Source organism: Caenorhabditis briggsae (assembly GCF_000004555.2).
Source record: "Caenorhabditis briggsae complete genome, chrX, whole genome shotgun sequence".
Taxonomy (NCBI): Eukaryota; Metazoa; Nematoda; class Chromadorea; order Rhabditida; family Rhabditidae; genus Caenorhabditis; species Caenorhabditis briggsae.
In genome coordinates, this window is record NC_013491.2 from 1,139,816 (window position 1) to 1,210,497 (window position 70,682).

General features: G+C 37.2%; 12 protein-coding genes across 12 annotated transcripts in view; 4 read left to right on the top strand and 8 right to left on the bottom strand.

Moving 5' to 3' along the window:
- Window positions 1–294, bottom strand: part of CBG16342 — a gene marked incomplete at both ends in the record, with an annotated part of 3,845 nt that extends 3,551 nt beyond the window's left edge. The window contains one exon of the mRNA XM_002643562.1: window positions 91–294. Coding sequence (XP_002643608.1) covers window positions 91–294 — 204 coding nt within the window. The remainder of the gene's footprint in view (window positions 1–90) is intronic.
- Window positions 295–4,698: 4,404 nt separating this feature from the next.
- CBG16341 lies at window positions 4,699–8,845 on the bottom strand (the record flags this gene model as incomplete). Its single annotated transcript, XM_045238777.1, has 2 exons — window positions 4,699–4,710; window positions 6,494–8,845. 2 exons carry the CDS (start codon window positions 8,843–8,845, stop codon window positions 4,699–4,701), a joined length of 2,364 nt encoding a protein of 787 aa, XP_045095869.1.
- A 1,908-nt stretch (window positions 8,846–10,753) lies between these two features.
- Window positions 10,754–13,678, bottom strand: CBG16340 (the record flags this gene model as incomplete). The annotated part of the gene is made up of 6 exons (XM_002643560.2): window positions 10,754–10,759; window positions 12,450–12,570; window positions 12,865–12,925; window positions 13,005–13,185; window positions 13,351–13,425; window positions 13,646–13,678. 6 exons carry the CDS (start codon window positions 13,676–13,678, stop codon window positions 10,754–10,756), a joined length of 477 nt encoding a protein of 158 aa, XP_002643606.2.
- A 1,586-nt stretch (window positions 13,679–15,264) lies between these two features.
- Cbr-tag-343 lies at window positions 15,265–22,700 on the bottom strand (the record flags this gene model as incomplete). Its single annotated transcript, XM_045238778.1, has 20 exons — window positions 15,265–15,424; window positions 15,618–15,927; window positions 16,070–16,298; window positions 16,402–16,505; window positions 16,554–16,752; window positions 16,826–17,108; window positions 17,153–17,341; window positions 17,389–17,508; window positions 17,559–17,789; window positions 17,835–17,898; window positions 19,219–19,343; window positions 19,918–20,334; window positions 20,397–20,506; window positions 20,762–20,844; window positions 21,141–21,300; window positions 21,344–21,476; window positions 21,525–21,634; window positions 21,955–22,094; window positions 22,148–22,260; window positions 22,693–22,700. The coding sequence occupies 20 exons, from the start codon at window positions 22,698–22,700 to the stop codon at window positions 15,265–15,267; spliced, it is 3,288 nt and encodes a 1,095-aa protein (XP_045095870.1).
- A 1,266-nt stretch (window positions 22,701–23,966) lies between these two features.
- CBG16338 lies at window positions 23,967–24,209 on the bottom strand (the record flags this gene model as incomplete). Its single annotated transcript, XM_002643558.1, has 1 exon — window positions 23,967–24,209. One exon carries the CDS (start codon window positions 24,207–24,209, stop codon window positions 23,967–23,969), a length of 243 nt encoding a protein of 80 aa, XP_002643604.1.
- A 1,243-nt stretch (window positions 24,210–25,452) lies between these two features.
- Window positions 25,453–25,716, top strand: CBG16337 (the record flags this gene model as incomplete). The annotated part of the gene is made up of 1 exon (XM_002643557.1): window positions 25,453–25,716. One exon carries the CDS (start codon window positions 25,453–25,455, stop codon window positions 25,714–25,716), a length of 264 nt encoding a protein of 87 aa, XP_002643603.1.
- Window positions 25,717–26,171: 455 nt separating this feature from the next.
- CBG27402 lies at window positions 26,172–30,590 on the top strand (the record flags this gene model as incomplete). Its single annotated transcript, XM_045238779.1, has 5 exons — window positions 26,172–26,207; window positions 26,370–26,552; window positions 26,601–26,689; window positions 26,740–26,808; window positions 30,482–30,590. 5 exons carry the CDS (start codon window positions 26,172–26,174, stop codon window positions 30,588–30,590), a joined length of 486 nt encoding a protein of 161 aa, XP_045099769.1.
- Window positions 30,591–32,180: 1,590 nt separating this feature from the next.
- Window positions 32,181–33,089, bottom strand: CBG16333 (the record flags this gene model as incomplete). The annotated part of the gene is made up of 4 exons (XM_002643556.1): window positions 32,181–32,369; window positions 32,585–32,668; window positions 32,715–32,867; window positions 32,916–33,089. The coding sequence occupies 4 exons, from the start codon at window positions 33,087–33,089 to the stop codon at window positions 32,181–32,183; spliced, it is 600 nt and encodes a 199-aa protein (XP_002643602.1).
- Window positions 33,090–39,551: 6,462 nt separating this feature from the next.
- On the bottom strand, window positions 39,552–40,048 carry CBG27403 (the record flags this gene model as incomplete). Its single annotated transcript, XM_045238780.1, has 3 exons — window positions 39,552–39,719; window positions 39,886–39,939; window positions 39,986–40,048. 3 exons carry the CDS (start codon window positions 40,046–40,048, stop codon window positions 39,552–39,554), a joined length of 285 nt encoding a protein of 94 aa, XP_045099770.1.
- A 1,083-nt stretch (window positions 40,049–41,131) lies between these two features.
- Window positions 41,132–45,279, bottom strand: CBG16007 (the record flags this gene model as incomplete). The annotated part of the gene is made up of 4 exons (XM_045238781.1): window positions 41,132–41,532; window positions 41,581–42,354; window positions 42,400–42,577; window positions 45,259–45,279. 4 exons carry the CDS (start codon window positions 45,277–45,279, stop codon window positions 41,132–41,134), a joined length of 1,374 nt encoding a protein of 457 aa, XP_045095871.1.
- A 4,825-nt stretch (window positions 45,280–50,104) lies between these two features.
- On the top strand, window positions 50,105–55,840 carry Cbr-lgc-53 (the record flags this gene model as incomplete). The annotated part of the gene is made up of 13 exons (XM_045238782.1): window positions 50,105–50,197; window positions 50,247–50,432; window positions 53,132–53,188; window positions 53,630–53,836; window positions 54,121–54,309; window positions 54,416–54,528; window positions 54,573–54,669; window positions 54,978–55,040; window positions 55,088–55,246; window positions 55,317–55,372; window positions 55,423–55,517; window positions 55,565–55,695; window positions 55,751–55,840. 13 exons carry the CDS (start codon window positions 50,105–50,107, stop codon window positions 55,838–55,840), a joined length of 1,536 nt encoding a protein of 511 aa, XP_045095872.1.
- Window positions 55,841–60,270: 4,430 nt separating this feature from the next.
- The window catches only part of Cbr-hda-4, a gene marked incomplete at both ends in the record, with an annotated part of 14,432 nt that continues 4,020 nt past the window's right edge, over window positions 60,271–70,682 (top strand). Inside the window, 2 exons of the mRNA XM_002643553.1 lie at window positions 60,271–60,317; window positions 62,213–62,357. Of these exons, the coding sequence (XP_002643599.1) occupies window positions 60,271–60,317; window positions 62,213–62,357 (192 nt within the window). The remainder of the gene's footprint in view (window positions 60,318–62,212; window positions 62,358–70,682) is intronic.

Genomic DNA, 70,682 nt, shown 5'->3' on the forward strand with positions numbered 1-70,682 from the left:
TTTGCGGTATGAGGGGTGAAAAAGTGGGATTGAATATTTATTCAACCCCTATGACGATAGTAGCAGTAGAAGAAGAAAAAACAAACTTACATCCCGCGGAGATTTCCGTTGGTTATCAAACACTTTTCGGACAATGCTCTCGATAAATCGTCGGAATCGTCGCTGTGACGAAGTTCGCGGGTTCACCACGATCGCTTTAGTCCGAGACCTGGCGGTGGTCCTTCGGGCGGCCAGAACACTGCATTCGCAGAGCACAGCGTCGCTAGGCCGACGTCTGGAGCCCTCTTCCTCCATTACTAGGCTCAGAGGACGTATTGACTCCAGATGACTAGGCCCCTCCAGTGTGCTACCTGGATGTAATTCTAGATTCGGAAGTTGTATAACAAGAAGAGGGTACGAAGAGAAAAGAAGCCAGTCAAAATTGAGAAAAAGTAGGAGAAAAGTATTCGTTACGAAATTGTCAGGTAGAAACTCAAATGTAGGAAACTAAATTTCATTTACTATGAAAGCTTGGAGAAAATTGTTTTTTACAAGTTAAATGAATATTGTTATAAGTATGAAATAGAGATTTTCATTGAGATAAATGTTGAAAATATCATTTTCAGAAGGAGAATACACAAAGGTTCAAAATTTTAACATGGCTTTGTCGTTTTTAATCCTACGAGTTCTTATCAAATTTTAATTATTTCTTCAAGTTGCGAAACTTCAAATTTCTTTCCGAAAAAAGAGCATAATCACGCTTTCTACACAAAAAAAAACCAAAATAAAAAATGAAAGTGAACCTTCCTGTCAATCCCTCAGAAAGAAAAACCGGAAGTCAATTCGTATACTTATACGAATATCGTTTGATTTTTATGGGATGTTCTTTTTTTTTGTTTTCAGTAAAAAATAATAATAAGATTCAATTTTTGTGGACTACAATTGCAACGAGGAAATGTGACGTGGAATTCATCACTTCCTGAATGTTTCTTTGCTTATTGGGAAGACTAGATAAGAGGGTTTCAAAAATTTCCCCCCACTTTTAAATTGGAAAAAAAGAGCAAAAAAACATTTTGGTCACAAAATGTTTACAAATTTAGCCATTGTTTTGTTTTCCCCCTCACACGATAGATACCCACACAAACTTTCTAATTCTACCATTTTATTTGACTAACGTATTATGCCGACCCTTGAGAAGTATATTCACCTCATATATGTACACACATATAGAGGAAGAAATAGATAAATAGAGAAAATAAAAATGCCAAAAATTTTAGGTGGATCCAGGAAGAAGGGTCGCACCATACGTACGCTACAGGACAAATGTTTGTGTTGATGTCTAATTTGTAGATAATTGATAATACATCATTATCATCTCACTAATCTCTCCGAAACTTCGTAGACAACTCTGCTCGTTATCATGACAAAACTTTCAAAAATTTTCCTTGATTTTTGTGACGTACGATGAACACAATCTTTTCATGTGCACCGTTTTTATGATGACCATTAATTACACTACCGGAACACACACACATACAATTTGTGCTATGTAATCTTATTATCAGTATTAAAAATTCGGTGAAGATGAGCTGCAATAAACACAATTACAGTGTGGTGAATGTACATTGTAGTCTATCTTTAAAATATCATAAACCACTTGAGCACTAGTGAGTGTTCAGAAATGTATGCAGATAGGAAACGAGGTGGACGAGACTATTTGACCATAACAATAGGCGGGAGGATTATATTATAACAATCAGCTCGGTTATTATCAATATATGAATGCCACATAATAATTTCAAAGATGAAAAGTTCTGGTTCAACTTGACAGATCTGTCAGGTTTGATGATAAACCCTAAACAAGATGAAGAGGAAAAAAGGGAAGAAGAAAAGTGGGAGGAGCCTTGGTGCTCGGCGACAAAAGCTTTTTGGAAAATTCGAATTTCTTTGAAAGCATAATTAGGAGAAAAGCTAACACAGCAGGATTTTATGGATTCTGAGAAAATGTGAATGTTCAATTTTGCAAAAGGCAAAAGAAAAGTTTTGATAGCGACTGACTTTCGATTAAGAAGATGAAATCTTTGTAAAGTTCAATTTTCTTGAAAGCAAGAAAATCGGGTACTGGGTAATTTTTTGGCTCTGATCTTTTTAGGTGGATCACACGATCTCCTAATTATTTTATGAGCAAACTTTGCTAAATTCTGAAATTTTTCCATGATTTGAAGTCTAATGGTGAAAACATTATGGAAAAATGGAAAAATGCTCTGAAAACAAAATCGTTGTTCAACACTGTGAAAAATAAGAAACTATTTATTCTGTCGGTTTCATATTCAACACGCTCCAAAAAGATTGCTCATACTGTGAACATCAGATTTTCAAAAAATCCAACTGGTATTTGGAGATTAAAGCATCTAGCTGAGATTCGAGGATTAGCTCTTGTTTTCTCATTTTTATTTCTTGATCCTACCACTTCCGCATGAAATAGACAAAGAGGTGGATCGGAATATCGAGAGAAAAAACAACTATACAAAAATCTGACTCGTCGCCAAAAAATAAAAATTCAAGATGGAGACCAAAGCGATCCCTCTCGTCCTCACTTTAGAAAATTTCTATTCTTACACTTGTTCTCCTTCCTACACGTATGCATAGTATACAACTTTGTGACTCACAAACAGACACACAGATAAAATACTATTCAAAACATTAGTTTGTATTCGGGAAAAAAGATATAAAGCAAAGTGTTGGAGCATACACATGTCGGGACTTGATCCGAAGCATTCGGTCAGTTTGCGCACTGATAAGAAACAACAACTTCCGGTGGCAAGGCGATAGAGCATACAAAAGACAATATGAATTGAAACCCTAAGCGTAAATAGACAAAAAAAATGAGTTGCGCACTCACTCACACACACACACATTCAGCGCACAAACAGTATTTTCTTTCCGCAACAGAAGGCTGGCACAAATTTTCATGAGAGGGGCCTACCGGTCTCGGTCTTTCTCGCTCTGACTCTCTGTATGCTCAATTTCTAATCACTCTTCGAGCAGCTCTCTATGCAAATTTTTGAGTGGTTGTGCTGGTCAAGCAAAGGAGGGTAAGTTACAAAATGAGAAAAATGAAGAGGAAATGTTTGTGAGACTGATTGATTGGTGGGTGGTAAGTAGATCAATTAAATTAGGTGGAAAGGGCAGAAACAATCAAGATGGTAGACACTATTTGGAAAAATTAACGTGAAGATTCCAAATTTTCAGAGTTTTCAAAATTTTAAAAACGTCTTCAATTCAAAACATACTTATTTTTTGATTCTTAACCCTTTTTTTGAGCAGAAAAATTGTCTATACTTGAATTGAAATAATATCCTGAGTAATGGCAATAGTAAATGTTTCGGAAACTCGGGTTTCACATCACCAGGATTTGATTCATGCTTTATAGCCATAATGCTACTGCCCTGATTATATTAACATTAAATACTCGACTTAGTCGTTTCTGAATTTCTGTACGTCCCGCAAGAAAAAAGCGAAATTCCTCGCGTTACACATTGAAACAGTTTTTGAGGGTCAAAACTGTGAGAAAGATGTGATAAATAGCTGGCGAGGGCCCATATGGTATGATGTCGTTAGTGATAAAAGTAGAAGATTGAGAGGAAAAAGAAGGAAATCACAGAAAGTGTTTGGCACGCACTACCAACCGTCTTCGCTTTTGATGTCGTGTCAACCACCGCGCTTCTCTCTCTCTTTTTGTATTCTTTGTTTCTAATGTGTTTTGGCTTATAAGGAAGGGTCATTGGTAGGAATAAGAAAAAAGAACTGAAACTTAAGAAAACCTATTGCCATATTTTAATGTTCAGAAATTCCTGGAAGAGAAATGAAAAGAAATATGGTTTTGCAACTGGTCTATGCCAATTTCAAAGGAGATTTCTAAAACTGGCAAGAACGTTTGACAACGGAAAAGCCGATTTGGATTTACATATGAAAAAGATGAATATGATTTTCCATTTCAACAACAGCTAAACAGAAAAGGAAAAGAAAAGAAAACAGAACATTTCTACTTTTCATGTCTTTCTGTCTAGAGAAAAATCTTTAAAAAATAGAAAAAAAGAATATAACAACAAAAAATAGAGAAGTAAATAAAAAAGAAGATAAGATCTAGGATCAGAAGTATATCACTTTAGTGAGTGGGTAGGAGTAGTGAAAGTAATGATAACTCAGTTTTTTCGTTCCTATCATTTTTTTTTTCGATATTTGTCTCATCGCAGAGGTTTCAAGAAAATAAAAGTGAAATGGGGACCCAGAAGACATATGTAATAAGACATTGAATTCTAAAAGTTTATGCAAGAGGTCAGCTGTAGTACACACATTTTGCAAAGAGAGAGGAAGGAAGCAGAAATGAGTTTTGGTTTTTTTCACTGTGAAAAGCCGAAACACTCTTTATTCCTTTACACAACCACATCGTGAGGAAGGGATGTGTTGCAATCATATTATCTATGCATATAATGGGATTGTTGGCGTCTTGCATATTCGATATCTGCTTCATCACAAAGAAGCAGCGAAATGGGGTTATGTGGGGTCTCAAAGCTCGGATCAACTCGTTAGACTGACTAGAATTTAAGAATGCATGATTGTCTGTTTTCGAAGCTTTGATAGTATTGCAATGGTTCTACAAATTTTTAGAAGCGTGCATGTGAGTTGAGAGACATAAAAAACAATTTCAGACAGAAATTACAAAGAATTCTGAAAATTGGCCAATAACAAAACTGAAAAGCTAGAAACTGTTCAAAAATTTCTTCAATAGAGAAATAATGACTAATAATTTTTTTTGTTCCAGAAATTCACGAAATTCAGTGTTTCAAAATGTTTGGAATTTGAAAGATTAATGATATTTTTCAGAAAAAATATGGAAAATGAGGCTCAAGAAATTTCAAAGGTACTAACAGAACGAAAATTATGACCTATCGATTTAGATAGTTAGAACAAACACATTTTTCCTGCCACGTACCAAAAAGTTTTCTAATTACAATATTCCACGTTCGTCAGCATAATCTTCAAAAGAATTGAGGGAGAAAAAGCGTGAGAAAAAGAGCGCCGGATGAAAGGGATTGAGAGGGCAGAAAATAAGAAAAGAGTTCTTCAAAACGTGAAAACTTAATCGTGCGAAAAAGTGGGGCCTGCCCAAAATCTTGAAAAGTGGAATCAAAAGCTTCTATTCTCAAAATTCAGAGCAAAGTTCAGTGAGCCAACCAAACGTTTCGAGAAAGAGAGATGTGTCGACTTTACGAGCTTGAACATTTGCCTAGAGCGCGCACTGGCGAGCTTCGATAAAAGATCAATGAAGAGAAAGAGCTTTGCGAGAAATGAACAACGACTAACGGTAGTTGATCGTAATGTACATGATAACAAGAAAAGCGGGGAGTACTAGGAGAAGGAGGTAAGGACAGAGGCAAAAAGTGAGAGAAGGATAGAGAATCTTTTGCCTCCAAAAATAAATAAAAAGGCTCGAGTCGGAAACGAATCGTTCGCGGAGACTTAGTATGAGGCCCGTCCCGCTCTTGTCCTGCCTCCTAAAACCATCATCTGGCTGGCTATTCCATCAGAAAAACTCCCGCATGCGTTAAATTTAGTATCACTTTTTGCTCGGAGAACAATTTTATAGTTTTAAATTCAATTTTTTGTTCAACTTCAACCTAACGAAAAAACAGAACCACTTAGTGGAGATGCTCAGTTCAGAGCCGTTCTAAAAAACATGAGAAAATTAGTTGGAGGGAAGCCTTTCTTTCTTTGACGCCCACAAATGGTTACCATTTATTCTCAGTGAACTTTTGATTTAATATAGCTGGATTACGTAGGATTAGAAAATTATCAGAATAAAGATGTTTTTAATGATCTCATGGCAAATATGTTCAGAGTACACTTAAAATCGGCGAAGGAATACGGAATGCTTCGGAAAGGAAGTGGTTGAAAAAAATAGCATTTTTTTGTTTGCAAAAAGTTCTAGACGAAATTACTAGTTTCGCATAGAAGAAAATTGACGTTTTGGAAAACCTAGAAATTTCTAAAAAAAATTCAATGCACTTTCTAGAAAATGAACCTATTAAGGTGAAAAAGTCAAAATTGAATTTTGTAGAAAATTTTTCAAAAAAAATATATATAAGAAAAATTATCTTGAAATATAAATCTGTTATCTTAATGTGAGGAATTTTAAATTAACAGAATATTGTGAAGTTTTCAGAAACGGGGAAGCAATTCTGGTGGCATCAATATAAGCGACCAACTTGAAATTGAAATCATAACAAAATTTCCGATGAACAGTTTTGAAGAGTTTTGTTGACAATAGTCTATCACAAGTTCAAGAGTACATAATACAGAGAAAGGCGCTATTAATACAGTAGTCCAGGGAAATCTACAAATTTCAATCATAAAAAGTGCCAAGTGAGATTTTTTGGCTTACACAACCCCACTTTCTTGATTTTTTCCCCAGTTTTTCAATCATATAGATTCCAAAATAATAAAAACTTACGTTCGACTTGAAATCAAAAATTGAATGAGTTGCCGTGTCATGTTGCTTAATCGGAAGCTGTTGATGCTGGCGATAGTTGTTTGGTTGCTGTTGTTGAAAATTTTGATGATGGTTTTGGTAGATTGGATGGCTTCCGCTACTTTGATGGTTCTGCGGCTGCTGACCCTGACTCTGTACCGTATGCACTTGAATCTGGCGGATCGGTGCTGCTGATGGCGTCTGCTGATGGTAAGTGCTGCCCATGTCCACGTGAATAACCGGCTTGGCACGAAACACTGCACTCCGTGGACTCATGTTGCCATTGGTTTGCTGTGCGGATTTGGGCGACATTGCAACTGGTACATTTTCGTTGTATTTGACTGTGGTGGTAGAGAGTTGGACAATCGGAGTGCCTGGTCGTTTTTCGAACTCCGTGATTCGCGAAGCCACACTTCCAGTTGATGGGACCGGAAAATTGGGGCCGTTTCGATACATTGTCCTCGAAATTTGATAGCCAGGAGTGGTTTGAATTCCAGCCAGATAAAGTTGCTCCTTGACATTATGCTTCGGTTTAGGGTGAGGAAGTCCGGTGGGAATTTGATACACTGACGAGCTCTCACTGACCTCATCTGTTGGAGATGGAGAATGAAGTTTCCGGTTAAGAGAAGAAGTTGGAGATTTCGAAGTTTCCAATGGTGGTGGGCTAAACGCATGCTCGCCAGTAGGGAATCTACCACAACCACCGAGTCTTCGACTCATTGTATTATTTGGAGTAGACATACCAGATCCGTATGGTCCAAAACTGGCTCCACGAACTGTTCTTGATAATTCGTTGACGGCGTTATCAAGCTCATTAAAGCTAGGCACTAAGAATGAGTTAGAAGGAAAAGCTGGATTCAGTGGAGCTCTTGGTTTTTCGTTATACTCATGTGAAGGTTCTCTCATCAGCTCTGCTTTCCTCGCTGCGACTCCTTGACCACTACCCACTCTCTGTGGATATCTCTTCTCCGTATCAATCGGTTCTTGTAGCATTTGAAGACGTTCTGCAGCTGTCAAACTTGTGGGTATTCTTTGAATGGTTGGTGATGATGGTCTTGAGCTGATAGTCTGACTCCAGAAATTATCCAATGCTCCAGATTTCCTCGGTTCTGGAGCCTCAGCTGCTCGTCGCTCAACGGCTCTTCCCAGAAGTGAGCTATTCATTTCATAGTTACTCGATGACTTTGAAATCGGCAGCTGTGTTCCCCGAAGTGGTAACGTCATAGACCCGCTCGTAGAAAATGCCGACGGAGTCATCAAGTCGTCATTTTCCAAATTCTGGAATCGATTCTGTAACTGTTCGAACGATTTGCTCCATTCCGATGTACTCCGACTCATGTTGTCATCAAGGAGACGTTGTGCAAGAATGTCCAACTGGTCCGTGTCGTGAAACACGGGTTGACGAAAACCTCCTCCTCCGGACGACGCACTTGAGGCGGGTGCGGGTACTCCGTTGTTGTAAAATTGATGTGTTGAAGAAGAAGCGGCGGCGGGGGGTTGTTGTGGATGACGATACTGCTGCTCAGATCGGTTTTCGAACGTGTGCGCCTGTTGCTGCTGTTGCAATGACGATTCGCGTGGAAGTGGCGGAGGTGGACCACCACTCTGATATTGTTGTGGAGTCGAGTTGTGGTACTCACGATGGACAGCGGAAGTCACTGGTCCGTTTGAGGTGAAGGTCGTTTGCACTCGTTGATGTGTTGGATATCCTTTTCCGTTCGGAACAATGTTCTGGTAGACTGATGTAGTTGTTCTGACTCCGTTTGGAACTTCCTGGCTGACCGAATACTCGATGAGCGGGAAATTGGATTCAGCTGACTGATAAGTATACGTTCGAGTCGGTAACGGCCGATCCGAATGTATTCTGTCGATGTAGGCTTGCACGGCTGGAGAGTTTTGCACAGAATTCTGTGCCGACGGGTAGCGAGAGAGTAAGTCGAGAAGTGCAGAGCCACTGGCTGGCGATCTCTCACGAAGGTGTTCCGTGAAGGAAGAAGGTACTGACAGGTTATGAGCCGAGTGATACTCTGATTGAGACGACCAGGGTGTGGTGGAGGCTGGTCGCCGCTGCTGAGACGGGAAACTGACTTCGGAGGCACGAAGTGGTCCTTGATTCCAAGGATCGTGATCCTCGGAGATGGTTCTTGGCTGCGATTGAAATGCAGATCTTCGAGTGTCGGCGGATTGCGATCGGAAACGTGTAGTTTGGGGGTCGGTATCAGCACCGAAGGTAGTGGTGGTACCTCCGTACCTTAATGATTCCGACGGAAATTGCACTGAGGACGACGACGGTTGATTGAGTCTTGCAAAATAATCGTCGTCAAGATGGTACATTTACCCCGGCTCTCGCAAGTACTGTAAATTACTAAATTGGCGGAGAAAGACAAAAAGATAAAAAAGAAACGACATGAGAGAGTAAAGATTCGAATAAAAAGTTATATTCATTTTGCAAGCTAACTATCAGTGAGTATGTGGTAGGTCGCATTCTTTTCTCTAAAGAGAAAAGAATGCAGAAAAACATGGAAAAAACGCAACAAATCAAACAAAAAGTTTTTGAGAGGAGAGGAGAGAGGAGAAACTTAGGATCAAAAGATAACAATAAATGATAAGGCTGGGAAATTTTCATAGAGCCTACAAATCGATATCAGGAGATTCGGGACGTATCTCGTCTGTAAATCTTGACTTCAAAGAGCGATAATCTGAGGGAACATAAGCTGTTGCCACTAAATCATGGTGCAATTAACGTTAAATAAATCATGGTGCACTTAACACACACTTACGCCACTAGTCATTAAATTTAAGAATTCAAAAATAGAATATCATATACTTACGGCTGTAAAAGAAAATCTGGATACAAGTGAACTTGAGAATGGAATAACATGAGAAATTAGGAGTGGCATCTAGATCGAAATGATTAGTAATAGTATAACAACTTTCTCTCTCATTCTGGAAGGGAGTGACATCAATTTTTTCTTTTGAAGTAAAAAGATTTCGAAAAAGATGTGACGCAACGGAAGAACATACCGACAAAGACAGAACCAACTGAAAAGAAGGTGTTCCTAGCGATGAGGAAGTCTCATTTCCGATTGAAAAAAAGCAAAACAAGGTGTGGTTACTGGTTAAGCGAATGGACATTGTTCAATAGAATTTCTAGAAAAAATAATTGGAGAGAAATGAAAAGGGCTAAAAGAGATCCAATCATTATCGACAAAGACGTGAGTGCAACGAGAACGTCCGAGAGATGAAAAAGAGATAAAGAAGAAACAGAGAAGAAGCAGAAAGAAAGTTGGGCGATGGATGGATGGTCTTGAAGAGCGCAGCCAATAAATTGAGCCCCGAGACTTCTTCTCCTTCTTCTCGACGTTTCGGAAAACGAAACAGAGTCCGATAGAACACTGGTATTGTTACAGCGGCCCCATCGTCGGTGGCGGCGGCGACGGGAAGAGAGGGGGCTCCCGGCGGGTGAGGGGAATGAAGAAGAGCATATCTCGACAGAGAAAAGGGACACAAGGAATACGTTTTCCTTTCATTTCAGGGGTCCTTTCCTACCCTCGACAGCTGTCAAATAGATCGCCTGCTCTCTTCTACTACCTATCCTTTTCACATCTCTATCATCATCGTCGACTCGTCGAAGTGCAATGCGTGGTCACCTAATCATCATCACTCGTACTTTTACGATTTTCGAAATATACATTCACTGAAGACACGTGGCGATTGATTGTTGCAAAATTGGAAATATAAATCCGACAAGCTCCAAGTCTACTGACAAAAAAAAAAGAAATTGAAAGAAACCTGCTGATTTAGCCATATATGGGAAAATAATGAGCACGAGAAGTGATAGTCAACCAAAGATATAATTAAACTTGCTCTCAGTCTCATGAGATATCACAATTAATAAATCAAAAACTCTGAAAGTTTGGGCTAGAGAAAAACTTTTCAAAACAAAAATTAGCTTTCTGTTTTAAACAGAATCTATTTCATTCAAAATGAAAAAGTAATTTTAAGAATAGTCACTCGAAGAGATGAAAACTGAGAATGAATTGGTTCAGAATGAAAAAGACAACTGTGGATTACTTGACTGCATCAATCACGATAACATGATGGGTTTGCACTTTCAGATTTTTGGCTCACAAATTGGATCAGAAACTGAGATTCATGAAGCACAGAATTGTGCACTTTGTGGGGTAATAAAACAGAAATTTTTCATGAGGAATATATTGTGTTGTACAACAGGATTGCTGATTAAGTCTGAATTTCGAAAACATCATCAGTTAACGCACCTAATTGAAGAAAAGAGTGATCGGGTGCGATAACTAGTGTAAAACAAGATTTGTTTCCTTCCACTCTTCATTCCCGGGTACGAGAGTAGCCAACTGACAAAACAGAATTAGCACACGAGATTGAGTGGAGTAGTCAGTCAGGTCAAGGTTGATAATGGAAAAAAATGGTAAAACTTATCAACAACTAATCATCAGGAAAGAAAAATTGCTACTTTTACTGTAACTGTATGTGTCTTCTTCAAATTTGTTTCTTCTTTTTCAATATAAAGCAGGAATTCTTTGTCATCAGACATATGTTTTGTGGTTTTTTTTTGAGAAGTAAAAAAAGACAAGAGTTGGGAAACAGAAACATGATGATGCACTATATTCCCGTTTACAGGAAAACCACTCCGAAAAAAAAAGAATATGGAAAAACTGGAAGAATTAGAGAGAGGGACGGTGTGAGAAGAAGTAGAAGTTGTGGAAGAAGAATAGGAGGAGAACAGAGATAGACGGTGTACACGCGTATAATCTGTGTTTTTTTCTTGTCTTCCTTCCTTTTCGTGTCCTCTCTTGATTTGCAACCAAACCCAAAACTGGCAGGAAAATGGATAGGGGGTAGGAGGGCGAGACGAAAAAATGTTTCCCGAATGTGAGTAACACTTGTCGTCGGCTGGTTTTGAAGAAGTGACAGATCGTCGAGTAAATGTCTCCATTTGACCTCCTCTGCGTCTTCCGGTTTTTAGTGATAACGCAATTTTTGTCATTTTGTGGAAACTCGATCTCGCCGACGGGACAATTTTTACGGATATTGAGAAGATGATCAGTTTTTGAAAAGTTCCTTTGAACATTTTAAAATTTCCAAGAACGAGCAGCCGGGGAAAAAAAGCCTCAGCTTTCTTCTCAAAACCAAGAGGAAAAAAACAACTTGAAAATATTTTTCAAAATAGGGATTTTCTTAGCTTCGAAAATTCTTGAAATTGAGATTTTCAGCAGCTCATCTCCATGCAACGTCAGTCCGCAATAAAGTTGTCATCCTAGAACTATTTTAAACTGCTGGCTGCTGTATAAATTGAAACAAAATGCTCGGAAGAAAAAAAGGAAGAAAAAAAGGAGCAACTTGAAAACATATTTCTCTAATATCATAAGAAAAAAAGAAGTGAAAAGTTCTCACCGGCTGGAGAAAGCAACATGTAATCATGATTCGAGTAACGTGATTATTCTCAGAGTTTGAGAAAATCATAAACTTTTAGGCAGAATATAGAGTTTGGACCGTGAAGTGCAAGGTTTAGAAATCCATATGGAAGCTACAGTACCCCTGGAAACCATTAAAACACAAAACAAAACAGAGCTTAAACAGAATTCAAGAATCATTTTCTGTCTCGTTCCCAATTTTTGTACGGAATACAAATTCAACGAATGAATTCAGTGAAAACAACACAAAAAATACAAAAATCCAGATACTACATTTATATATCCAACTACGCAGAAAAAATTCAAATTCGAATGGTAATTGAATAAACGTCCCTCCCCCCCCACTTGAAAAAAACGACTACATTATGTTGCTATCCAATTCATCACACACCCCTTCACATTTTTCCGATTTCTCTTACATATTGACTCATCCTAATGGTCATCATCATTTTCCCAACAACTTAATCCTACAGAACCCAACTAACCAGAAGAACTTGCGACGTGTCTACATTGTTGTCCTTTTTTGCGATCACTGCCGGAAGTGAGTCAATGCCAGCGAGACCGTTTAGAAACGTGCGCGGAGATTCGATGGATTTTCGTCGGAGCCTGTGCACGGAAAATGAAATCTGATACAGAACTTTTGGAACACTTTTCACAAGCACCTAGTTTTTTTAGTGCAGACACATAAGTAATTTATGATCTATTGGAGAAAAATAAAAGTTGAAGAAATATTTTAAAAAGCACCTTTCTTCTACTTTCACGTGTAACTTGAGAAAATATTCACTCAAAACCTAAAAAAGAGAAGCTGCTGAAGTACTATTCTAGTATATTTTTAGAAAAAAAGAAATGCATAAAACTGCCAAGAATAAAAAATGGGTTGCGTCACCCTGGCACTCTCACCTTCTAAGTTCCACGTTCCGGTCAGCGGATGTCGTCTCAATACGCGGCGACCTCGGCAAATCTGCAAAAAAGGGTAAATATTGAGTGGTGGTAGAGGGTTTTTTCTTGCCAGAAAAGTGTTTGATAAAACAGTGACTCACCGAAATTCAAGAGTTTCCGAGGTGTGGTGATAACTGGTTGTGATCCATTCTCGTCTTTAAGAATATCAGATGGACCCACTTGAGTCAAATCGAGACGTTCCATGTAGGGTCGCGGCATGAAGCATGGTGCTTTTTCCTCATCTTCTTCGCTAATTAAAGAAACTGTATCGGCTGAGGAGCCCTGAAAATTGTGAGTTGATATTTTTTCTTTTCACTTTCTTGACATTTTTATTTTTTTCTTTTTTTTTTCATATAAAATTCGTAAACGTCTGAACAGTTTGATGTGTTGAAAACTATTTCAGCGAGATTTCTTTGATTCCTAACACCATAACAAAAATAAACTCACAGGTCTATCTGGACTGCTCAACATTTTTACAATTTTCAAGTCATGACAAAAGCGCTCAATTGATTCCCTTGTTATCTGAAAACACAGGTTTGGTTGTATGAAAAAAGGTTTTCTTTTGCATCAATCAAAAACTTTGAGAAAATATGTAATAGAATTTTCTCACGTTAATATTCCTAATTTCGCACACTTCTAAGAGTCAGGTGTTCAAAACAATCAAAAGAAAGATTTTCCCACAATACTTTGAAAATTATTGTGGTATTTAGACCTGAAATCAAATATCAATTTTGAAACTCACTTTCAACCGCTGCTTGAATCCTCTGCGAGCCATTTTCATTTGAGGTTTTGTTTCTGAAACATGAACTTTTACAACTTCCGTGAAAAAAAGGGAAGAAGCAGTCAAGCAGAGAGACAGCTAAAATTACGAAATAACCAAAAAGCATTTTAGAAGAGCGTTCGTAGGCGGGGCAGAGGAGACCACAACGATTACACATTCACAGTGGCCAAATAAGAGGCTCATCAAGAGCCGGAAAACAGAAATAAATATGATGAGCTCCCCTCTCTCTCTCTCTCTCAATCGAGAGACGAAGAGCAAGCCCTCTCTCTCTGATCTCAAAGAAAAATATTATAGAACCGGGCCCATGTCTAACGGGGAGAAAAGAATTGCCATGGCTACGAAATGACTAGAAGAAAAAAAATACACATGCGAAATGTATGGAAGAGCAGTATGTGCAAAATCTCAGGAGGACGAACCGGATGGAACGGGGGGTGAACGAAAGGGGAAGGCGTTGGTTGAATAGAACCTTTCTCTCCGGTTTCCCTCCCTAGTAATTATAAGGAAGCCGTCCGTTAGCTTACTCTTTTTCTCTTCACCTTCGTTGCCTTCCTATGCACTATTTTCAAGGTGTGTGCACTGAGAGACCCTAGTGGTCCTCAACGTCAATTATGCAAATGGCTAGTTTCTCCAGCATCTGCTCTTCTGTCTCTTTTTGAGACATCCGCATCCATTTTCATTCTCTACTTTTTTTTCACCTGAGTCTTCTATTTCTTTTGGGAAAAAAGTTTTGCAGTAGAGTGGGAGCATTCAGTTTCTAATGTCCTTTTTTCTTCGCGTGCTAAAAGGACATTTTCTAGGAAACAGAAGACTAAAGTTTGGTGTCAGTTTCTTTTTTTTTCAGAAAAAAGAGACACGCCAAAAAGTATATGACTACACAGCTAATAGATGGAAAATATATTAGCCTAAATTCTATAGACAAATCCCTGATTAAAGAGGAGAAAATAGGAATTGAGTGGTGGAATAGCTGACGTCAAATAGCAGTTTTTTTTGGAGTTTTACGTTTTACATTGTTGAAACAGGTGAAATGTGAAAGTAACTTTTTGCAAGATATCAGAATTATATCCTTCGGTATGACTCTTTGAAACTTGACTGAAAAGTTTATCACGATAATTTGGGCTTTGTAGATAAAAAAAGAAAATTTAACGAACCGAAAAATTCGCTTTTGATTGTAAATTAAACATTCCAACAAAAAATTACATTTTGTACAACTTCTAACTATTTTTTAATTCCTGTAGCTGGGCACTCATCTGAACAAAACAATAGCACGTTAATCAAAATTGAGGAAAAAATCGAGAAAAATATTTTTCGGCTAGATACATTTTATTTGAAAAAATATAAATTCATGAATGAATAATGAATGTGGGAACAAAGAAATCAGATACAGAATACATTCCTTAGATGAGGTGGGTGAAATAGGCAATAATAACACATTAGCGGGGAATAGGAAGTCTAGAATTCATCAAAAGAATCGGAAAGAAAGAAAATATGGTTTTGTAGATTTCAAGATATCTTGGATTTCTATGGCAGTTAATAAGATATGAAACTTAAAATTTTGGAAACTGGAAGATTTTTAAGGTTACTCACTGAATAATGACAAAGACAATGATGACCACAATAATAAGTATGATGATTAGCGGAGCAAAAATAAAGCACAAAAAGTTAAGAAAACAATCACGTGGATTACGGTAGTTGGATGGAGACCACCCAATCACGTTGCGCCGGCTTGTTACCTCATTGTGGCTGAAAATGTTATTAGGTTAGTATCAACTAGGACATTCTTTGAGTTATTTGATTATATACAAACATGATTAGTAAAAATAGAAAGAAAGCGGCGACAATCAAAGGGGCAAGTGTCTCAATGCAGAAAACCACTTTCCACCGTTGGCAACCATTACCATAGTATGTGGTACGATTTTTTATTCGCCTGCTGTACCTTGTCTTGTTGTCACGTTTATTGTTTTGGTATCTGTTATCTCTTCCATAGTATTGCCCATCTTCAATTTGACGTTGCTCATTTTTCTTTGGATACTGTCGTTGTGGCTGTTCAACTGTTCTTTTGAGATGTCGAGTGTTGTATTCCTCCTGCATTAGGGCCTCCTCTACATCTGGAAGAATAATTAAAATTGTTGAAATTGATGACAGGTTCTTACCACGTTGATGGTTATCGTAGCGACCATAGTCATAGCCTCCTCCATTCTGTCCTCCAGCGTCTTTTTTGAACTCATGGGAGTGGTCAAAAACATCTGAAAAAAAAAGCTCTGAGTGTTTTAATGGTTTCATGTGCGATGAGAAAATGTTATCTTGTCTTTTTTTTGATAGTATCTCTTACATCTAAAAAAAAATACTTAACAACCCTCTGTCCATCCCATCAACCGGCCCACTTACAAGGATCATAATTCTTCTGACTTCCGTTGTCCGCGGACTTCTTCCTCTCATCGTCCTCCCGCTTCTTCTTGTTCCGTTTCCTTTCAATTTCCTCGTTTCTAGTGGTTGTTGTAGTCGTTATCGTCTCTTCAGTCACTCCCGGTGCCAATGTTCTTGCCACATAAATCGGCTCTCCATAGTTGTCGTATTGTTGTTGCTGAGATATTGGTCGCGATGGTGGTGGCAGCTGCTGCAAGTAATAATTGAATGTGGGAGTAATGTGCACTATGTTAGGGTCAGTCATGCAGGATAAAATTTGAAATCACATATAGGGGAAAGGAATGAAATCATACACGTCGAATGGTATCAGGGGACTTGCTGGACAGCTGAACCCGTACTTGAATTGGTGATCCTTGGCGCATCGATTTCGGAATGATGTAGTGATTGGATTGAGACTCTGAAAATCACAAACGTATGTAATTATTGAAAATGCGGTGTTTGACACCTGGAACTTGGTCATAGCGTGGTGGTAACTGTTGCTGTGGAAATATTGGTGTTGGTTGTGCTGGTTGTGGTGGTGGTGGTGGCTGAATTGGATTTGGCTGAATACCTTGACCAATGTAAGTTGGAGGACGTTGATGGTTGATTTGACTATAAGCCTCGTAGAATGATTTCTTATCTTCGTAGACTTCTCCTCCGCTGACCTAAAAATTAGAATTATCAAAAATTCTTCTTTAAGTTAGATTTTTCAATTCTTGCATGATTTCACAAACTCACTCTATGAATCACTGGCTTTGGTGGGATCAGCGGTGGTAGTACATCTCTTCTTGGAAGATTATATTGCGGATTGTCGTGCATATTCACGTTTGTATACGCTCCTACATTATATTTATCCTTTCTTTGTCTCTCCGGTGAAATCTGGCGGTCAATGTAGATCTGACGGGATCCTGAAAGTTTTGATTTGTACAATTTTTTCCTGTCTCCTGATAGCGGGAGGCTACCTTCTGATTGTCGCCGGCTACGTCGTTCTTGATCTTGTCTGGAACGGCGTTCGAGTTCTCTGAAAAACTGAAAAATAACGCGAACAAGTTGTTGATAGTTTACCTAGTTTGCTGATCTGTCAATTGTTGATAATCGTATTTGTTTTCAGAATGAATAAGTTCTGGTACACTCCCATGACTGTGAAGGCTGGTACGGCTGCGGCGAGTTTCAATGACTCCATATCCAGATACCACATCTTTTCCAGAGTAGTACGGGTCATTGATGTAGGTTTCACTTCGTGGCTCCGACGATCTGAATAAACTATGGTTTTTTTTCGATTTTCCAACAATTCCTGTTACCTAGACCACCGCTTTCTGTCTTGAGCTGGGTACGCGGTGTAGGACTGTCTTTCTTGTCGCTCTTGTCTTTCCCCGTAGGCTGTATAATTGCGATTAGCAGTGTCGTAAACGTAACGCGCGCTGGAAGAAAATAAGGAGTTTTGAGCATATGTTGTTATCAGCGCACTCACGTTATATCGCCGGTTGGTTTGACTGAATTCCCACTTCTTCCTGAGTACATTCTTCTCAATTCTTCCGATTGTGAGTCACTGGGACTACTGTGTGCATCGACGATTCGCAAATCGTCTCGACTTAAACGATGAGCGTCGCGGACTCCGACTTGACTACGAGTAGGCGACCGGGAGTAGATTCTGGTGTTGTATTGGTTTGGCTCGTGGTTCATATAAGCCACTGTGGAGTATCTGGAAATAAAATCGGAAATAATAATTTTCGAAAATTTGCTTTACCGATCGGCGACGTCGTGCAAAACAGGCGGTGGAGTTGTCTCGTCGGCGTAATGACGAATATCGTCTGTAAAAAAAACGGAAATTGAAAAATATTCTACGCATGGTATTCAAATGAAAGGAAAAGCGTTAGTCATACGTTTTTGAAAAAGGGAGGAAATATGGAAAATATGGGGGTGTTCGAAAACGTCGAGCTTTGATTAGTTTATTTGTTTTGGTATTCAACTCTCCATAAAAGTTCCCATCGATAGGAAACGGCTAGTTTTACCACCTAATGGGATTGAGAATATTTCAAAAACGATAATTCAAATGAAAACGATGCCGATGGGTTCTAATAAAATCATTCTAAAAACATAAATACATAAATTCTAAAAACATCGGCTGCTAGTTTTAAAAGCTTCCAAAAATTAAAATTTTTTGACAACTAAAAAAATGCATAAATCTTCAAAATTGGTTTTCTCGTGATATTGTTTCTGGGATTGATCAAAACCAAATTTCCGAATAGTTCTTGATCCATTTATTGTTCGAACTGTCAATTGAAATTAATCAATTTACTAACTAATTGGCTTATTCATGTGTCTCAAAAAGCAAAAGCTTTAGTTCACTTATCTCACTTAGGTACCTTGAAACCCGTATTAGAAGGACCGGCCCTTCTATTTTTTAAAGGTACCTCCGTAGGGCTCTTCTATTTTTCCAAACCTCTCTCGGAGGGCATTTCTATTAGAGCAGCCCTTCTTTTTTACGGAATTCAAATAAAATAATACTAAACTCTTTTCGACAACAAAAACAAAAACAAAAGCTTTTCTAGAAAACATCTTGAAAACATAAACGATTCTGTATTGAAAACTTCAAGACCAAGTGTACATGATGAATATTTGATGAAGTTGATAATACTGATAACGCACACCCTCCCTATGTCTTTACTCCTCTCTTTCTTCTATGCTCTTTCAGATAGTTTATCGTTAAAACTCGTCCTCCATCCCACACTTCTGCACTCGTACCTATTTTAAGAATACTACCGTAAAGGTTGTTAAATTGATTGAATGTGGTAAAATTGGATGGTAGAATTTGAATGAAAATTTATTTTTTGCTTTTGTTGCTCTTGGTCCCAAATATGTTTTGATTCCAACTTTCATCCAGTACCAAGCGACTTCACTATCGTAAAATTTTGAGGGAAGAAAGCCGGAGAAGAATAGCAAACACTAGTTTGTGTTGCCCTTTCATGGATGAATCAGTGATTCGTGTGTTGCGCACACATACATACATACAGAAAATACCAGCAAAATTTCGCTTCAGATGATTCACATTTTTCACTTTCGGCAAGAAAGTTGTCTTTGGAAGGTAAAAACAGGGAATTTAGATTAAAAATAGCAAAATAATAAATTACCTGGGACACTATGCCGGCGATTACCAAGGTTGGCAGCTTGAGAGTGTTCGGATGGAGGTACATCATATGCCACTTGGCTGGAGTAGGCCCGTTCGCTTCCATATGTTGCGTAATCGTATTGAGCACTGAAAAAAAATTATTGAAAAGAAAATAGTCAGAAATTCACAATAAATCATCCAGTTCATTAATTTATCCAAACGTTTTGCGAAATTGTTTTCTTAGAAAACAATTTTTACTAAAACTAGTCGAACTTTCTGTTAAAAGCTGTTTCGAAAATCAAGAAATAAGGAGTTTATGATGGTTTTGAAATTTGAGAAAACTATAGCTTAATTACCTATTTGGCCGGTACTGTAAAATGTAGAAACGCATTTATCTTGAAAATTTGAATGTAATTATTTACTAATAGTCTGTTTTTGAAAATGAATTGAGCGTGGTTTTTAGTATTCAAACTTGATAAGGTTTTGATAATTCGATTATGGCACAGTTATCAAAACACAATGACTTTGAACATGAGAAAACTACTATGGATACATTTGAAAAAGTTCAAATATTTGATTCGATGATCCTTAAAATGACTCTCTTGCTTTCAGCTTGCTGATAAATTTGATAAAATCAACTCTCGAGAATTCATATTGACCTATCAACTTCAGATATGATGAAGTTGTTCATGTTTATATGACTCAAGAAGGGAAAAATCACCTAGACGACTTCAGTTGTTCGAACATTGCATTTGTTAGAGCGTTGGTGGTCGAAGTGTCAGTGATTAGAGCAGGCGGTACAGGCGGCGCGAAACTTGGAGGCTTTGGCGGTGAGACGGCGCTTGTTGTTTGTGATCGAAGTTGTTGCTGATGCTTCTCACTATACAATGGTATGCCGACAGGCTCACTTGTTGTCGGCGGTTTTGGAGGAGGCGGAGATGTCGGAATAGGTGGCGGTCGATTTGTTGGCTTTGGCGGTGGAGGAGGTGCGGATTGCTTTCCAGGCGGCGCCGGTGGTGGATTCGACTGTGGAATTGGTGTCAGTGGGGGTGAGGGTGGAGATGTTGTTGGGCGATTGATGATCTGTTGAGATGTTGTCTGTGCCGTCGAGTTTTGCTCCACTTCGATCACAGTGGATCTAATATAGTGAATGTTAGTGCATAATGTGTTTATTTTAATTCTGAAAAAAAGTTTACTCACTTGCTCGATGAGTAGACACTGTTACGTGAGGAGTTCTGTGCCGACTCTTGGACTCCATAAATACCATCGTCAATGTAAGGAAGACCGGAGATCGTAACCGGTGTGGCTTCCTGGGAACGGAAAATTATTTTCAAAAATTCAGCGTCGAAGTTATATGTCCCTGCCAGTTGTAATAAACTCAGTTTGTGATGGAAATTTTGAAACAACATTCTAATAGTTTATTTTATGGAAAAGTTGTCAGTTAATATTTTTAGAATGTCTTTATTAGGGATAGAGATAAATAGAATTAAAGTCTTTATCAGCTGATTTCCCTCTTTTTTCAATTCTCACATGTTTCTCGAAAAACTTTTGAAAGTGATACTCACCTGAACTCTCTCCATAAAATTATTAAACTGATTCACGGACATCTTCCAGTACCTTCTTCGATGCTCGTCATTCAGTCGGTCTTCTGTAAATTTGAATCATAATATATGAAAATTCAATATTTTTGAATTCTCTATCAAAACAAATAAAAGGATTATCGATTCAAACTCAACAAAACTGACATAGAATTTGCCGACCCAACAAATGTTTGATTTAGCTGGTCATGGGCAGTTTTACGAGAAACGACTGCAAAAGGAAGAAAAACCGACGGGTGGTTGATAATATACACACATGCTTATCGGTGAGCACTGCCAAAAACTATGTTTACAATTTGAGAAAAAGACAACTATGCGTTTAAAAATCAATATTGAATGTACCCACCAATTTGTTTTTGAAATGTGCACGCAGTATTGATGGTGTACTTGGGACAATCCGAGAGACCGAATCTCCGAAGCAACGGTTCAAAAGTTCTGGACCCATCTGAAGCAGTGATGAATACCACTGTATTATCTCGAACGTGTTCTGGAAGATCTGCGAGAACCTAAAGTTTGGTTTTATTATTCTGTAAAGCCTAAAAATGGAACCTGCTGCAATTGATCTTCTTCATGCATGCTCATTCTATGGAGATCCGAAAAAACAATTGCAATCATATCCAATCTCATTTTCCAGTTGTTCAAGAGCCATTTGTTGATAAGGGACGGTGTATCAAAGTCGTCACTAAAAAATGTTTTTCTTTTAATTTTTCAGAAATTCAAAAGAGCTCACTAAGAATCTCCGCACCCTATCATATCCAATATCACAGGTCTTACTGGCATAACTGTATCGTTGAAGATGTAGCATTGAACAGGACGTTGTGGGGTTTCTTGGTTGAATTTCTGAAAAAAAATCAAAAAATGAAAAATAAACAAAACGATATTGGAAATCTGGAATTTCTGGAATTTTCGACCAAGAACGAATATCAAATAAAAACTTGTGGACTAGCGTTAAATCTCTGAAAGAATTTCTCCCAAACCGTCAACTTTGAGCGCACATATCTCATTTCCTCAAACAGATATCAAAAATCGGTAAACTGGCATAATGTTTATTGTAATATCAAAATTATTTTTCAGTCAATTTCTTTTTGATACCTTCCACAGAAACCAAGAGAAATTGACTCGAAGTTACGCAACTTGGTTTTAAATTTCACAACACTTACTTCATTTGCAATATGAAATCTTTTCTGATCCATTGAATCAACTCCATAAAAAAAGTTACACAAAAAATCAATGAGATCTGATTTTTGGGAACTTGATGGTCCAATCATCAAAATAACACGATTCTCTCTTTCCTTACTATCTGTAATTTATGATGATCTAGTGCTAAGGTTCTATGAAAAGTCAAGAAGCTACCTTCCTTTGCCGAAACAAAAACCGTTCGCACATCTCTCTGCTCGAGTGCTTCTCCAACAAATTTGGAGTCTGGAGAAATCATATCCTCGAGAAGAGGAGTGTCGGATAGTGCTCTGAAAAATGTCAAAGGAAAGTTATGGAAAACTTGGGAAAAGCGTTCCCCTAGTTGTTGGATTAGAATGTTGATTTTGGTCACCACACTGAAGTACAGAAAAGTAAACTTCTAGCGGAAATGTATCAAGACTAACGTTGTATCGAATTCTTATTTTAGAGAAAATTTTGCAACATGTCTAAACATATTTTTAGGGTAAACTCTTAACAGTGAGTCACGCCTTTTAGGGTTGACAATGTGTGAAGAAATGTTGGAAGAAACAAAAACTGTTCTTATCTGGAGTGGTGTCTTCGGTGATAATTATTTTATTCCCATTCTACCGCTTATACTTTTTAAGTGCATTGGTAAAGGTATGATCAGAACCAAAGACCTGTTGCAGACTTTTTCCAGAAAGAAACTATTTTTCATTTGTATTCTTTTGGGAAATCTTTACCTGATCATTTTGTGCAATAATGATTAAAGAACAGTCGTTACAATACAATTCAATTAGGTAGGTTGTAAATCAGCGAGGGGAAGTCATAAATCGGCTAGGGAGGTCTTGATGTTGAAGTGAGAAAAATGATACATGATGATGAGTGATAATAGTGTTGAGAGAGAACGTATATCGCTAGTTGGTAGTATGGAAACCCGTTTTTTCACTTGTCAACCCTTGTCCTCTGATATACGATTCATATATAACATTATTACGCCATTGATATGATGGAAAGGTGTAGGTGCCCTTGTCACCTCATTTTGATGGAACACTTTTGAAATCGGAATGTGAAACTTGTTAGATGCAAGTGGCGGATGTGACTAGAAAGACATTATAAGCAGAAATGATTTGTGTGTTCATGATTTATAGGAAGAAAAAATTTTTGAAAATAGTAATTTGACCTAATGACAATTAAGCCAATTTTGTCTTCAATCAATTATCATAACTGACCACGAAAACGAAGGAAACATATGGTATTAACTTTTTTTCCCATTTTTATAATCATAATTTGAGAGCCGTGGTAATCGACTTAATTTTTGAGTAAACATCAAACCGTTTGCGACATTAACAGCCATTCAAGGCAATTAAAACCAATATTACGTGAGAGAACATTTTCTATGGATGAGCATCATGAACGTTTCACAGTTTTTTTAATGTTAGCAGAATTGTAAGACTAAGAAAAAAAACCATCCATATATCCGTATAGTACATGTACCCAAGTAACAGTTCAGCGGTAAGCAGGAAAGCTCATATGATCGAATTTTGAAAAATAAAGTATCAGTTGCAAAATGAAGTTTTTTTTTGTTGCTTGACATTATTCGAAACTTCCTGTTACATCGAGATGTGCTTTAATTTCTGCATTCAGAGTTTAAAAACGCCTTTTCTGAATGAAATGCCAAGATAAGTTGTTTATTCTTTCAAAATTCCGAATTTCATGATATTCTCTATAAACTCATTTTTGAATAAACGATACATTAGAAACTCAGTTGTGTGAAGTGTCAAAAATGAAAATTGGTTTTTCCCACAACTGAAACGGAACTATTTTATTGCCCAGCTGCCAATTGAGACAGTTGAGTGACAGATCAACATGAACCAACTGTCTTTCCGATTTATTGTTTTTTTCCAGATTGAATATAAAACAGAAACCGTGAAAATTCATTCATTTCAAAACATTACAAAATCACATAGTCATTTAGTCCAAAAATCCGCCCGACCGCCAGAAAAATTTTTAAGAATTAGCAATGATGATGGTGATGATGAAATGGGTTCCAGTGGTGATGATGGTATGGCTCCTCAATCACAACGACTGGTGGTGGTCCATAGACTGGTGGAGCCATGTATGGAGTAGCGATTGGCACTGGGATTGGAGCTACAACTGGAACTGGAGCAATTGGTGGTGGAGCATATCCCATTGGTGGTGGCACGTATCCAACTGGTGGTGGGTATGGGTAAGATCCGTTGTAGGGGTTGTAAGCCATGGTGAATTGAAGACTGAAAACAGAAAAAAAAAATGAGTTGTGGTTGAAGAAAGAAATTGAGACGTTGAAGTAAGAATGCGAAATGAAACGATTGTAACAAAAACTGATATGGAAAGTTACGGAAAAGGAATAAAAAAGGCAAATGTCACAAGACGAGGCACTGATGGAATAGGCTGATAGGTCGAGGTATTTTATATCATTTCAGTATCAGCAAAGTTGTGAAACACGTCATTTGCTAGGCAAATAATGCGACACCTTTTTCCAAAAAAAGTTTTCGTTGTTGCCGCATATTCATCGGTTTCGAAAATAAATGGTTCAATGAGTCACACACGGCGAAGAATATTCGAATGAAGACCAGTGTAATAAAATTGTTGGAATGGGAGGTGACCTCAATTCAGACTTCGAATCACTGGGAGTTTTTATGGAAGCTGAGAAGGGGACAATAAAAGTCAATATTGACCTGTCAACATCAGGGCCAATTGATTTTTTTGGGAAGATATCATATGATTCTTGGTTTGATTGAAAGAAATCAGATCTCTCCGTTTAACAATGTCCCAAAAAGAGAGGAATATGTAGTTTGGTACAGAAATTAGATTGTCATCGGTTCAAAAATTCAAACTACTAAAAACGATCTTTCATTTGTTTGCGAGCATCCAATGTCACGACAGGGTGTCTCAAACCGATAAAAATTTGATCATAGTTTTAGTTTATATCAGCCCAAAGAATCCAAATATTCAAGAATTCCACCAGATCATGATACTCGAATAATCAGGAACAGATATAAAAAGGCAACCTTGAGTTATTCAGACCAGAGAAAGCGACCTGTTATCAAAAAAACACCGGCAAAAACTTTTAGATCTTTCTCTTACAGTATTCTTGTAGCTTTCTGGAAAAAGAACAATAGCACGTGGTCAAAATGTTTCGAAACAGTTCAATTCCAATGATGATTCATCCAAAATGCTCCTAACCTATTTTTTCCCATTGTTTGTCTAGAGGAAGAGCCGTGACTAATGCAAATAACACTACGTCAGTTTCCGATTTTTATCTATTGAAATTTAGTGGGAGGGCAAAATTCGTAGATCGTTATGACGTACTTTTAGTTTCAAATAGTTTAAATACACCTCTGAATGATTCCCGTATCAGTTTTTCGGTTTTCTCTATTTTGTTCCCTTTTTGGAACCTGATTTTCTTTTCCAAGTTTTCCGAGTCTTATAATTGTTCCTATTATTCCAGAATCTTCAAAATGTCTTACTACGGAAACGGAGGCTACACCCCATACGGAAAACCCGGTTTCGCTCCACCGCCAATGCACGGAGCTCCTGGATTTGCACCTCCACCAATGCACGGAGCCCCCGGTTTTGCTCCGCCTACGGTCCATGTCCATAACAACGGTGGACATCATCATCACCACCATCATGGACTTCTCCATGGAATCGGACACGCTTTCGGAGGCCACCATCATGGCCACCATTTCGGACATCATAACCACCACCATGGACATCATTAAATTGATAAACGTAAAAATTTCATTTACTAAGCATTCATATTTGTGAAACGTGTACAAAAACTCAACCGAGTGAATAATCATTTTTTGATGTACAATATTCTTGCTTTTTCAAATTTCAATAAATGCAAATTGGTTCAATTTTTGGGAAGAAGTTAAACTCGTGAACTCGTTTTCCAAAGTGCATATTGAATCACTCATTTTATCTTTGAAAATAACTTTTTTGTTCAGACAGATGACTTTCCTCGTATCCATGAAAACTACCAGTTATACAATTCTCTAGGGAATTCGATATCCACCTCATTAGGAATCTTGTGATATTTTTCTCTCCGAGTCTCTTTCAAATTTTCGAGGAAAAAGACTCCGCCTCCAAAAATATATACATAGCTCATTATAACCAATAATTCAGTTATTGCTTTCTGTTAAGCTTTCTTTTCATCATCAAAGTTTTCTTCTGAATGAAACTCACAAAAAACAAGATTGATCCTGGAGAGGTAAGAGAAAAGAATTATGATTTTTTCATTAATGTCTAATGTAGGGTAAACTAAAGTAAATTTTGTAATTATATAAGAATCTATGTACTCCTGGAAACTTTTCACTTGAAAGTCTCCCAACCAAAGTCATGTTCTGGTTTTCATCAGACCAAATTCTTACAGAAAAACTCAAACACATTAGCTGGTACAAACAATGAAGCATTAGAAAAATGGAAGCTTCGACTTCTCAATGCTATCAGCATTACCATAGACGAACAACCACCAAAATCTGCCGACACTTCTACTAACTCATCGGATGAGGTTATCGCAAAATCTGCTGAATCTTCTACTAACTCATCGAATGAGGTAATCAAATTTCTAATTGCTGTAAACAGTCCTTCAAAATGGTTACAGCCTGGCAAGCAGGTTCAACAAGCAGATTCCAGCTCAAGAGCATGGTGCGTGTGCATGCCTGAGGATGAATCCGAGAGAAAAATTGTTATGTAATTCAAACTAATAATATTCTGTAGAGACTGTCCTTTTTTCATTTCAGAGGTTTTTTCATTGCATCAATCGTCATCTTGCTGTTTGTTATTCTATTGGCTTGTGTGACAGGCGAATGGTAATTTTTAGTTGTAACGTATTTCAATTTTTCATATTTGAAAACTTAATACAGTTTTCTGAAAATCTTACAAGGAATGAAGATTGCCTCCTCTCCCATCTTTAAAAAAAATAAATTGACTATATCTTGTGACTAATCGTTTGTTTCTCGAAAAAAATTGTACAACACTCTCTATTTTTTTAATGGAGAAGCGAGAAATTTTGTTTTGTCTCTGCAAGAACATCTGTCGCTCGGGCAAATGCCCAAAATAAATTTCTTTTTGATTATGAAGCTGGCAGGGTCAAATTTTAAAATCGAAAGTACAGATGCAATCCCCAAGAAGTGTTCGAGCGAGACTCGTTTTTCTCTGATGCGTACTGTTTTCATAAATTCTCTTGCTTTGTCACTGCTCGCTTTTTTGCGGTTGTCAAACGTCATACAAAAAGCCAGAGAAGCTAGAGAATACTCTCTCACACTATGGGGAAAGCGACGTGGCCAATTTCATTTATTCGTTCCTACTCAGCTTCTGGACGCCGTGTATTTTAGGCATCTAAAATTTATTGATTTTTCTGAATTTTTAAAATTGTATATTCTCAAGACGCCGTGTGTTTTAGGCATCTAAAATCTATTGACTTTTCTGAGAACCTATATTTTCTAATAGTATAATATTGGATATTTATCATTATTATTAGTATTATCTATTTTGATGAGCTGATGGCGGAAGATCCAAATCTTATAGAAAGTGAGTTTTAACTGGAAAAGCTGAGACTATTTACTTGTATTTCTAGAATAATGATAAACACCGAGATGAAGATCGTTAAAGTGAAGATGAGTGATTGATGGAAGTGAGTTTCAATTTGCAAAAATATGAAAAAACAATAACATTTTTCAGCAGTACAAGGAGAAACTAGACGTTTTGGATGTTTTGAAATTTGTTTGCATATATGTGTGTTTTTCATATTTTTTATACCCTCTTCTATTTTTTGTATTACACTCACGATCTATGCTTCGACCATCATATCTATTTTATAATATTGGTTATGACTGTTCCAATCTGTTTGAAATAACACTTTTTGTTTGTTACTTGAAAAAAGAGTCTGTAGTTTCAGGAGTTTCAGGTGTATTTTCAGATTGTGGGACTTTTGTAATCAGACTATACTGGAACGGAAAACAAAACTGTATGAATAACTAAGATTAAGACAAAAAAGTTGAGGCATTCCTTATTGAATTAGGAAAAAACTATCTTGTCTTTCGGTGTTTGAGTTGAATTGAGTCTTGAGCTTTGGGAGATTTTGCCGCCGGACGTTGTTGTCATCGGACGTTTTGTAACTGCGAGATTTGGACACTGGACAGACCGATTTGTCAGACAGGACTGGTAGCTGACATCTTCTGTATTTTATGGAAACACTATTAATTTGGAATACAAACTCCAATCGATGTTTTCAAAAAAGGGAGACAGAAGATGTTTTGGAATTTTTGGGAGTTACGATCTGCACTACGACGTGGCAGTCGTTAACTATTGCACAGCGCGTGGTAGCTTAGCTGGTAACAACGCGGCACCTCCAACGGTGTGCACACAAGTTCAATTCCTTGATGTGCTTGTCTGAACGAAAAAGTGAGAATCTTTTTTTGAAGACCCACTTCTCCCTTAACGTGATGTTTTGAGCCCATGCTTTGTATAAAATCAGTTATTTTACCGATTTATCAGTTCACCGATTTATTAATTCCGTTCCGTTCCAAACTACAAAGACTGCAAACGAAAAATTCGGCACCCATGCCACGTGTTGGAACACATCGCCAATTCTACACTCGTTGTCGCGAACCTTCGGCAGTCATACACACACTCGTTTCCGGCCAATGGTTTTAGGAAAAAAGTGAGTTCAAAAGAGAACGGTGATTTTTTAAATAATTGAGTATTTTTCAGTCCGTAACTCGAAAGAATCGGAAATGAAAAACGATCAAAATCGCGAAAGGTTTCAAAATATAGGTGAGAATTTTTTTTAAATCAACAGAGTTCTTTATATCAAAAAATTCATCAAACCCCTTTTCAGATAAAAACTACTCAATGCGTGCATTCCCGGGCATCTCATTTGTTTTTAAAAATTGTTAATTAGTTTGCTATGTATATATTATTATGTAACTTTTGTTGTTGAGAGATTTTAGTTTTTGCCTATTCAATTTTTGTAAATAAATTATTTTTAGCATGAAATCTACATTTCGGATTCAATATAGTATGTCTTCCATTTTTTAGTTTGTTCAGCCCCATTTTAGATTCAAAATCAAATTGAAGCGCATAACTCCCGATTAGTACACTATATATTTTCAATTATTAATTTGTTTTTTTTTGTGCAAGTTTTTAAAAACTTAGCGGACCTCAAACAAATAGGTACATCTTTATTGTGATTTTCTCATTTTTCTAGCATACAATCATCAAATAGCATTCCAACAGTTTATAATTTTTGTTTTGATTTTGATTCTGATTGCAATAAAATTTGCTTAAATATTTTCAATCACTTTTTTAGTCGGGGTTTACGGGTAAAAGGCTGGTCTATTTCATCATGGCGTCGAGTATAAATCTCTTTATAGTCGAGATGCATTTCGAAAACCATGTGAAAAGCTACAAGTCCGTTTTTAAAGAAACAATCCATTAATCCCACGATCTTATACTCTAATGCAAATTTGGCTACAAAATGCCCAAATGTTTGTTCCTCAGTGGCATTCCTTCATCACTAGAACTGCAGGTATAACATATTTTTATTTTTCCCGCTTGGAAGAGAGATCTTGTGTTTATCGCAATTCCTGATCACATTCATACAAAATCTCGCAATAAGGAAATGTAAAATTCTAGAATAGTGAATGCCCAATATTGGAAGCACCGATTTTTGTAAATTCGGAATATCGGAGATTCTGATAATCCGAAATATTACTTTTCGCGCACCCTTCAAGCTTTAGTTGTTTCTTTTTCAAACAATCGTTTAATCTCAAACTACAAAACGTGTGAAAAGAAAACAGTTTTCAATCTACAAAAGCCTTCTTTGCAGTTCTTTTCTATCGGAACTGTTCTATGCATTCGCATACGGAACAATAAAACAGTAGAAAAGGCCACGTAGCAGTATCTCTGTTTCTTTGCGTCTCCTATCAATGTTTGCGGAATGGAAAACGGTTTTGTTATTTTATTCATTTTTTCTTGGCGCAGTGTCTTTTATGTGCCTAAAATTGTATTGATTTTTCTGGAAATAATTGTATTCTGAGTCTGAAAAAAACTTCAAACTATTGCTTATTTCATAAAAAACATAGTAAGTTTTTTTCGATACATCGTTCGAAAGTAATACAAAACATTCCATTGGAAAATTGGATAATAATCAGAACTGGTTTTGTTTCAGAGGTCGTCGTAGTTTTCGAAACTGGAGCTGGGGAAGGAGACTTTAATCGAGTTCATGAGCAAATCAAGGAAGCTAAAGAAATGCTCAAGAAAGTTGGAAGATCGAGACATCTGAAGCTTGTGGTTGTGATGGTCCAATGCCACGGAAAATCTTAAAAAGAGAAGAAGAAAAAACATCACAAGTGATTTCTTTCAGATCCTAGAAATTTTTGGTAAGCCAGCGTTTCTCTGGTAGCGAATTTTAATCTAAATGCTAATTTATTTGAGCATAACTTTGTGGAAAACCACTTAAGATTATGTTTTCACTTCCAGGAAGCCTGGACAACTTACCAATGTCTATCTCAAAAGTGCTCGACTAGCACAAGGACCTTCTGGAAGCCGAAAAGAGTCAATTGGATTCCGTGCTCGTCGAGAGATTTAATGAACAAAATGGCAGTGAAAAGTAAGAGTTTCTGTGCTTAGTTGTATTTTTTATACCATTCAACGCTCTTCCTTTTTCAAGTGTTATATTTGGTTTTTTGCAGATAACTATTTCAACTAGTAGTGGACAAACAATCTGATATTAATTTTATAATTTGAATTGTATTTGAATTTTTTGTAATAAATCAATTTTTCTTTACTTTACTTTACTTTTTTTTGAAGTCACGTGTCTAAAACGTTTTTGAAAATATCTTTAGAAAACACAAGATATCAAAAAAGTTTTATTTTCTGGTTCTAACAACAACGAGAACTCAACAGTGAGCAGAAAAAATGGTTTTAGCAAAAAACAAAACTAAAAATGATATCTTGGCAGAATCAACCATTTCATTTGATTCAGCAATGTCGTGAAATCTGTGAGAGTGGGATGCCCGAATGACAGAACATATATTAATAAAATATCAAATTAGTTTTGAAATTCCCGTTATTTCCACTATCTCTCATCCGACATAATCCTGAGCCTTTTCCTCGCCGTTTCTTGTTGAAGCTATTCTTTTGATTAATGACTCTCGTAAACTATCTTGACAGGAAGAACTATTACAGAATTTAGGTTCAACCCGCTTAACAGATACAAGATCCCACCACCAACATCAGTTCATTCTCCTCCTTGTGGCTTCGTGTTTAGAGACCTCTTTTTGAATCGATTTTTTTTCGAAATGAAATATCTTTTACACAACTATTATTGTGCATTTACACACGTTGCTGATGCCTGCCACGGTTCTCATAAGGAATTAGTTGAAAAATTGGAAGCGTTACAGGAAATCATGATGGAGAGTATTCAGTCCCTGATTGAGGTACTGGTGCATATAGCCGTAGGAAAGAAAGCAGCCAGTTGAATTAACAGATGGGAAGCAGATTTAGAAAATGTAAAGGATACGGTGCAGACAGCGACAGAAAAGAAGTGGCATGAGGAAGTACTAAAGCATACGGTAGTATTAGGATTCCAATCAGCCCATGCATCAGGTGAGATTAGCAAAATTACTCCTTCGATAAATAACTGAGAATTATTTTTTAGGAATCAATTCCGATGAATTCCGATGAGACTGTCCGGCTCACCGATCCTGAAAAGACATGGTAAACATAGTGATTTAGTAAAGTTGATTGTCATAGCCCCGTTTACAGAAGTTCTTTCTCATCCTGGAGATAGCCAAAAATCAATAAAATTTGCTACATTTTTCGCTGCTTCATTATTCGAAAATTTATTTTGTTGTCTCATCACTGTGAAATAGAAGTCAAAAAACATTGAAGAGAATTTAAATAACTCATTCAACCGTTGAAAATGAATGATCTGACAGATGGTGATAAAGAAATAAGAGAGTGTGAGAGAGAAAGAGAGACCGATGGCAAAAGAAACTACTTTTTGACATTACTTGAAAATGAGACAAATTGAGAGTTGGTGCATTACAAATTCGGAAGTCAGGGAAAACAGATGAGAAGGAATGTATTGAAGAGAAAAAAGAGATGCAATGTGGATTGGATGGGATCTTTGAACAAGTATTTGTCACTTCATGATGGGTCTATATGGACCATGAGATTATCGAGACTTTTTTGGCTGCAGTGCTGGCGGAGTGCGATACTCGAGAACTTGGTCGAATGCGTGATCGTGCGCCTTGACCCATACGTCCTGATCATACTTGTAGTAGGGATAGTAGGAGAAGTGCTCAAAGATGCGACAGTAGATTTGGATTTCGTGTTGGTCATACAAGTCTGCCTTGACGATTCCCTGAAGGAAAATAACTTTTTGATAAACATTTTTTTACAGACTCTCAATAAATTTTTCTCAGAGTGAGCTTCGAGGTCATATAGTCTCTTCATTCACAAAATAAAATCGTTATGTGTCGCACACAAACACACTGCTCATTTCTAGGCAAATTTTCTCGTCAGCAACCCATCAACATCTTCCGATCCCAATCTGTTTGACACCCCTATTATACTCACCGCAAACTTTTCACGAGCCAACTTTCCAAGATCGAAGCCTTCCGGAAGACGATCGTAGTTTGGCTCCATCGGCTCGTAGATTCCCTATAATAGCGGAAGTTTTCAAACCAACGGAATGCCATTTTCTTACCATAGTATCTGCTGATGGGCCCTCTGCAATCGGAAACAGAGCGTATTCCTCCTCGAACCGGTGCTTCTTGATTGGGATCTCAATGTAGATGGCGTCAGACTTTCGTTTGAGTTCGCCACTCCCTCCGCCTTGAGTCTCCATGTTTTCCTCCATCTGGAAAATGTTATCATAATGAAGTGAACTGGCAAAAATTAGACATACATTGTTCAACTCCTTCTTATTGTTGTTGTTGGTGTTGTTCATCATGTCGCTGCCCAGTATTTCACCTCCAAGCACATCGCCTTCCATCATGGAGCTGCCCATCATGCTGCTGCTCATCATGGTGCCATTCATAAAATCACTAGAGCTCTCGCCATAGCGAACATTATCAGTCATCATTGTTCGCTAAAAGATTAATACTATACTGAAGTTGTTGATGTGAGTGGAAAAGGAAATCCTGAGAGTTAACTATAAACATGACTGAATCTGAATAAAATCAAGAAAAATATCACATTTTCCCTAGACAACAGCCAAAAGAGTAAACAGGAAGGTAAACTTTGAGAAATATTTTCTCCCATCTTTCTATTCAAATCTAAAATCAAAACAGAATATCTAGCTGTCTGCAGCACACCCACCCTCCCCAGAAAAACAAAATGCAGCAGACGAAAGCAGGAAGGCGGAATGGAACTGAAGCAGCGCCTTAGCGCCCGCCCCATGGCCCAGACAATGTGGAGACTCGAGAGAGAAAAAAGGCCTTTGGGTAAATTCCCAAAGTTCACACCCCATGTTTTTCTGCAAAACGAGGGAGAAAGAGCAAAAAAAAAGGAAACTTTGAGGGTCAAGGTTCTATTTTTGGAGAGGGGAGGGATAGAACGAGGATAAAGACAAAGAATTTTGAAACGACATCAGTTCAGGAAACGGATGATCGAGAATCTCGGATTATGTAGGGATGAGAGGAAATGAGCTGATGTTTTTTCTGAACTATGTGCGTTAGCTTCTGTTAGGAAAACTGAATATTCTGATGAAAATTGTTAACCCAAAAATCGCTTTCAAATCTCACTGCAATATTTAATAACCTCGTGCAAACCCTAAAAAACACCTGCCAGTTGTTTTGAAGGCAACGCATTTGATATTCATTCAAAAACATTTTCATTGGCTTCGTGCCAGTACAACGAGAATATTATGATCAGAGCATTTTACACAGAAATAAAAAAAACTGAAATCAGAAGATTACCAAATACCTGATTGGCACGCAATATACAGTATTCCAAAGACGTGAAAATTTTTGAAAACCATTTTTAGAAATGATAGAGTTTGAACGAGAATAAGAAAACGGATAATAATAATAATAATAATGGAACTGATAACGGAAAGTAAATTTTTTGATTAATTCTAGAGAAGACATTTTCCCAAAATAGAAATATTGCTTTCCTTCATCAAAAATTTATGACCACCACACTTGCAAAATACTTTAGCTACTGGGATATTGGTTCTCATGTTTTTATGCCCTTTGGCTACGGTAGGACGCCTCATCAGAAAAGCATAAGAATCTCAAGTGCATACTATGTACTAGCCAAACTCTTCTATTTGCAGAAAAACATGAAGATATCACTAATCCGTTTCTGACTCGACGCTCGACTCGCATGACTAACCGCTTAGTACAGATGACGTACAGATAGATGCACATTTACAGTAGTAGAAGTAGAGAGAATGAACTTTTTCGTTCTCTCTCCTCTCTCTCTCTCTCTCTCTCTCTTCAGGACGAAGTGTAACATTAGAACATCTGGGAAAAATGAAAAAAAAAGAAAATGAAAGGAAAATAGAACTCATTTTGCAGTTTGTTTCATCTCAATAGAAATAGAGAGAGTCAAGAGTTTTTGTTCCAAACGAGAGGAGAACCAGGAGCAACTTATTGACAGTGGGGTGGGAAATGCATGTGGTGGTATTGCAGAATTAAAGAAAAAAGAAGAGGGAAAATGTGGCAAGATGTGGAGTAGTATGCCAACATATTAGTGTGTGTATCCGCTGCCTTATCTTCTCTTCCATTGCTCCTTGTAAGCCTTGCAAGTAGATCAGCAAGAAAAAAAATGAGTGCCTGGCTGGCAGAGCAACCGACCAGCTTCTCTCACTCTTGGTCAGGAAGGAACAAGAACAAGAAAACAAGACTAAAAAGAAGAAGTGAGGGTTGAAGTAGATGAAGAAGAAGAAGAAGAATTCGGGACGCAGAAGGAGTAAGACGGAAATCGAGCAAGGATAAAGCTCTTGCAGAGCAGAAACGCTTTGTAGTAGCACAGAAGGGAGAAAATCCAAAAAAAGGATTTCAAGAATACACAGGATTACAGTTGTTTTTGTTTTATTCCTCTGATCACACGGCACTACGAAAACTTGCATTTCTAATTGTCTAGCAAGAAAATACAATACACGACACAGAACATTGCACTTCATCCTCGTGAGATCCATCTTGGGGTCCCAGTTGGCCTGAGGGCATCGAGGATATCCTCATCAATTTCTTCTGCACCACACGTTGTGACGTATCACATACTGCTTCAGTACACCTAAAATAAGATTTAAGCAGCGGCAGAAGTAGCAGAACAAAAAAGTTGGAAGTGGAAAACAAGCAGATGACTCATTTTTAAGTCATTTAGGGAAAAAAGTTTGAGACATTTCCCAGAATTTATCTGTTGAGGAAGAGAAACATGTATATTACTCATGATGGAAGACTTGCAAAATTGGAATAAAAGGTCAATTATGAGAAAGAAAAGAGAGCAGGAAAAGTGAATCATCGAAAACCTAAATGAATTCAATTCAGATGTTATATTAGGTTGGCGGGAAAGTCTTTGTCACTTTTTCAATAGTTTATTTCTCAAAGAAAAAATAACCGAATAATTAATTATATTGTCCATCATTATCAACAACATGTCTCCAACGTTCCCTCAATTTATGGATTCCATTGCGGTAGAATCCAGCCGGGCGTAAGGCAAAGTATTGTTTGAGTGCCGCTTCGACCGCTCCACGGGAATTGAAGCTTCTTCCTTCGAAGGCACGTGTCATATCGCCAAATAACCAATAGTCGGAAGGAGCAAGATCAGGAGAATACGGGGGGTGAGGGAGAACATTCCATCCATATCCCATCAGCTCCTGCTTCACTTGTTTCGAAACATGTGGGCGAGCGTTATCATGTTGATAGTACACTTTCTTGTCTTTCAGGGCCGAACGGTCGACTGCTTTCTTGAGGTTTCGTAGTTGAGTAGTGTAGAGGTCTCCAGTTATTGTTTTGCCCTCGGGCAGAAGTTCCCAGTAGATGGGGCCGTCCACTCCCCACCACACAGAGAGCATAACTTTTTTCGGATGAAGGTCGGGTTTGGGGACATCCTGTGGGCTCTCTCCTTCTCCAACCCACTGGGATTTCCTGTGGTGATTATCGTAGAAGACCCACTTCTCATCTCCGGTTATTAGCCGGTCCAGCCATCGATCGCCCGCGTGGAGAGTGAGAAGAGTAATCGAATCGTCGACTCGGCGGTCAAGGTTGGCTTGAGTCAGGTGATGAGGTATGAATCGACCAAAAAGTTTTCTCATTCCAAGAGACTTCAAACCTTCAAGGACTGTGCTATGGTGAACTCCGAATGTGACAGCTAGTTCACGGCTAGATTGAAATGGATCCGATTGCAATGCGTGCTTCAGCATGTCCAAATCCAACTCACGGGGTCTCCCAGAGCGATCCTTTTCATCGAGCGAGAAGTCATCTTTTTCGAAACGATGGAACCAATTGCGAATAGTATTGTAGTGAGGGGCATGTGTGTTGTACACATTCTTCAAGAAAGTTTCCGAATCCTTCATCGTGGTGTGAGATAGGAAGAGGTAAATCAAAACATGTCTGATGTGAATAGCAGTGGGAACAAACATATCGTTTCAATTACAGATGAGGAGCAGGGAAGGAAATGGGGACTTGTTTATATGGAAGGTTCTTATCACCTTGTTATTCACTAGAGTCGATATCATACACAGCCTCCATATACGAGAACAGTGATTAAACAAACAGAGTGACAAAGACTTTCCCGCCAACCTAATAGCTGGCTATCGTATACATCTAATTGAGAAAAACGTTGAGAAAACGTGACTTATGTGAGTTTCAGAATTTATTTATCATTAATGAAATATTGTCGGTTCAAGGGAGAGAATGTTTTTTTGAACAATGAACTGTTGGAGAATATGAAATGAATTTTACTGTACATAGATAGCATAGTTATTTTTAAAAGTACATCAAAACAAATGAAATGCAATTTTTGACTACAAAAAAGTGGCATGTTTATATTTCTTAAAATTTCGATCATATGTGCCGCTTGAGAAATTGAACTTGTAGCCCTAGAGTTGGAGGTGCCCCGGTGCAACCAGCTGAGCTACGGTGACAGGAGTTGCTCAGCCGACAGATCCTGACCTTTAAAAAAAAATCCGACGTTTCAGAACTCGTCATTTCAGAACCCAACCCATCAGAACGCGACATTTCTGAACAAGACGTTTCAGAATTGTTCTGCGTTTTTGCGTAGGGTTTTTTACACACCATATTAGTATTGCTCATTTCAAATTGTTTTTTTTTTGCTTTTTCATTCGTTTTCGTCCACCGTATTTGAATAATGATAAATTGACACTCGGAAACTCTTCAAAAACTGAAAAAATTTCAAAATTTTAAAAAATGGTGTCCAAAAAAACGCAAAAAAAGTTTCATCGGCGAACATGAGTTTAATTTTGCATGCTTTTAGTTATAACATTGTTTTTGAATATCTCAGTTTTTTTTTCGATTTTTTGAAAGTTTCTCAGTGAAAACCTATCATTCTTTGGAGGATGGTAGATGAAAACGAATGTAAAAGCAAAAAAACACTGTACAAAAATGCAGAAAACTTCTCAAACTTCGGGTTCTAAGGTGTCTGGTTCGGAAACGGCCGGCTCTGAAACGCCCAGGAGCGGGATAACTGTGTGAAAATTAAGGTTTTGATAAACTTAATAATCAAAAAATATTCTCCAAGCCTGAAAACTGTTTTCATTTTTACATTGAGATCACAAAAACTCAAAACACAATCAAATCTATCCATATTCTAGAAATGTGCGATCTATAGAAACAATCAAAACGTGCGCCTGGAATAGTGTGTACCCGGATGGCAAAAATAGAAACTCGCTTATGGCTCGTTGATGTAATTAGAGTTTATGTCAATTCAGGATCAGAATGTGTCTTGCAACACCGGGCCCTCGGAGGCACGAAACATGATTAAGAAACATGTTTGACTCAGTGGAGAAATGGTGCAAAAATAGAACTGGAGGGTTTTAAAAACAGAATTAGTTTCAGAGCGCAGAACCAAGGTGGATGTCTAATTAGTAGCATTCAAACTGCAGTTTGCATCGCACTCCAGCTCTTTATTATTTATGAAGAAGCTGTTTTCTTCTTATTTTATTCAATTCATCTATATTTCCTAGTTGCAAAGAACAACAAGGATAAAGAACGAAAAAAATAAGAAAAAGGAAGTAAATATGGGAATGAGAAATGCCTACTAACTCTCGTGTCTAGACGTTTTACAAAAAATGGGTCATAATAGGATGTTTTTGAAATTTTTCAGAAGGTAACTGATTCATCTTGCTGTTGTGTTAGATCAAAACACGACAGCAGATTGGAGGAGAAAGAAGATATTAATGGGCAGCCTCTTTGTTCTTGGAATTCGAAAAAGGAAATGATTCAAAAGAAAAAATTGAAGGAAATATACATATGATTATAAGAAATGAGTGAATGTCAAAAACAGAGAAATGCACCACATCATTTGAAAAAAAGGCTTTAGTTTTTGAAAAGTCTTTTTGGAAAAGAAATAACTGCAAATGTGAATGTTCAAAAAACATTTATTCCTCACGTGGCTTTTGATAAGAGGGATGAGGCAGACATTTCACATAACATATTTACTCCTCATGGACACCAGTCTCAAGAATCAACATTGTTTACAAACATGGTTGCTTTTTCGCTATTGCAGTCACTTTTGCAGAAGAAGATTGCAGAAGAGGAGGAAATTGCTTTTCTCTCTGCAGAACGGAAAAAAAAACTGAAGACATCGAAAACAAGATACACTACTTGTCTCAAATTGGGGAAAAAAGAAGGAATAACATATGAAGGCAAAAATGCAAAATATTGTACAAGATTAGTATTATTGCAAAATTTTAGTATTCTTGCAAATTGTGGAGTAGTAGGGAATGATTTGATTTTTTGAAAAACTAGGACAGAGTACAGGTTCTGCAAAATTGAAAAGCATCAAAGAAGGGGAGAGTGGAGGTTTTTTGCGGAGTTTTTTCGGAGTTCAGGTTTTACAGCTTTCGTCACCGTACCTCAGCTCGTAGCAGCGTGCCACCTTCATATTGATGATCCACATCTTTGCAATAAAACACTTTCTAAAGGTTTCAACTGGTAGAATACACCTGATAACACTATCAAAGGAAGTCGCAGAGAGCAAACTTTCGACTTTTTATACTCCGAGGTGGAACCGAAAGTTCATTTTCATCCTTTCACAAACTTTAGCATTTTATCTAGACGAACAATTATTCTCTACCTTCCCACACATTTCCATAGACAGACATTCAACCTTATAATCAACAACAAATGCTGTCTGGGTTCGGAAATGTTTTCTGTCTGGAAAACTAAGATAAAAGCAATATAGAGTGAAATCAGATAATAAAAATAACTATGATTTTGGTGATTGAAGTCAAGAAGTTTTTGTCAATTAAAAACAAACAAACGACTCAAATAGTACAAAATAGTTTATCAAAAAAAAAGAACAACCAAAAAAGAGAAACTGGATTTTGAGCACACTCTAAGACAATGTGAGATTCCTATTGATCGCCTCCGTCGGCGTTCGGGTTGAAGGCGGACAGTGCTTCTTGAATAGCATGCATGACGACTTCGTAGGCGGCCTGCTCTTGGTCGGTTAGATTTTGCTGGAAATGCAAAATATGAATAACTTCCGACAGAGGGAAATTGATCATTGGCCATGTATTCGTCTAAAACAATCGAAAGATGTTGTCTAACAAACACAAAAACAAGTTTTCACTGAACAATTTGGGGAAAAAAAACTTAACAGCTTATATCTAATCATTCAAATTCAAAATAAGAATCATTCCAGTCAAAAAAAAAAACAATTCAGATATTCAAAAACTCATCACTCACCATATCAATTCCGTTTCCTTGACCCTCTCGATCAACAATTTGACCCACGATATCCTGGAATAACGTTTTTCCAAACCAGAATTAAGAAAATAATACTAACCGTCAATTCATGAGAATCTGGAACAAGATCACGAGGATCAATCGGACGAGAAGAGGCTGCCATTTTTAGAATAACACTGGTTCCGCAACCTGATCTAAAAGAATTATAAGTACAGATTTCGTATAGACACGCCCATTAAAAGGATGAAAAGTGGAAAGGTTTCTCCAAACGCGTATTGTTTATAGACCAAAAAAGATTAGAGAACAAGATAGGATAATCTCAGGACAGGTAAAGGATGAGCATGCATTGATAAATGGAATTGAATGAAAAAACTGCGAGGGGAAATAAGATTAATGTATTAATGTTCCAAATCCCTCGCGAGATCCAGATATCGTAAACCAATCGAAAATCTCCAATTGAGTCTGACAATATTTCGGGAAGTGGAAGATCGAAGAAAGGGGTAGAGTGGAAAGTTAACGGGCATCTATACACCGAAAAATGCTCAAAACGAGGCGGGTCTTAGATTTTTTGGATTAATGGCGATTTATGTCTCGAAAACTATGTTCTTCAAAATTTGTCAAGAAAAAATTGAGCTGAAAATTTGATCTGTAGTTTTTCAGCTTCCTGATTTTGAGAAAATTTAGTTTTAAAATTGCTTTCTGACTCTGAAACCCGCAAAAACCTTTCACAAAAACTTTTCTTGAAAATATTTCTGTTGGGTTTATGGAAGAAAACGAGTTTTCCAAAGAAAATGTTCATGAACATGACTTCTAGGATCATTCAGGAAATTTCAACATTCGAAAACACTCGGCAAAACCTCAATTATTTTGAACTCAATTTAGAATTGATCTACGTCTTCAGGGGAATACTGGACTTTTAATGATTCTGCAACAAATGTGATAATAATCCGTAAGCCTCTTATTCTCGAGAACGTTAATAATTTTCAGCGAATATCCAGTATATTTTCGTTGGCCTGAATAAATTTGAAAAATGATCATTGACTCTAAAAAAAGAAGAACAGTTCAGAATAGTGATGATATCAAAAATAGCCGAAAAGTTGAATGTGTTGTTTAAGATTTTATACGTTTTTAGCAAAATATGAGACAAAATTAATTCAAATTGAGACCGTATGAAAAATGATTGTTGAGAATCGGGTGTGAATCATTGGGAAAATATGTTTGTCATGATTTTTCAAGAATTTGGTTTTTAGATATTATGCCAGATTGTATAGTCTTCTAAGCGATAATCAAGCTCCACTGGCCTCTCCGTACTATCCGCCAGCAAATGTTCGTCTCTGAATGCACATAGAAGATTCAGCACAGACTCTTTGGTGATTGGATCCTTATCGAATTTTCCAGATTTGATCAATCGGTTGTTGATAGCGTACGCATACCAATAATGATTTTTAGTGCATCGATAGCTCTTGCAAAACAAGCAAAAGTCAAATAATGGTTTATGTGGAGCATTTGGGAAGCAGTTGCGGCCCTTTCTGATATCATCGATCAGTTCGTCATAAATCTCACTGAATGGGGTTTGGTCTCTCGAAAACGGTCTTGGGAGTGGTAGAATATTAATGCTCTTGCTTTCAGGGTTCTTCCCTCTTTCAGCTGGAAAAGTTCTAATTAGTTAAAAAGATTAAATTAAGTTCAATGTACCTAAATCCGGAAAAACCTCGGGTGTGAACAATAGCCGTGTGTCTGGCTTATCCTCACAGCCTGTTCGGCATTTATTCTCCTTCTCCTCTTTTTGCTCTCTTTCATCTTTCTCATCTTCATCTTCCGCTTTACGTTGTTCAGCATTCTGGTCATTCTCATGAGTGAGCTCTCCATTTTTCTTATCCACTAGCTTACCATCCGTGACATTCACTGAAGTATCTTCATTTTCAAATTCATATTCAACTTCAACGTCATCCTGTTGCTCAGTCTTGGCATGGATCCTCTTCCTTGGCCTCCCACGTGGCTTGACCTCCTCTTTGTTCAGATTTTGCCCGGGACTTTTTACTGATTGACGGGCACCCGGTGGCCTGCCAACTGGATTTTTCGTTGGAACGGTTTTCTGTTTATAGGGCGACATCAACTTGTTTGAATTCTGTGTGGATAAGCTCTGTGTGCTTTGCTTTCGTGGCCTTCCGACTGGGTTCTTTTGCTTCGATCGTTCTTTCTGCTGGTTCTTCCAAGTTGCATCTGTAAAATCGTTATTTTTTTGAATAACGTTTTCTCCTGGGAGCTCACAATTTTCTACTTCCTGGCTACGATCTCGTCTAGGTCTTCCCACTGGATTTTTTCCTTGAACTGTTTTCTTGGCTCCATTGTCATCTATTGCCTGACTAGTGCTGGCTTGCGACAAAATCTTTTGTTTTGGTGGTCTCCCAACTGGATTCTTTGTTTCGGTCGTGGCTCGATCTTTGTGGGCTTTCTTGAAAGAATCGTCTGAAAAGTGTTGCCATGAAGTAGGTTCTTGCGTTTGATTCTTACCTTCATCTGCTTGTAGACGGCGCGCAGTTGGCTTCACTGTGCGCGATGAACGTCTTTCTGTAGTTTCAGAAGCCTCCGTTGCGGTTTCTGGTTCAGAAGTTGTTGTGTTCTCTTTTTTTGGACGTCCCCTAGGTATTTTCGCTGGTAATTCTCCATTGTGGTTGTCTCCGCTCGAAACCTGTAATTGTTCCCATTAGAAAATTATTGTGTTCCGACTGATATTAAATTTTCTTCACTCAAGTTGAGGGGTTTGGCTTTTCAACAAATTTTGACCAGCGTTTGGTCCGAAGCTGGCCAATGACGTCTATGTTGTAGACAACAATCAATTTTTTTTAAAAAGGAACTTCTCATAACTTTGTCAAAGATTTCAGTAACGAGCTAAATGGAGTCGTATCCGTCACCGTACAGAAATTGCAACCTTAGCCCAGTTTTTCAACCTTTTCTAGTTTTTTTCTGACTCATCATTCCACGACACGAGTCAATATTTTCGGCAACGGTATCTGTTTTATCATGGATATGGTCCGCATGCGATGTGCATTTCCTCGTTGGCTGCGCAAGCGTTTCTGGATTCTTACAGAGAACTGACAGATCGTTCTTTAACGTCTGCAAATTTATCCAGTTAATGGGAAAGGTTGATAAATTTCTAATATGCAGATAATGCTGTAAAAAAAAGCCAGAAAAGATTTCTGTGCATCTCATGTGCCCAAATTGATCTGAATTGAGTTCCATACGGACATAACTAAAGTTTCCCGATATTTTTTTCCGGTCTGCATCTTCCAACGGACGGCAATTTCCCCAGTTTCAATATAATAATGACCCGTGTCTCCTTTAGCCCATTTTCGACAGATGGACGGTGCTTACGTGCAATTCCGTATTGTGTCTGTTCTCTTCCAATGTTGCTGGGTTGTGGTATACGTAAACGCAAGGTGCAATGAAAAACAAAATGACAAGAGAAGAAAATGTAGCACATGTCACAACAACAACAAACACGTAATCGTTTTCTCATGTTTTCAAAGACAGTTTCCAGGTTTGCCGTATTCAATTTCGGAAAACATCATTTCCCATATAAAATAAGCACCATGAATGAACTAAAATAAGAAACAACAAATTAAATTTGATTTAAAGGGGGAGACAGGAAAGTCTTCAATGATTTTTTGTGCCTCATGTGTTAGCTACGGTAAGCCCGCAATTTCAACTCCTCGAAAGGCTCATACAGCATCCAAAAACACAAATTTGGAATTTCTGAAAGTCTAGAAGTCTAAGAAGTCTAAAGTGACGCTCCGATTTCCAAGATTTCGAATTCGCACAGTGAAATACAGTGCTACCGAAAAATTTTTTTTTCGAAAATGCGGGTTATGACGCGCTTGGATGTACGGTTGCAATGGTTTCGACTGTGCGGGTTGGAAATCGTGGGAACTTGGGCTTCACTTTGGACTGCTTTCTGGGACTAGAAATCCTAGATTTGGGATCTCCGGGTACGGCGTTCAATAACTTTTATGAAATTGTGTACGTGGGTAGTAGAAATCAAAAGCTTATGAACATTGCTGCCCAAAAACCATCTTCAATATCATCATTGGATCGATGGAAATTGTTCATTGTTTCTAGTCAATTCAAAACTCTATCTTTTATACTAGCGGCGTAAAAACTATAAAGCCCTCTGAACGCTGTGAACTTGAACCTATCTCAAAGATCAAACAACGTCTCGTGAAATTTTCCCAACTGTAGAAAATATGGAGATTAGAGGAAAGCACAGAATTCACTAACACAAAGAAACCTGTAATAGAAGGGCTCCGAACATTTAAATTTGTTCCAATATTTCTCGGTCACTGTCAGAAATATGAAAAAAGGACAACTGACAAATTGTTAATCATAATACTAGAAGGGTTTTGTCAGTTGACACATTTTTGATATCTTGCACAACAAATGAGATAATTGAGGTTAAGCTTGACAGTGTGAAGCTTTTCTAATACTGGTAATACGGTATTTGTTGACTGAACAGGAACTCAAGTTTTCAAACTTTGTTTTGTAAAATTTACAGCAGCCGACTGTAGAGCACATCTCACAAACTAGAAATCACAAAATTCGTTAATTGGTTGCTCCGCTAATTGTATGCCTCGTTTAATTTTTTTTTCAAATTTGTATTTATGAAATCTCTTCGAAAAACGAAATCAGGAAATCACGAAATTCACATCTTTGCATGCATTCCGTCTGAATGCATTTGAGTTGGACACATTGCAAAAAAGCGTTCACACATATAGATCAGTGAGATTGAAGATCTTTAGAATCAAAGTCGACTTTTTAAATTCTTTGAAACTTTATTTATGCACAGGATTCTGAGAAAGTATAATTAAAATATACTGAAATGATGCTTCAATGAGTATGGAGGTATTTTTGAGGTTAGAAGTTAGTCTATTGGGAGAAAACAGCATTTTTCTCAGGAAAAGACCAATGTTAAGGGTTTTGAAGATGTTGATGTGAAGATGCTCTCCGATGTTTTCCCCGTCATTCAGATGCAGCTTGGCAGAGATCGACGGTCACAGACACACTCGGCTCTTTAAAACCATTCAATTAAAAAAAAACCTTTAAAATAGCTCACCGTGCAGTTTCCATGGCTTCATATGCCTTGTGCTCTGCCTCGGACTCGAAAACGATTTTTCCCTAAATGCATGTTGAAATTATATAAAAATCGGTTGTTCAAAAATATTTCCAAGGCCTGTCTCAATAGTTTTATACTTACCAGAAATTAGAACATGCTGTAACATTAGTAGCTCCGGTGGCTGCCTCGACCGAAGACAAATTAATAGCTGGGACCAATGGTGTTGATACTGGCGGGACCAATTGAACAACAGAAGTAGCGACATTGGCATGAGTGTCCGACATATTTTGGCGAAGGTAAGAGCCGTGTGAGGAACGCAACAGGCGCTCACAAGTGAGGTTGATAAATGAAACAAAAAGGGATGGCTACCTCGGTTCTGAAGCTCCGCCCATATTTGCTTGAGTGAGCATCTTTCAGTAATTCTCTTTCATAGTTTATCAGAAGCGAGGGATTAAATGCAGATTTGAAGATAATACAAGTTTTTGTATAGAGGTTAAAAGGGTATTGGGATGGGTATTATGTTTAAAAAAAAAGCGAAACGTGGATGTAATCAAATTGAATGTTTTGAGGTAAAAACTGTGAAATATACTTTTACAAACTCGTTGCAAGCGTGCAAAAGAAGCACAATTAATTTCAAGCAAGAACGTGAAATGTGGAATCAATTTCAAAAACTTTTCTGGATAGTATTTCACTAAGGGTCATCGCTGTGGGTCAGAAACAAATATTGAATTCTGAAATCAGAAAAAAAGTATCCGAAAAGTTTATGGTCGGAAGAAAATTGTCTAATAAAGCGTTATCATACTAGAACGAAAATTTGCTGTTAATCCTAGACAAAATTAACATCACATTTTCATTACTATGGAGATCGCGAGCAAAAAGTTCAATTTTTCCAATATATTTTTCAACATGTTAAAGATCTTTCTGTATAACTTTTTCTTGACCGTCTCCATTCATGAAATCAAAAGATGACATTTTCATTTTAAAGTTTTCCAGGCGTTTTGACGTTTAATTCTTTTTTGTACTATCATATTTTTTCTCACTGTTCAGAATTTTCTCGTGATGTTGAGTTCTCTGAAATCATACCAGTCGAATGCTCCTGGGATCACTATCGTATAGTTATAACAGACAACACGCTCGAAATCATAATTTCAGAACCGTCTAAACACAAATCATGTGCTTCATGGGATTCCTTGAACACAATCTTCACCATAGCAATTTGTCACGTGAAAACCAAGAATCTTCTCGAAAAAACTCTTTTTTGTTCTGCTTCACTTAATTTCAGAAACGAATGATATGATTATGCAGCATAAGGGGGTTTTGAGAACACGAGATTTGCAAAATTGTGGAATTTCAAAAAGAGGACATGGGGGCTGGGAAATTGTTCCAAAGGACATGTTAGGCTGTGGAATTGAACTTTTTTTTAAAACTCATCAAGATGTTCTGTTTTTTTTTCGTACAGCAATCATTCAATTCAAGAAACTCAATCGATTTCCGTAGGCAGTGAAAAAATTCCAAACCGTCCGGGTAAATTCTGAATATCAGAATCGTTTCCTTCTTCACTTGTGTTTTAGAAGCTACATTGGTTTATTGAACGATATAGAATGGTACAATAGAGGAGCTTTTATACTGGTTACATGATAAAGAATTTAATAGAAGAAAGTGATTGCGGGAGATGCAATGCACATTCCCCGGTGAATCACCATCAGAAGAGTGCGATTTAGCACACGGCTTTAGAGAAAAAAAAGACACAACGAAATTTAAAATTAGTTGCCCATTGGTCCAATTGACACTGAAGAACTGAGTGACTACGTCTTCGGCGTCCACTCGCCTCTTGTAGTACTATTCTGCGTCACGTCGTTAGTGTCTTTTCTCGTATCGTCTTGGCGAGCGTTCGAAGGTGGGACATCTACGGGGTCCATGATTCTACTGAAGACGTCTCGTAATGTCGTTAACGTCGCGTCTTTGTGATCTAACACCTCGGTGGTCTAGCATGAAAGATCAAAATCTCTTGTTGGAGAGAGGCTCCGGGCGGGAAAAGCCGGGAATCGAACCCGGGCCGTCCGCGTGGCAGGCGAGCATTCTACCACTGAACCACCGATGTATCTCACTGGAACGATGGAAAATGTGAGCCGCAAAACAGGTCGAACTTGTTTGATCATCTCTGATTTTTTCAGAACATTTGTCAATAGTTGAAAAATCACAAAAATTCTAAAGTTTCAAAACATTTTAAAGGTGGGAGGACATGAAAAAAATAATGTTCTCGAAATTCCTTTTAAATATGACTCTCAAGGAGTTGAACTTGTGGGGGCGATGATTGAGGGTGCGGCGCCGCTACCGACTGAGCCACGCGGGAAAAGAGAAAGCTTCCGCCCGATTGCATACATAAAGGCGAGGACGACAGCTGTACGCAGAGTGACATTAAGCTTTGTACACCGTCACGGTAGAATGCATGCCCTAGCTACAAAAATCCTACGAAAAATCTCCTGTCCCCCATCTATTATAAGATGTTTTTGTAAAAAATTTATTACCTTGTCGTCATTATCATATAAAATAGTTATCATTTAGAGAGGACATCGAGAAAAATTATACGAGATCCGCTCTCAACGACACTGATTTCGAACGAGATATATATTTTTCAATGACACTCCGTTTTTTGCAAGCTTTTCGTTTGTTAAAGATGTTGTTGTTTTTTCACCCCGAATTAGTTTTTGAAAAGGCAGGAAAAGAAGTTACCGGAGCCCCGAATTGAAACGGACAGGGCTGAAAAATTCTGAAAAAAAAATCTTGCCCGGAACGTCCCGTTGCAAATTTTTTCAAAGAAAGAAAGGCTCGCCCTGGTTCCTTGATTTCTTTTTGCTTTGCATTAAGTATTAGGTAGCATTCATCAAAATATTTTCCATTTAAATTTTTTTTGTTATTTACACACATTGGTTTTTCAAAAACTTTTTTCATTTTGTGCTTCTTATTTTTTGAAAAATTAAGTTTAATTTCAATAATCATAAATTTATCGTTTTTTTCTATATCTATTCACAATAGTTTTTCTAGAGTGACGGGAGGAATACTCATGGACTTTTTTAGATACTGTAATCCATATGTAGATTACTATTTTAATGCTTCATTCAACATGACTATCCAACGAGAAAACCTTTCAATGCACATTACAATCAAATGTCAAACTTCGCATAGCTCACTATGTCTTTAAAATTGAAAATCAAGTTTCCCATCCAACTGAAAAGTTAGGGTTGACGTAAATAGGAGAAGACCTCTTTTCACAAGGATTGTCCGTACTATGCTCATCAATTATTCAGAAGACTATTCAAAGCTGAAAAACTATTGCCTTATCCTCTCTGAACTTCTCCAATTCTTTTTGAAAAACCGCGATGAGTCATTTGAACTCTTTCTGTTTACTGAAAAAAAAAACTAAGGATATTCGTCACAAGAGTTATTGTGATTCTGAAATACAAATTAAAAATGAATTGTGGCCTCAAGCCAATGTTGTATTTATGGGAGTGTCATGTGCCCATTCGTTCAGAAAAAAAAATTCAAAAAGGTATTTATTCATTCGTTCTACATCGATTTTTCAAATAGTAAACAGTCCAACTTGATCTGCATAAAAGCAGCTTTCTAGCCCATTGTAAGAGCAAGAAAAAAAGAAGAAAAACGTGTGCTGCAAAACAGACTGACCTCTGCCTAATTGAGCACCCCAACCTTACACTTGTGAAAAATTATCCAGATTAGGCGAGGACGTGAAATATTGAAAGCAGTGCAAAACTTGTGACCTTTTATCCCACCAATTCCTGCAATAAATTTTACGAGCAACGTTACACTTTGCTACGAACCACAACGTGTAGAAAAATACTAATAATCCCGGAGGAGCAATGGGTTTTTTCGAAGAATTCTCTTTTTTGTTTCTTTATAGCATATCTTCTCCAACCACAAGTATATTCAGATGGTTACAAAGTGTTAGACTCACTGGGGAGGAACACAACTAATAAATGATCCTTCGAGTTGTCAAAAAAAAGAAGTTGATGAATTTCAGGAAGCACTCGTTTTGTTTTGCTTTCCATTTTTCACAAACTTTTCCGGGTTTTCTTTTTCTTATCTCTCTTTAAATCCCTGTTTACCGCCAGTGCCGCAAAAAAAGCCTCACTAGCCGTTTGCACTATTTTCAACTAGATGAACAGCCAATCCAAAAAAATAGAGAAGAAAAAGACTTTGAAAAAAATAGTGATTCAGTATTTCTCAGTTTAGTTAGCTTAGTTAGCTTAGTAAATGGAAAAAGAGAAAAAAACTTGAAAGTGAGTCAATATAGGCTCTTCTTTTCTACTTCAAATAGATTTCTGAAGAGATTGCGTATTTTGAAAAGCGTGATTGATAAAAAAGTTATTTTAAATACCTGATTCAATGATGCTAGACTGCGATTTTTGAGGTTTTTCATGATTTATCTTCTTATTGTTCGTGCCAGAGTTCATTGTCTAACTGGAGCAATGAACTCTATGAGACTCAGAAAACTCAATTTCCTTTTCTGATTTTCTGCTTCCCTGACTTGAGTTTTTCATCCGATCTGGATTGAGAACTCTCCTTAAAAAGTAGTTCAAATTTCTTCCCTATTTTAAACTCCGTACTTCAGTTCTTGAAAAAAACGAAACTGATAAACGTTGGGGTTGTGGACATTCTTATTCTAGCGCTTCTTCTCATCCTTTCCCGTTTCATTTGCCCCAATATTCTCTCCTCCCATCTTCTATCCTTCTAGATAGGAGAAACGAGGGGCTCATCGCGTCTTTCGGTGACCACGCCCACATCGGCAGTTCTGGCTGTGACAACTCATTCCGATGCCGGCACCACTGGTCCTGTTTTTGCTTACTTCTCTTCTTGTGCTTGTGGAGCTGCGTGTGTTGTTCCTTTTGTCTCCACCCACTTTCTCGTTTTTTTTCTCTTCTCTCCACCCCATTTTCCTCAACCACTTTGTTTCTATTCATTTCAGTCCTCATCTGATTTTCATTTTCAGTGTCCCAATTGTTTGATTGCCCGATCCACACAAAGTTCGTCACCATTCCGTCCCATCTAATATCATTGTCGGGTGCTCGTCGACCGTTGCTCTCCGGATTTATGATCATATCCTATCTGGCTCGAATTGTTCTCTTGCTCCCAGAACTATCATCAGGAGATGCAGATCGGTTGGCCGAAATCGCAGCGAATCAGGTAACTATTCAGTCTTAACTTCAACGAATTAAAATTTTTGTGACTCCAGGAGAACTCAATTCAGATAGGCCAACTACCACCAGAACGCACATATCCCTATCCAAACGGTCCACCATTTCAACAACAACATGAGCGACGGCGGGAGGGTGGGAAGCGGAAAAAGTTTCGGAAAGAACGAATCGAAGATGAACCATGTACTCCAATAAATGAGACGTTGAGGAAGAATTTGTTACAGGTGAGTTCGACAAAATTAATTCTGGTTAGAAGACTTTTAAGTATTTTGTGTCTTCTTTTGCTAAAAGACATCCGATGTTTGAAGTCTTCCTATCAAATTTTGAGAACGAAGAAAAACTTTTTCGCTCTTAAAGAAAAAAAATGCACGCTCTGCTATCGTTATGTAATCCTTGATGAGAATCTCTTTTTGAAGAACTTCTGAGTATTTGTTCACAACGAAAAATCAAGCATTTAGGCTTTCCTTACTCCTTGTCAATCCATTCGGGTTCTCCAAGACATGGCCACATAAACATCTAAAAATGCCAGATATGTATCTTTTCTTTACCTCGTTGTTTCCTTTTTTATTCCCTCCTTTTCTATTTTTTCGAGTGAGGGAAACCCATTATATTATCCGACCCAGTTTACACGCAGTTGGGTTGGAAAAGGGGTTGGGATCCGCTTTCTTTAGGTTTTTCGTATTATTTTAGGGTTACATGCGCATATGCAACACAAACCCAAAAAAGAGCATATAATGATCTATCCACCCGTTGACATCACAGGAAGCGTTGAATATGTTGCAATAGCTATTTTCTACTCCCTTCGTTACCTAGTAAGTGCACTTTTGTGCTCTCCCGACGAGTTTAGCTGATTTTTTTTCCGGAGGGACCCGCGAATATGATTTTTATGCTCTTCGTGACTACGCTTCACTCAAAAAACGACCCTTTTAAAACCTGCTTCCAAACAGACACGGGCATCATTCATTCGCTATTTATTATGTACGCTCAATGAGGCGTGATAATAATCATTTTTTAAGTAATACAGTGGTAGGAAAAAAAGAGGAAAAAGGAAAAAAAGACAAAAATGCAAGTATGTAGTACATAGTTGTTGGCACCACCAGATTCCTAAATGTTAATCAAATTTTGAGAACCGATCCCTCACAAAGCTTTTTTTCACGCGAGCTGTTTTTGTGTTGTCCAATTTGTTAAACCGATTGGTGTCTCTCCTGGACAAATGTCCGTTTCGTTTTAATTGATTCACGATTGTATCCAAAATTTGGAAACTGAAATGAAATTCTTGTCACAGACAGCATCCGATGGTTTTATAGCTTTTTTGGTAGTGCTCCCAGGAAGAATCATTTGACCATGAATACAAACGGACGGGGCTCAAAACATAGAAGAAAAAATGTAAGAGGTACTTGATAAATGAAAAAAACAACACTTAAAAATTAGAAATGAAAAAAGAATGCGGAAAAATTTGAAGGGTCAGATGAAAGACAAAAGTTCAATCGCAATAAGGAAGTTCTGACTAATGGCTCTAGCAGACAGAGTTCCCATCAATTTAAAAGTGTTGATTTGGAAACAAAATTTAATGAAAATATAATTTTTTACAATTCCAGTTAACCTATCATCGGAAATAAATCCAAACTAATTTTTTTAAAAACCCTCACGTTTTAGAAAACTGGCTTTACAGTATAATTTTCATTGTTTACTCTCATAAATTTGGAAATTCGGTACTATTTATGAAAAAAATTTCTAAGGAACCCTGTCTATATTTATTTTCAAACTTCAATTACATTTGTTGTCCAAATTCACACTAACTTTTACATATTAATTCCACTCATCAGGTTGTTGGAACACAGCCACCAATTTTATTTTAAACATTATCTCTTTTACTAACATTCCGAATGAAGTCGCAAACCCACAAAAAACACATATAATCAAACAGACTGCCGGCAGTTTCACTTTTATTGCGTTTTATTCGAGCCATCCTCACACATTTTCACGTCGTTTAGATCTTTTTTCGGAAGGATTTCGCTCTTCTTTTTTTTTGGTTCGCTCATCCGCACAACCTTTTTTACCCGGGGACAAACTTATCGCTTCGGCTCTAAAAGTGTGAAAAAGAGAGTATAGAGAATTTGTGGGGAAAAAAGGCTCTATGGAATTTTCCATTAAAACAAATTAGTTTCAAAATGTGAGGGTTTTATTGGTTCTTTGGGTTGAATCAAATTGTTTACTCCTTTTTACTTATATTTTTTCTCAGACAAGTGACCAAATACTGAAGAGAAACGTAGGACCATTGGCTTTTCAAGTCATCCATTATTCATTACTCCGGGCTATTGAATTAGATTGGGTAAATACATCCATCAATTAAAAATTTCTTTTGGAGATACGACATCAAAAATGAAAGAAATCATAGCGTGACGTTGCAAACTCTGAAAGTTTCCGATTTTAAATGATTCAGAAGAGGACGATCTCTGAACAAATTTTGAACTTTTGCATAGAATTCCCAACATCGTTAATAATTAATTTCTAAAAAAATTCTGGACCCAATATTTCCTTTGTCTCCTCCGTCCATTTTTGAACAATCGTCAATAATAACTGGAAGATGTGTGTGTGTGCAAGATCGTGAAAACCTAGTTACGACCAAAGTATGGACCTTTCTTTTTTCTCCTTCTCTTATTTTTTCTTCTTTTTTTTTCTCAACCTCAAGCAGCCGTTAATCCACCGCCTGAGGGGGTTCAAACTATGGAATTGATCATTCTGGAAATAGAAAGACATGCAAATGGCGTGATTTGAGAAAGAGAGTGGGATGAACATTAATGTTTTGACCAGCCAGGTCAAAATATTTAGAGAAAATTAAAGAAATGATGGGATGTTGGATGAATGTGTCTGTTTGGGGAAGAAGAAGTTCAATCAGATTCGACATTTTCTAATTTTCCAGGAACTCTTCGACGACTCCTACGACAAAAACAATTTGCCGAGCGCTAACTCAACAGAGGTAAATCAGACAGAATGGTACAAAGAGTAAGAGAGAAAATTTAACAGCTGATAAAACTAGCTGAAACAAAATCAGAAACTCCAAGAGATTTTTTTCAAGTTTTTAGAGCATGTGGACAAATTTCGCTGGCCTAAATGCTTTAATAGAAGCATTCCCTATACGTGCACTTTGAGCTGTATTATATCGGTTACTGTAAAAGATATCAAAAAGTTTTTAACTGATAAATTATTCGGCATATTATAAGCAACATTTTATGAATTAACGAACTTTTGATATCAGTTATAACAACCGAGATAATTAAGCGCACAATGCTTGTTAACATTGGGCTTCTAATGGAGCATTTACGATATTTTTTGAGACTTTCAAGTTTTGAGCCAATAAAATTTCTATAAGGACACATTATACTTTTAAGATAATTTTCTCATTTTCTCTTTTTTCCAGGTAATCGTCGAGCTTACCGTTCAGTCCATCACAGAAATCAGCGAGTTTTCATCCAGTTTCAAAGCAGACGTCTGGTTCTCACAAATCTGGCGTGATCCTCGTCTCGACTTCTCCGATCGAAATTATTGTCTCAAAAATATCTCTCTAGCATCTCACAAGCTGCCAACAATGTGGTCGCCGAACGTGTGTTTCGTGAATAGCAAAAAAGTGAGTAAGCGAAAGCTTTTCTTTCCGATAGGGGTCGTCGTCCACATTGCCAATTCGGTGGTCTCAATTTTATTAGGAAACCATGTACGTAGTATGCGTGGATGTGGACTTTTGGAAACACACAAACATATATACTCAAATTGAACAGACGTCGTTGAAAATTGAGTTTTTTTCTATAGCATATGAAAGTGATGGGAGAAAGGGGACTCATGTAATATTTATGGCACAAAAGGAAACGGAAATGAATTTCTCGGTGCTAAAAAAAACAGCGTTATCTTTACCAGGTCGAAATCCATGCGTCTCCATCTCAAAACATCCTCCTCTTGATCTTCCCGAATGGAACTGTCTGGCTGAACTTCCGAGTGTCTCTGATTGGTCCATGCAAACTCGACTTGACCTATTTTCCCATGGATCGCCAATCGTGCAATCTTGTTTTCGAGGTGAGAATTGATGAGTGGCGTCCCACGACTGAAGTTGACAGTTGTGATGAATACGCAGACAAAGCAAAATAAGATTGAAAACTGAACTAAGAAGAATAAAAAGAATGAGATATTCGTTTTCATTCATTCCCCTTTTTAGAGCTACTCATACAACACGGCAGAAGTAAGAATCGTTTGGAGGGACTGGGATGCGGTGACTATTCCGGATCCGGATTCGAAGAATCTTCCAGATTTTGAACTTGTGGATATTAAGTGGGTTGGAAATAAGCGGGAGTAAGAATAATCGTCATTTATAGGCATATGAATGCTACATTAGTGTATACTGCTGGTTTATGGGATCAGCTAGAAGTGCAGTTCACATTCCGAAGATTGTACGGTTATTACGTTCTTCAGGTAAGTTACATCCTTGGTTATAATATATTAAAGCCACAGAAATCACTATCTCAGCAGGAAGAAAAGTTTAATTATTACCTGAGAGCCTGAGAATTCGGTAGAAATATCAAACGCCTCAAAATTAGTGACAACGTGGCTCTTATAACTCTGGGACTACAAGTATAACCCCTTGGTGGGCTTGTATTAACAAAATTTCGAGAAAATTTTTTTTTCATGTGCCTTTCCTTTGATACAAAAAATGAGACAATTTTTTAAAAAGTACGAGCTTCCTATTATTCGTGGAATTGACAAAATTCCAAAATTTTCAGGCCTACATGCCAACATATCTGTCAGTTTTTATTTCCTGGATTGCATTTTGGATTGACACAAAGGTAAAATACATTCATTTCTCATCCATTTTTTATGACCTACGTCACAGGCTCTCCCGGCTCGAATCACCCTTGGTGTGTCCTCGCTGATGGCTCTTACATTCCAATTTGGTAACATCGTAAAAAATCTTCCACGCGTCAGTTACGTCAAAGCGCTTGACATCTGGATGTTTGGCTGCGTTGGCTTCATTTTCTTGTCTCTTGTCGAGGTATCAATTTTCTATTCTCCTTTTGTGTCGTTGTACCCTGAAATTACATAGTCATCGCTTCTTTTTTCAGCTCGCTGTTGTTGGATTCGCTGACAAATTGGAAGCAAAAAGAAGAAGGCACAATCGGTTAGGGGTTTTGTATGGTAGTTTTTGGAAACATGTGTTCTTATTTTCAGGTGCAAAGAGCAATTAATGATGAGAAGCGATTCAGAACAGCAATGGCTATCTCGATTGTCGGGACAACGACCTCAAATCACTGAAACCAATTCAGGTACACTTAAATTCAAAATTCTTAACCATATACTTTACTTATTCCAGATGCAACACACACCATTCAAATAAACGATGGGAATGGGAACGTGAGACGGCGGAAGAGTGAAGAGAAACGGCAAAAGCTCCTACTTCAGATGGAAAGTCCAATATTTGTTAACGGAGAAAAAATTGATGAGGTAACAGTATTTTTTTTTCTGAAAAACTCAAAAATCCGATTTATTTTATTTCCAGATCTCAGCTAAACTGTTTCCACTCCTTTTCACTGCATTCAACATTTTCTACTGGTTTTACTATATTGGAATGTCAGGCGGTTTCTTCTAACCTCCCCCAAAAGTTCTTATCATGTATCCATCCCATTGAAAGAAATGCCCACGAATTCTTATCATATTTTATGATGTGATGATCTCCATTCATTTTTGTATGCGTGAAATTTTTTACTCGATTGTAATATACTTTTGTCCATAATTTGAGCTATTTTATTCAAAACACGGGTGTGTGAATGAAGAAAAATGAGATAAAGATGAGACGGTTTGAATGACATTTTATTGCAAATTGACTGTAATTTGGGGTATGTGTGCCCCCTTGATGGGTGGAGTTGAGAAATAATGTTTTTTTTTCTGTCAAAAAACATCCCTTCACAGCATCTTCAGAAATAGTGACATAATTTTTTCCACTTTTTGCGCTAGGGAAGGTTGTAACTGGGGTATGGGACTTCGATATGAAACCCATATCATTAGAAAGCTGAGAATGAGACAATTTCAAATATATATTTAGATTTCTCATTCTCAGCTTTCAAATGATAAAGGTGTCTTGTCCCCCCTTCGTTTCTTCTCCAAAACTATTTGCCAACGTTGTAGTATACCATTTTCGTCTACCCCCGGTGCCTCTTATCCTTCCAGACTCCAAATTCTCAATTTTTTCTCTTTGCGTCATAGACGCCTTAAATCTCAGTTAATGCTTCTGTACAAAATAATTAACCTTACTTCTTACATTCCCCACCCTGAATCTCATTTCCGCTTATCTAACTCTGCCCGTCGCCCCGACTTTAATTTGCCTCAAATCCCCATATCAATGATTTCTTTGCATCCACCGTCCCATTTTGGAATGCCATAACTGCCAATGTACCCCACTTCCTCACCCCGTCCCAATTTGAAAATCTCCTTGATTCTTCTATTTCTCGCTACTAGTTATGATCCTTATTTTTAAACATGTATTTTACAGTATATAATTCCTCCCTTTTCCATTATTTTTCTCTTCTTAACTTCAGGCGCTCCTCGTGAGGTGCCTTTTTCTTATGTACTGTTGGTCACCGCTCTGAAAATAAATTAATCTAATCTAATCTAAGTGCGTAAATTCTCCATGAAATCGGCACCTCACCAGTTGAAAAAATAGGAGCTCTGCTCTGTTCTCGATTTATGGGCTTTGTGTGCAAGTCAATTGGCTTTGGCTCACGCGAGCCCTTCATTTGAATAGCCGTTTTTTTTTCTGCCGCATCGATTTGAATAATAAAAAAACAAACGCAACGTGTTTTATTCGTTTTGTATGTTTTTCATTCGCGTGGTTTTCCTGAACGAGTCGTCCAAAAAATAAAAGAAAACGGGAGCGTCTTCTCCATGGCGAACCGCTCGTCAGTCGTTCAGACGGCCATGGAGAGCCGTGGTTTTGCTCTGCCAACCCTCTGTCTTGCTTCGACTTTTGTTTTGAAAATCCTTTTTTGAAAATTTGAAAGAAGCGTTTTGAAATCGTATCATTGCTAGACTACCCAAATCACGCTACTGTCACATGTGCACTTTTTTTTCAGAGTAATAGCTATCCAAGCTACAGAAGTGAGCAAAACTAACAAAACCGGAAAAATGAGCAATTTTCGAAAACTTTATCTTCTTTTTTTCCGTTTCTCACACTTCTCCATTTGGAACGCATCCACTTCACTAAGCCATCGGCTTCTCAGGCACGTCTCTGTGTGAGTGGAAGCGAGTATCTGGGTTTTGTACTAATACATGAGGACGTTTTCAGATGTTTCCAGAAGTTTACTGAGTTTGATAGTTCGGAAGAACAGTATTTAGAGGATTATCATTTACAGTTTTTAGGGCTATCATGAACAAGTTCTAACTACGAGACTGCTTAACCAGAAATAGTCTTGAACATTGATTGAAGTAATTTCTACAACTCTTTGAAACGTAAAAAACATAATAGAGCTCAAATTCTAGTTCCTTAAACAATTGATTTTTACGAATTTGTTCTCTTATATAGGTTCCCAAAACCTTTTTTTCACATCTCTAATTCTGAAGTGCTGACCTGACCGAAATGCCACATTTTCAAATATTCTCAGCATTCCAATTATTGTCGTCAAACCGTTCGATTTAACCAAAAAATCTTCTCCACAGCAAAATTAAACGTCTTCTAATCAGTCTTTCCTGCGACGCTTCACTATTTTTTTGTTCCAGATTGCCTTATAACTCTCCATGGCAACGAAACAACTCTCCATGGCAACGAAACACCTTAACAGTTCGAAAAATGTCATAAGAATTCAAATGAGGATGAAACCTAAAGGTAAGCTTTTATTTTTCATCCCTGTTTTTCAAAGCCAGTGCTAACAAAGCCATGAAAGTGTATGCGAGAGTGTGTCTCCGGATTTTGAAAAAAAAAAGAAAAGCTCCATTGTAGTTCGAAGGTGCATACATAAGGTTTCCGGTCAAAACGACGCTCTAGCATCTTGTGTCCTTTTTTCGCGCTAACAATTGTGGGTCCCGCACTATCGATCTTTGTTCTAGAAACGAAAAGTTGAGATATTTTTTACTTTGCAGAGAACAGGTCACGTGTGACATACCAACATCAGTAAAAGGTTTTTTTTTCCATTTTTCAAACAATTTCTAACAAGAGCTATCAATTTTTTTGGGAAAATTTTCAAAATCTGATATGGATATGAAATGTGTAAACAAAACAAGTCTCAGGTCCTCCTTCCCAATTTTCCCTATTTTTCAAACAGGCTCTTTTCAAGTTTGCTCTATGAGCTCCCACTATGTATTCTTGATACAAGAAATTATCCACTAATCCGAATTTTCCGAGCGAAAAAATATAATTTCTAGCAATGAATACAAATTGGATTAGCCTATCACAAGTTTTTATTTTCGGGTGTGTTGTGGACGGAAGATGGAGATTTTTTTTTGTCAAATCTTGATGAATATAAAAATTGATATTATATATATATATATATATTGATAACGAATTGATAATAAGTAAACCAAGTAATCAAAATCCTTGTATAAAACTTTCCTTAACATATTTCTATTCATCTTTTTGAAATATTTCCACTTCATTCATCGTCATCAATATGACGTCGTCATCTATTTCATCTTCATCACGATATTTTCCAAATGTGCTTTTTTTTTTTGAAAATTCTTTTCCCAATTTTTTCTATCTCTCTCGACTCTACCAAAAAAGGAAGCCATGTGATACGGCGACGGTACATTCGTCACGTTTGTTGCACCTTCATTACCGACAAAATGGAACGAAAACGAGTGATAAAGAGATAGGGAGAGAAAGAAAAAACGGAACGTACGCATTCACGATCACATAAATACGTGTAAACACAAAGTCAAAAAAAGTTGTTTCTCTCGATTCAGAGGGTGTTTCCTTGAGATGGGTCGATCGCAACACGTTGCACCTCTATAAAACGTGATGATAGCAAAAACCTATACGGATACTGCGGTAGGAAGGCGACGAAAAAAGGCGAGAAGGTAGAGGACGAGAAAGGAAGGTTGCGATCATTTGGTGGTTGACGTAGATTCTTGTTCGTTTTGTTTGCCTCGTATTCTTTTTTTTTGGTGGTGTTGTTATCAATGTTTTTCCCGTACGGCGAGCATATAAAAGCGTTTTGGACAAACAGCTGATTGAAGCTATTTTTAGGGAAGTATTAGTGGACGTTTTCGGAAATTTTGTATTCTAGCTTTCTGATAACAAAAGAGGGAATGTAAATTTATATTTTATCGCTTGTTGTGAAAAAAGGAACTTTTAAAGTAAATTACCTAGAATACTATTTTGTTTAAATTCTATCTATTTGAAACCCAAATGCTGCAAGTTTGAAAACATTGATTTTTATGAGCTTACAATTTGTTATAAGCCTCATTTTTGGTATAATCGGAAATTAATATTGAAAAATAGAATTTAGCGCTCCAATGGAAGTTTGGTTAGTTTCCGGTAAATTTCCGAATAATACTATTTTCATCTTTTTTTATTTCAGATGCTCTACTTCTAGATAAAGGACGAGTTTTTTCAAAATTAGCGAAACCTAACGATTAGTTTCTGGTATGTTTGAAATTGAGTTCCCATCAAAACTTTCCAGAACTTTTGTTAGTTTTCAGTCAGTTTACGGAAAAAAAAAGTTCTTCAAAGTTTCTCATTCATTCTCCGAAGTTATTTTAGGTAACATAGTGACTTTCAGCTGAGAAGATGTTTTCAAAAAACGATATTTTTCAACATTTTGACCTTTTTTGCGTATTTTCCAAAATATCAAAACTTGTTTTAGCCCCAATTCATATCCGATTCACTTTTCAACTGTTTTTCATTTTTAACAATTTAAAATGAACAATTTCTAATTTAAAAATCCCTATTCTAGTCTGATTGCAATGAGAAACCCAACTGGTCCCCATAAAATTTAAAGCCGAACAAACAAGAGGTGTCGTTTGGAGTAATTGCTTTCCGATTTTTTCGATTTTCTCCCGGCCTTTTTTCACTAGCTATTGGGACCAATAATGGCCTTCTTCTCCTCATCATCATCTTCATTCCCGGTCGTTTTTGCGTGTGTTGTATGTCCCATCCCGTCTCTTCCTTTTTCTATCTCTCGCTTCCCGTAGGCTCTCCCGACTCGCCTTCCTCCGGGTGCCTAGAGTGAGTATTTGTGTGAGTGTGTTTGTGTGAGTGAGGCCGTATGTCCGTCTTCTCCACACTATAAACTCTTCCCGCGCGCATTTCGCTTCTTTCTCTCTTTTCCTACGTGCGACTAACTGCCTGCGGCCTCTCGCCGGGGACATGCGCTATTTTTATCTCTATCTCTCGTGACGCTCTCGTTATTCAAACTTGGCTTCATTAAAAAAAAAGAAAGTGATGCGATGATTATTATCTGTTAATTGTGATTTAATTACCCTCTCGGTCATTAGCGGCTACTTTCTTCGTCCTCCATTCTTTGTTTCACTCTAACTTTCATCATTTTTTCGACACGCTGTTACGTCTTTCAATGAAAATCTATTTTTAGAATTTATATTGAAAACGGGGAATCTATCTTTAATGGGATAGCGGGTTTTACGAGATTTGTCGAAGAATATGCAAAGAAGATATTTCAGCGTTTACAGCCGTTTGTGTGTGTGTGTGTGTGTTTTCAAGGAGATTGAATAATGTTTATTTATTTTTTTCGTTTTCAAATTTTTTGAGATTCCTTCAGAGTTTTCACTTTTTTTTCGACGTAAAGTTGTTTTTTCTTGACCACCATTTCATTCAAATGTAATTGAATAGCCCCAAACATAATGCGAGGACCTTACTCTGCATCAAAAGTTTCTTTCTATCCCCTCTTTCGGCTTTTCCTGCGTTTTCTTGTCTTATTTTTCGCCGCCACTGGTCCCCGCCAAGTTTCCTTCTACCCCCGATTTTCTTCTTTTCTGGAGCCTTCTGAGGTACTCAGTTTGTTCTAAAATCCGTTTTTGACGTACGTTAGTCATAAATTACTGATGAACTTTTTCCACACCTCATCCCGTTCGTTTGCAGAAAAAGAGCCAGAGCGAGGTCGTCCTCCTCCGCGCTAGAAAGAGATGAGTGAAACTAGATACTTTGAAACCATTTTAAAGAAAATCGAAATAAACAATTGACTTCGTTTATAGAACTCTTGAAGTTCTGCATTTGGTGATTCAGTCAGAAATTGTTCTGAATTTATTCATAGACAGGGCAAAATATTAGAATCTTTTTTCATTGTTTAAAACTTTTTAAAAACTGCTTCATTTTGGATGACTTCTTTGTATAAATGCAATTATCTTGACTATAAAATGAGTTTCTGAAATTTCAGACTTCTGATGTTCGCGAATTCAAATCCCGGTTTTTTGAGATTTTCCTATCATGCAATTTTTAATTTCCATTATTCAAAAATTCGGAATATTTGCACTCGATACTGTAAATTCCAAGATTTTGAATTCTGAAAATTTCAAAATTTCAAAATTTCAAGATGTTTCCCGACATTTATATTCTTTTTTTATTTCAACTTTGCCGCCTGTAGGTTTTCCATATTTTTTTTACAAAAGGCGTTGTTTCAAATATACCAGCTTGTCATAAATCAAGATTCTAATCTTCTCGGTCACATCAATCAATCAATTATTAGGAGTTCAGCTTATTAATGTTGGAAAGAAGGAAGAAACCAATTTTTTTGGGTTATGATGAATGAAAGATTTTATCAGCTGTTATCATATCAACTTTCTTTGAACCGGCTTTGTCCTTTTCTTACACAAAACGCCGCCGCCGCTAATATAATTCTAGTGTCCACTTTCACACCTACATTTTCATTGTTTGTCTGGATTTTCCATTTATTTAGAATCTTTCAGTCTGCAAACATCTATAAACATCTTTGGTTTCTTAGAATCATTAATTGGTATTTTCTTGATACACTATACTGAGCAAAACTGAAAAAGTTACTGTAAAACCTCAGAATTTCAGACGTATGGAAGAAGCCAGCTCCTCAACGGGGAGCACTGGCGGAGCAATGGCTGGAATTCCGGTTATACCATCGACATCGGCCGCGCTTTTAGCGAACACAAATTTGGAACCGGAACGGATCGCGGTGCTGCAGACACAGCTTCAGGTGAGCATTTTGTACTTTGTTGTTAATGAAATTTGTAATATCCACCTAAGAAAGCTTTGTTAGATTTTTTTTTTCCTGTTTCCTATTTTTGTTTTGCGATAAACTTGAACCACGAATTTCTTCTTCCGTATCTGCCTATTCCAAACTTTCAAACTTTGACATCATTCTGGCCTAAAAAGTCACGCCATTCCGAAATTCTAGCTAACCAAACCGACTATCCAATCATCATTCAACAAACCTCTGACCGAAGAAGATACCGTATCTGAATAATTCATTTTTGAACTGTTTTTTTTTGGATACCTGACGCAGTCGTCTTTCAATCTTCTTTTTCATTCTGTTTGATTCAAGAAAAAGATAAAAAAGAATCTTTCGAGCGGGAAATACAAAAAATAATGACAGATTGGTTTGCCAGAACTGTAAAATAGCGAACCTGGTGATGAGTGCGGGGGAAATAGGACGAGGAAGCAATACTGTCATCGATCATTTCATCGCCTTTTTCCAGTTTATTTTTGGAACGAAAATGCTGTTGAGTGTCAATGGAAATCGTTTTAGGATTGGACATGGTTTTTTTTAATTGGAAATAGATACGGTGTCGGAACTGATAGATGCAGTTTTTGTCGTAGGAGATCTGCTTTTTTAAATGTAAAACATTTTAAGGAACGTATGCGCCGGGGTACTGTAGAATTTTTGCATCTCGGCTTGTCTAGGGATCACATTTGTCACTTTGAATCTCAGGATTACTGTATTCAAGTTCGTCCATTTCAATTTGAACGTTTTTCGATTGTTGTGTACAGACTTTTTGATACTTAGAATTATGGTATCACGTGTCGCGTCATATGTTTTGAGGTCCTGTTATGAAGTTTTAAATTAATGTAAATTGTCCTTTTCAAAGGTAATTGATAATTTTCAACTTTTTGACAAGGCTGTGGGAACGGGGCCACTGCTTTTAGGTTAGGGTAGTTCCATACTAGGTAAAATTTAGCAGCCTAGCTGCTTTATGAGTTTATTTCCTAGAGACCGGATGGTCACGGCAACTTGCCCACAATTTCAGCATTTTGGTGAAATCAATGGTTCATTAGAATTTTTAGCCAGACTCTCAAACTTTGCCTCACATTACATGTTAACATGAAATTGTAAATTGGTTACATTCCCAAACATCTGAATCAAAGATTCAATGACAACAATAGTGTGACATCCGCTGTACCCAAGTTACCGTGTGTTGAGGTTCATAACGACATCATCAACCTAACCTTAGAAACTCGTCACGTAGGCGTGGCATACTGTAGACAGGAAATAGAAAGCATCGTGTCGACGACACGTCTTCTTTGAGACTCTTTAAAAATCAATCGAATCATTGAATGTGCATTTGAGTGCATATATTGTGACTTGGTATTTCTTAATATACACATGCTTAGGATTGTAAATGGGGATCCGAGCTTTTAGAAAGTCTTAACCCATTTCTATCAAGTTTACCAGAATTAATTGAATTAAATTCGATTTTTTATGGTTTCGAATTCAGTTCCCTTCTTTTTGAAAATTCTGCTTTAGATTTTTCTATCTTTCATTTCTGAACCCAACCCATGTATTATTTTCTTAGCTTTGAGATCTCAAAACTGAGAAATCTAAATTGAGAACATAGAGGAATTTTAGCTATTAAAGCCCTTCTGACGACAACCCCCCACACACACTTTTCGAGGAAAGAGAAAGCAATAGAGAAAGATAGATAGAAGAGGTTATTTCCGGATGTGTCGAAAATAGAAGCCTGGAAAACCTGACGATGCTGTTTGTCGGTGTCTATCGACGAGAGGGTACATCATGAGAATAGAAAAAAAAATGAGGGGAGAGGAGAGAGGAAGAAAAAATGAGAAAAGAAGAAAAAGAAGCAAAAGCTTGAAAATAGTTACATTTCTTCTTCTTTCTCTGTTTTCCTTCTGGTCTTTTGTCATTTTCTACTTTTGCTTTCATTAGCGTTTAGAACAACAAAACCTTTTACTGAACCATTAGCGAACGTCAGTTTCCTTTCTCGTTTCATTCCCATCTCACCTGGTTGACGTTTTCTTGGTTTTTGAAATTTCAGATTTCAAAAGTAGGTATCATCATCATTTTCTTGGCCTTTCATCTAGGTTCCAAATCCAAAGATCGTCATCTCTAAACCCATTTCCGTTTTAAGTCTGCTTTCTTGTTGAGCGGTGCCCCCTAGAACTCGAAGGAAGAGAGGAACTCCTCCGAGAAAATGAATTTCACAGAATTTCGCTAGACACAACAATAACAAGGAGAACCCCTTCATTTTTCTTGTTTCTGCTTTCTGTTTCTAGACCCTCAGCCATTCATCACGTGTACAAAATAACTTGAAAAGAGCCTCGATCATCTCCGCCCTCCCTTCTTGTCAATCCGCTCCGTTTTTCCATTTTTGGCTCCCCCGGTTGTCTACACTCGTGTCTCTTCTTCTCAGAAGCTATTTTTGTTGTCATTCGGAAAGCTGAAAATAGAAAAAAGTTGAGGACCAAGAAGAGAAGAGGAGTTGACGGGCAAGGGGCGGGCCTAAATGAATGCATAGAAGTTCCGTCTTTAGCCTAGACATTTATCACTATCTCAATACCTCCTGATCTATCTCATCTCAAATATTTTTCTTCTCTAATCCCATGTCAAAAATACTAAAGTATAGGATGAGTAATACTTTTTCCCATTTTCCTCGAATTATTATATTGTATTTTTAAGCTGTTGTATAGTCTCGGATACATTCTAATTGTTACAGTAGTTCCCTCCATTTTGATATACGGCTATTTCAGTTTGAAGCTGAATTGAAAACTTTGGAGTTGAGGTAAAAAAACTGCATCAGCTATCAAGCGGTTTTTTCACAGAACTTGGCAGGATACTTCGGATTGGTTCAAGTTTTCTTAAACTTTGATTAAATTGTGAAAATTGAAATTTTGTGCTGAATTTATCGGTGTTCTGTAAATTTTTGCTAGATTTTCTGCTGATCTTTTCATTCCGTTTTTCGCTTGAAAAAAACTTTTTTTTGGAAATTTGAACTTAAAAGTTTCCGATATCCAAAGTCAGACTAGACTCTAAATGTATTGCATTATCTGTCTACGACTTGTTTTCAATTAGTTGTTTCTTTCTTTCCTCACTTTTCACTTTTTTTGTTTTCTAGAGAGCACAAGAAGTTCCTTCTTCAAACATTTTCGAAAAAAAAAACTATACAACAAAAATAGAAAATTGAGATAATTTTTTTTCTCACTACATGATTTGAACATGTGATAGGAGCAAGGAGAGGCGAGAAAAAAACCACATGCTCTAGTTTTTTTCTTCTAAAAATTTCATCAGCAGCACCCCCAAAAAAAAGTACAGATCTCTTTTTATTACTATTTTTTTGGAAAAATCAATTTTACTATAAATCTACTTATTTTTCAATTCTCTGTCTCAACATGTTCATCAATGTCATATTCGAGAGTAAAACAGAGAGAGAGTGCTCTCGTGTTTTTGCCATTCACAATTTATTTATAGATACTCACACATACATGTACACACATATGTACGCAACTCTTCTCGCTTTCTTTATAACCTTTATTGATAAGAGAGCCAGTGACTCTACACTCGGAAATAGAAACTAGGAACTGTCCTAAAATTGCCACGTGATAATATTTTGATAGCCGACAAGCAGTAAGAGGCTCATTTCAGGAATGGACATAGTAAAATGAGGAGCCAGGTGTTTTCTATTCAGTTTTTTTTTCTTTGAAAAATTTGCTTTTCACTCGGAAGAATTATTTTCTTTTTTTTTCTACATCATTTTCTACGACGAAAGTTGTGGTTGGTGAGGAGACCGCTCAGACTCAACTAAAAATAGTGTGAGCGCAGTTTTTGCGTCGTTTTCTGTTTGCGCTGGTTCTCGTTTTCTCCATCGCCGTCCCTCTTGTCAATCCTTACTTTCTCTCTCTCTCCTTCACCGTTTTTTTTTCAATATTCATCATCATCCACGGTGGGAGATCCCAGCATTGATGGTATTGATTTTTCGGACCGTTTCCACACATACAAACAACACACTGTTTTGGTCGATTTTGTTTGTATGTCTGCCTGTGTGTATAAATGATGTGGAGAGATGGAGCGAGAGCCTGGTGTTTGTACATACAGTGCAAAAATAACAGGAAATGATCGGAGGGAGAGCAGATTCATGCAAAAAGCATCAAACAGTTGGTCACACCTGCGCAGAAAAACTTTTGGCATAATCAAAGTTGTGATTTCAGGAGCTTCTAGGTTTTCAGTTTCGAACTACTTGTAAATTGGTTTGCTTAATACTAACGTCTAGAGCCTATCTTACTTTTGATTTTGCGAGCATTCGATTGTTTATACCGATCCTACACCATTTTCATTCCATTTCTAAAATTCCTATTCGAAATCCTTTAAAATTAGTCTAAAACTGTAATCACACTTTTCTTGGTTCTTTCTATTTGGTTTCCAAACTTTTAAAAGTATTTGTAACCCATATTGCATCACTGGAGATTTTGAAGTTTTGAAAAGTCATATCTGAAACACATTTTTTCATCACGACTCAACTAAAATTTGTTTCTTGATTGAACATAACAACTGATGTTAGAATATGTTAGTTTGTGATTCTTCGAATTTTCGATTTTACAAAAACTAACTATAACTCCCAAACCAACCTCAAAAAATGCCTTAGATATCCTCAGACCTGAATTTCAAAAAAATTTGTATCTGAATATTCTTGAGAAGTTCACACGTTTCTCCTTGAATTTTATTTGACTAGGAGCATTTTACAAATCTGAGCTCTTCAATTCAAAGTTATTTTCCTTCGATATTTCTGCAAAACAGAAAGTTTTCTCATTTCATAATATCAGTTTTTGGTAACACCTAATTATGCGAATAGTGATTTTCGTAAAATCCGCATTTATTTGGTTGAAGTTTGGCGTTCAAATAACTCATCATTTTTGAAAAGCTTGATTTTGAAGACTGAAAGTTTGTCGTCAATGATCTGAACTTTGTTTTCAAGTCGGAAATTCGCCCTGTTCTGAATTCACTCGCACTTTAGTTGTACCTAAGATCTGATCCCTTGATCGTAATTACCGACTTCATCTATGATCCTTGGTAAAGCAGCGGTCTATCAAGACCCTCCCTTCTTGAAAACTCTCTTGATAATGTTTTTAATCAAAGAAAATTACTTCCAGAAAAGCGACTTCAAAATCCGCTCAGGGATTACACTTTTATTTCATCGGCTCACTATCACTACGTAGCACAACTAGTAACATTATCAACAACACACAAACAACTTAGGAGAGACGCATGATCCTCAAATCCTCGATATCCTGGAATCAAAACCTTCCAAGCCACGTTCGAAAAAACTAAAAATTACAATCACCTGCTTCTTTTTTTGAGTACATATTTTGAAACTACAATATCAGAAGTGCAGATTCTTTTCTGATTACTTCATTAGGTCTATTTTGATATCTGTTTTGTTTTAAAGTACGTGTGTGCTTTGAACTTTTTGGAGATTTAGTAATGTGTATGAAAATGTGACCAAAAGCTTTCATATCTTATTTACGTAGTTTTTTTTCTCAATATTAATTTTCAGACTGCGATTTACTTCTAATTTCTATTATTCTTCAGAATCACTTTTCGAAAACTGTTCGTAATAATGAGAACTATTCATTATTCTCCTTTATAAACATTTCCTTTCATTCGAACCAACTCAATATTCTGAGTACCATGAAAACTTCCTGCTTCCCCATTGTTTTAATAATGCACAACATGCATACGTACGCACATGTGATCCTCCTCTTTTCCCAACACATGTCTATTTTCAGACATATGTTTCGTGCATTGTCAAGTCTATAGTTTCTTTCACTCTCAGGGAAAAAATGAGAAAGAGAGAGGGAGAGAAAAGAGAAGCGCACTATGACTAATGAATGTGTGGCTAAAAAAAGAAAAAAATGAAGAAGAGCGAGACATTGAAAAAAGGAGAGTAGAAGGATTTTTCCTCTCACTTCATTCTCTGCAAATGTAATCTGCATGTCTCTTTACTTGATTTTACTTTACTCTTTTTTTTTGCTTCTGGAATCAAATTCCAGTCTCAATAGTACCTTTTTCTTCCTTTCAGTCAGGCTAATCCTTTATTTGAATGTAACACCGTGACTAGATTCTCCAGACGTTGATGATTTATTACTAATTCGTAATTCAGTACCCTTTTTCCTTTTCTCTTCATCACTTTATATATCGCAGATTTTCTTAGTACCTTTTTTGGAGCACATCTAGAAGATACACACCGCCGTTTGTTTTTATTCACTGACTCAGCAATTTTGTGATTTGTGCTTTCTATTCTGGCATTGTTTTTTGTTTCAAAAAGTAAACTAGAAAATCTATTTTCGTTCGAAAATTCATAAATTTATTTCACCAAAACAATGAATCAGCTAATTCCAAAGTTGTACTCAAAAAGTGCAAATCTCAAAAACAAGATTGGAGAAATCGGAGATTTTCACACAGATTAGCCATGTTTTTCTCGAAAAATAGAATTATGGAAAAATCGAAAAAAATCGTATGGAAAAATCGAATTACTCTAATTTTCGTTTTTTGAATTCAGAAAAAATAGCCACCTAGGATTCTTTAAAACTGTTCAGACTTCGAAAAGGTTATAGTTCCTGACTTGATAGTTTTAAAAGTTCGCACTTTGTTGAAGATCACCGAGGATTTTAATCATGGAGAGTGTGAATCCGGCAAATTTCGGAAGTTGTAGGGATTTGTAGCCACTCTCCAAGATAAAAATGGGGCGGAGTTTGGAGACTAGTCGTGTCTAGTTTTTTGTTTCTACTCAAAATTCTGTTAATCGTGAAGGTCCAGATAACTTCAAAATATTCGCTGATAAATCTTTTCTTTGAAATGTAGATTTTTGATATAAGAAGCCGAAAAATAAGAAAATACATGTATATGTCTGTTTGGCTCTATGCTGTTCGTAATAACTAGACTGAACTACCCAGAACTCAAAACAGGACCAGATTTCTAGAAGTCGTTGGCAAAATTGGTGTATCAGAAATAATTTCACAACAGAGATTTTGATACCCACGATCGGGTGGTTCTTATTTTAATTCTATTAATAAATTAACTGGCAGATTCAAAGTTATTGTTTACAGAACTCAACTTATCGTTCTGTTCTAGTTTTGTATGATTACAGCTCATTACTTGTTATCAATACTGGTTATCTCAAATTCCTCTTTTCTGCAGGTGATCACGGCTAACATTTCTTTTTGAGCCGGCCGACTAATATTTTAGACTTTTTGTCAAAACATTCTGACCAGTTATTAATTTAATAGTATAAAATCAGTTCTAAGAAGGGTTAGGTTGGTGTCGATATCAATTTACTCTACCATACCGTTATTAAATCCTAGACATTTTCCCACCAGAACCTTTTTTTTAGCTATAAATCAGCCAAATTAAAACTTCTATGTCAGTTTTGAATTTCTCTATATTCAGCTTTGATATATTTTTCTTGCAGCTATAAAAGATTTGAGCTCTGTTGTTTTCAACTATGGCTTTAGAAAGAAAAATTCTCAGAAAATTCATCAAGATAGACACGGGCGTTTTTTTTTTGCTTCTTACTAACCGTAGCTGCTCTCCTTTTTCTCTAGTAGCCCGGGCAGCCCTCACGTGTTCTATGAATAGCCAATATTTTTCTTTCTAGTTTTTCTCTCGTTTTTTCCAATGTCCTTCTCTAAATAGTTGGGACAGCTACACACAAAGTTCAAAAGACCTTGGTCCTTTCGTGTTTCCATCCCTCTCCGCTCCTTACCCGATTCCTATGGGTGCAATAGATAACCACCAACCACCCATCTATTTTTGGGATCCTTTGTCTTTGTGTGTACATCTCTTTTTCTTCAGTTTTGAAAAAAAGTGTATTTTGGTTTGGTATTCTGATCACTATTCAATCTAATTTAATTCACCCCTTCTCTTCGTCTCTTCTGTCAGCTTTTTTGCAAAGAAAATTGAGCTTGTGTGTATAAATATCTTTTTAGGGCTTGTGTGTGAAGAAGTAGTAAACAGATTCGAGTGGCACACACAAGATGACTCAGTCGGCTTGAACACAAGATCTAGAAATAGCAACGACTACTTTAACTGCCTCATTCGTTTCCGACGGCTCTTTTTTACTTTTAATGAGTCTCTTTTATGTGATGCTTTTAAAAAAGGGTATCGCTTTTTTTTGTGGCTTTTACGACTTCTCGGTTTTCTCTAGATTAAAAAAAACACCAATACAGCAATGCCAAGGTACATTTCCGGTCACACCAATCCCAAAGAATTCATATCCGCACTCCGTGAACCCTG